Source organism: Schistosoma mansoni, chromosome W (genome assembly GCF_000237925.1).
Source record: "Schistosoma mansoni strain Puerto Rico chromosome W, complete genome".
NCBI classification, from domain to species: Eukaryota; Metazoa; Platyhelminthes; class Trematoda; order Strigeidida; family Schistosomatidae; genus Schistosoma; species Schistosoma mansoni.
The window spans coordinates 13,684,464-13,756,552 of NC_031502.1; the positions used below are offsets into that span (position 1 = coordinate 13,684,464).

Here is a 72,089-nt window from a genome sequence, read left to right on the forward strand (position 1 = left end):
GTTTGCAATTATGATTTTGAAACAGATTGGGAATAAACGGCATTATATGTATTCCACACAAAATCTAAATTGAATCGTTTTAGATTATAAAAATAGTTATAAAAACGCGAATGAAGAGGAACTAATTTGCTCTTGCCAGAACCTGGAAATTCGAAAAAAATAAATTCCGAGTAAAGAAGCATGAATTATCATGTATATAGTGGTGAGGCACCATCCGGTCATTGTCTCCTAATGAAGCTTTGACAACACCTTAATGAAGTAATGAGTTAACGTCCTCGGATGGAAATCTATAGAACCATACATTGGGATGTAAACTAAGACTCCATAGCATAATAAAAAAGACAGCTGCTAGAACTGATACCCGAGTCATGAAAAACGCTAAGAAGCCCCAATAAATGTTTATTTAGAATCACGTTTGGGTCAGGACCGAGGCAAATACAGGTTGTTCCACTTTCAACAAAATTTAGCGATTGATTCAATGGTGCAGCCCATTCTTCCTGAATGTGTGTGACGTTGCTGACTTTATCACTTAGTTCATTCCGTAAAAAGTCCAGGAGTCCAGATAACTACTTGGCTTTCACCTTACAAACAATCTGAAATTAAATTAAGATTGCAGAAACTTCATGGCCTGAACTCACCGTAAGTCTCTGGAATATCGTCTTCGCTGCTCGACAATGGAACTCAAATATTGGAAATTAGACAGGAAGTAGTCGAAAAAAGTAATTATGGGATATTCCACAGTTTAAAATGGAGTGAAATGTTAAGTGAAGAAACAATATGAAGAATTAGATGCAGATAACATTTTGGTCCTTGTTTACATTGCTAGTGAATATGCATTTACATCAATTAAAGACCATATTTTCCAGTGCTTGATGTTTTACAAGTTTATTTCTCTGAAGAATACAAATACTACTAAAGCTAGTTAAAGAGTTATCATGGCTAATAATAAATATAAATGACCTGTTATTAGTACCGACTGAGCCGATAAGCTGTGAGTACTAATCAATATTACATTAAGATAATACACGTGACCATTAATCAGTGAACCAATAGAGACATGCGTTAACCTAAGTAACAACCGATCGATAAGGTTGAAGTGGAAATGAGGATAGATAAAAGACTGTGTCTCTTTAGCCGGGCTTGCTCATGTAGAATTGTGGTCTGGTTCGTTATTATTACCGCTACAATAATAGTCCTTATTCCAAAATTATAGATTTGTCATGTCGTGATTACATAAGCTACAAGATATTACGTGGAAGTTACATCATTGTCTACACTGACTCATATCATGACAACCAGCAATGTGATTTTTAGCATTCAGGAAGAACACACTTTGTCTGGAGAGAGAATAATATATTTGATGTGAATAAAGACAAGTTGTACAGAATGAGCACATCTGTCAGGCTAAGCCATGCCGTCCGATTGAATGAACGTTCCTGTGTTCACGAATGTTTGTGTGCTCATAGCCAGCAGCACATCTATGTGATCTAGTTTTGAATACAAGTGTAGTAAGAGGTGTTTTTCACTAAGATGGATAGAATTCACAGTCCATGAATAGGTAGAACAGTTTCAAACAGTGTGTTAGAAATTATTTACTGCTATAATTTATGAATGATTTCTCAATAACTTTAAACTCACCATCATAGGAATTATTTGTAACAGTGATGGACTGCTTGATGTTATTAGATATGAAATTCACTATGATCAGGTACCCATATATAAGCCTTCAAAATGCTTTCCACAGACTTTCTTTGTAGTCAAAGTTTTCAAAGATACTATCAAGGTCAGCCATATATTTGTCGTTAATCATGAGAAATATATCAAGAAGAATTGATTTCAAGCAGGATCTGAACGGCTAAATCATTGACGAGGCAGCAGCTTCATTCTTCACGGTAAAAGACACTTAGGTCAAGAGGAATCTTTGTTGTTCATTGATACGAGCATTCTCTAAGGTACATACAAGTCATAGTGTCTGTGGGAGAGGTAATATAAATTTGTGAGATCCTTTGAAAGTCCTTAAATGTACTTTAGATCTTAATGGTGCTAACTCCATCTGTAGCTAAGCTAGAGGAACCACCAGTTTCAAACTCGGTTGAAGAAGGAGCGTTTGACGTGGAGTCAACAATTCCATCCCACAGAAAATAATCTTGCTAATCTTGCTAACCGGAAGAAACAAATTACACCATTTCAACTCCGCCATCGTAGTTGAAAGATCTTCATTCAGAAGAACTATGACACCTCATGATGAAAGCCGAGATTCTTCGGAAGTCATGAGGGCGATGACCCTTCTAACAGCCAGAGCAACAATTTATACAGGTACATGGAGTGTGCGTACAATGTGGGAGGATCAACTAAATAGCAACGGAAATGAGGAGATAGAAATTGTCGGTGCTCGGGATCAGTGAAACCCATCAGACCCAATCTGGACAGTAAGGGATAGCTTCGGGAAAGACGCTGCTGTACTCTGTTCATGAGGAACAAAATGCTTCACACACTCATAGAGTCGACCTGATGCTGTCCAAAGAAGCACGTAACGCACCTATAGGATGGGAATCTCATGAATCCTTTAGCTTTAGCTTCTTCCGTAATTATTTAGATTTTTATTTTTCATCATTAATATTTTGAAAATTTTATCTTTTTTGATGTGCCACAATATAATGTTGACAATTGTTATTTAATAGTTGAATTCATGAGTCGATGATCTAAGCTAGACCACTACTGCAGACCTGGAAGTACTGGATGGCCGTTTCGTCATAGTGTGGGACTCACCAGCAGTGAGTATCCACGATCCCAAGACCTTCGATCTCGAGCGCGAACGCTTTATCTTTAGGCTACTGAGCCGGCATCCAACGGTTTTAATGTTTAACTTCAATCGACCATGATCTTGCACAACTCTTCATCCATTGCCGTTCAGTGCTTTCAGGTTTTCAATGGCCGTCTAGCTTAAACAAACTCATGAATTCAACTACTAAAATTACTACAATCTCTACAAATCCCTATTCTGATAAAACGTTATTTGATCTATTTTTATTTTGATTGACTTTAATTAAATTCCAAAGACCATCATTGGTCTACTTTTAAAGTTTCATACTATAGTTTTTCCAGTCTTTAGTTATTTATGTCTATGACCTTTAGTCTCCCATGACTGTCGTATTTTCTAATCGATTTATTTGTTTACATTATTTACTAGTAGTACTAAAAGTTTGCATAGATTTCACTCACTTTCTAGCTATACCTAAAAATCCATGAAACCAACAAACAAATATATATGTTATGTTCGATGGAGAATGCTAGTGGGCCTACTATGCTCCTCCACGTGGAGTAACATGTGTTAGTAAGTGTTATTGGTTTTTTTGAATTGTACGTTTAAGTTTGTGGCTGACCAGTATAGACAATGCTCCACGTTACAGTATAGATCAAAGTATTCAGTCTCTGTTATTTGTGTAATGGTACTAATCCCCCTGTGAGCTTAGAACATATTTTCAGTGCGCTTCCATATTTCTTGATTCAGTTTCGCCTTTGCAAATTTATTTTTACTTTAAGATCTGATAGTACAGCCAATGAACAACGTAGTGCTCTCATTATAACTCTATGATCACTCTTAAAAAACTCATGTCTGACATTCAGCCAAAGTGGGTTCGAATTGATTTCAGATCGTAAATCGTGTACGTTATTTATACCAAACGGCGTCGTGACATTTTGAACCTCATCACGAAGTTTCCTTACTTACTTACTTACTTACGCCTGTTACTCCCAATGGAGCATAGGCCGCCGACCAGCTTTCTCCAACCCACTCTGTCCTGGGCTTCCTTTTCTAGTTCTATCCAGTTCTTGTTCATTCTTCTCATGTCTGTCTCTATTTTTCGGCGTAAGGTGTTCTTTGGTCTTCCTCTTCTCCTTCGACATTCAGGATTCCATGTGAGAGCTTGTCTTGTGACGCGACTGGGTGATTTCCTCAAAGTGTGCCCAATCCACTTACAGCGCTTCTTCCTGATTTCTTCCTCCATTGGAATCTGGTTTGTTGTCTCCCACAGTAACTTGTTGCTGATAGTGTCTGGCCATCGGATCCGAAGTATCTTGCGTAGACAGCTGTTGATGAACACTTGTATCTTCTGGATAATGGCTTTCGTAGTTCTCCACGTCTCCGCCCCATACAGTAGAACTGTCTTGACATTTGTATTGAAAATTCTAACCTTGGTGTTGGTTGACAATTGTTTTGAGCTCCAGATGTTTTTCAGTTGTAGGTATGCTGCTCTTGCTTTGCCGATCCGCGCCCTCACATCTGCATCTGATCCACCATGTTCATCAATGATGCTGCCCAGATATGTAAAGGTTTCCACATCCTCCAAAGCTTCTCCGTCAAGTATAATTTGATTGGTGCATATTGTATTGTATCGGAGAGTCTTGCTTTTCTCTTTGTTTATATTGAGACCTACTGCTGCCGAGGCTGCTGCTACACTGGTCGTTTTCTCCTGCATTTGTTGTTGCGTTTGTGATAGAAGAGCCAGATCATCCGCGAAGTCTAAATCGTCAAGCTGCATCCTGCCTGTCCACTGTATCCCGTGATTTCCTCCAGATGTTGACGTCTTCATGATCCAGTCGATGACCAGGAGAAAGAGAAAGGGTGAGAGTAAGCAACCCTGCCTAAATCCGGTCTTTACTTGAAACGAGTCAGTGAGTTGTCCTCCGTGGACGATTTGGCAGTTTAGTCCATCATAGGAGTTCCGTATGATATTTACCATCTTCTCAGGCACGCCGTAGTGTCGAAGAAGCCTCCATAGTGTCGTCCTGTCCACACTATCAAATGCCTTCTCGTAGTCGATGAAGTTGATGTAGAGTGATGAGTTCCATTCGATTGATTGTTCCACAATGATCCGCAGAGTTGCGATTTGATCTGTGCACGATCTATCCTTACGAAATCTAGCTTGTTGATCTCGAAGTTGGGCGTCCACGGAATCCTTCATCCTGTTTAACAATACTCTGTTGAAGACTTTTCCTGGTATTGAGAGAAGAGTGATGCCCTTGTAGTTGTCGCACTTGCTGAGATCGCCTTTCTTTAGTATCTTGATCAGAAGTCCTTTTTTCCAGTCTGTTGGTACTTGTTCTTCGTCCCAAATCTTACTGAAGAGGATGTGGAGTATCTTGGCAGTTGCTGTTACATTTGCTTTCAGTGTCTCTGCCGGGATGTTGTCTGGTCCCGCTGCTTTGCCACTCTTGACTTGTCTAATGGCCATGCTGATCTCTTCAATTGTTGGTGGGCCAATATCGATTGGGAGGTCCGTGGGTGCTGCTTCGATGTTGGGTGGGTTCAGTGGAGCTGGTCTATTCAAGAGTTCTTTGAAGTGTTCTACCCACCCGTTTCGTTGTTCTTCAATGTCGGTGATTACTTTGCCTTCCTTGCTTTTCACTGGTCTTTCTGGCTTACGGTAATTTCCAGCAAGTTTCTTTGTTGTATCATACAGTTGTCTCATGTTTCCCTCTCTTGCAGCCTTTTCCGCTGTCGTTGCTAAATCTTCCACATATTTACGTTTGTCGGTTCTGACGCTCCTCTTCACTTGCTTGTTTGCCTCTGTGTATTCGGCTTGTGCCTTGGCTTTTTCCGCTCTTGTTCGGCTGATATTGATTGCTGCCTTCTTGTTCCTCCTTGCTTCAATCTTATCCAGTGTACCAACAGTGATCCATTCCTTGTGATGGTGCTTCTTTTGGCCCAGAACCTCTTGACATGTTGAAACGATTGCCTCCTTGATACCTTTCCAGTTGCTCTCCATGGTAGTCCCCTCTCCATTGAGTAGATCATGAAAGGTCTCGAACCTGTTGCTGAGGGCTATGTTGAATTTGTTGAGTTTGTCAGCATCTCGAAGAAAGGCCGTATTAAACTTTTGTGATGTTGTCCGCGCCGTTGTCCACTGCTTCTTGAGTTTTAGTTTCATCTTGGCGACCAGCAAATGATGATCGGATGCTATATCAGCTCCTCTTCTGGTTCTCACATCCTCCATCGTCCTCCTGAACTTTTTGTTGATGCAGATATGGTCGATTTGATTCTGTGTAATGTGATCCGGTGAAATCCAAGTGGCTTTGTGTATGTTTTTGTGTGGGAATATGGTGCCACCTATTACCAGTTTATTGAAGGCACATAGGTTTGCAAATCTCTCACCATTTTCGTTCCTTTCTCCCAGTCCATGTTGTCCCATGACGTCTTCGTATCCAGTGTTGTCCATTCCAACCTTAGCATTGAGATCTCCCATCAGAATTGTCAGGTCCTTGGTTGGGCACTTCTCGACGATCGACTGCAGCCTATCGTAGAATTGGTCTTTAGCGTCTTCATCGTAGTCATTGGTAGGCGCATAGCATTGGATGACGTTCATTGTAATGCCCTCTCTCTTTGTTTTGAAGGAGGCTTTGATGATCCTTGGTCCATTAGATTCCCATCCAATAAGTGCATTTTGTGCTTTTCTGGACAGCATCAATGCAACTCCTTGTGTATGTGGGGCATTTTCTTCTTCATGACCGGAGTATAACAGAAGTTCTCCTGAAGACAGTCGTTGTTGTCCAACCTGCGTCCAATGTGTTTCGCTGATTCCAAGAACCTCCAGGTTGTATTTTCTCATTTCTGCAGCGATTTGGAAGACTCTTCCGGTCTCCCACATTGTTCGGACATTCCATGTACCTATAAAAATTGTCGCTCTGGTTGTTAGAAGGTGCATCGGCCTCATGACTTCCGAAGGAACTCGGCTTTCATCATGAGACGTCATAATTATTCCTCCTACTCCCAGGGCAGAGTTTGAAAGGTTTGAATGATTTTTTCTGGTTAGCGTTTTTTTAGCGAGTTGATTTTCTACGGGATGGGGTCGCTAACCCCATGCCCAACCCTCCTCCTTTACCCGGGCTTGGGACCGGCAGTAACCCCCAGAGGAGCTACAGGCGTAGTTACGAAGTTTCATCGCTTCAATCTATTTAGTATATCATCTTGACACTACGGATGGGTTCTATCTGATATTTGTCGGGTTGAAATTCCCCCAAAACATCGTGGATATGTGTGATTGGCAGGAAACCATTAAAAATGTGTTTGCTTATAACTAATCGAAATGAGATTTTCTATGAAGTAGCCAGTATGAAGATTTCATCAGTATATATTTTATAAATCCCCAGGTAACTGTAGTCCAATTAGAATGATGTATAACAAAGATATTTCTTTCTAAGTTTCACCGCCTACATATTCAAACGAATAAAAATATTCAGAATAGGAGAAAACTTAGTCATCTACGCTTAAGAAGTGGTTAGATAAACATGACTTTCATTGGGTTTCCGTAAAATGATATAAACTTGGCTTTTCAATCAGCGTAATCTATCTTGTTGAATGAAAGAAAGAGAAGCTGAGAAGTGTAATGAAACAGATCACAGAATAGCTGATGTAGGCGTGGAAGATATCTTGGTGTTCAGAATAGGAAGGCTATAAGATTGGTGTATGCAATTAGTTAGAATGAGAAGACTGAACCCAATGGAGTTCTTGCTAGTGAACACTCTACCGACAGCTTAGTACATCCAGGAAATTCAGATCATCCCTTAATATCGTGGGATGAGTAATAAAGATGTCCAAAAACAAATGAAGAGGTTTTTTTATTCGTCTTTTCCTGCTTGAACGGAAACTAAAGAGACAAAACGTGAGCTCTGATAAGTCTTCTGATTGAGCTCCAGATTCAGTTCCTAAGCTTTTCTAATAACCCCTAGACTTGAACACGAGGGAAAAAGAACGAAATACGGAAGAAACGCTTTACTCCAAAGGTTCGTTTTTGTACAGAAAATCTAAATTTTTTATAGTATTTTAGATGACCTTGGGTTTTCGTGAACTTCTGGAACGCTACCAAGCATAGTAGCAATATAGGTAATCATACAATCAGAAACTGGGCACGCGACTTTTCAATTTCTAGACGTTTGTGGTAAACCTTCTAGCGAATGCCAATTGGATAAAATGATTCTCAGCGTTTTCAGAGACTTTGTTGGCTTCCTTCGATGGGTTTTATGAATCTCCTCAATAAGTATTGAATAAAATTTTGCTTATTCAAAGACAAGAGAGGAAGCCGTAGGAAAAATTAAGGTGACACAGATATATATATATATATACCAGTCAATCACGAAAATATCGCACCCAACCTATTTGTTTTATCAGATGAATTTTGACAGAGGCAATAAATATATTACTGCAATATAAAATATTTTATTCTGCTCAATGATTTTCGACACCTTACGCAATAAATGTAAAAACTTTAACCAAGAAGCTTTAGAGCCCGATAAATGAGTGATAAGGTGGAATAATGTGACAAAATATCCCTCAGCGTCCTATCATGTCCAAATGGGGCATTTCGCCCTTCGTCGTTCATTTTTTTGGGTTGTTCGTCTTATCTCAATTTACGCTTATCATTTTTGGAGCGGGTTGAGGAGGATAGCAACTAAAATTAAAAATACTGTTCGTTAGTGATAATAACTTGTAGGTCTGTCATTTATTATTAGACGAGTAGTGACATGTCATGATCATTGAGAATGAAGTTCAAAATTTTGGTTTTCTAGATATTTTGGATGAAAAAATAAGTTGTATGAACGTGTTCATGGGTCGAATATTGGTTGTCCATGTATCAGCCGTGAAAGTGTGGAATGAGATGCGTATGGATTTATATCCATCGTCTGTCAAAAAACTTGATGGTTAGCCAAAGTCTGATATCTTTTGTTTGGTGAAGGTGTCTGTCACTGTTTCATCAGTAACCCTCTTGATAGGTCCTGTTCTTTGTCATCATATATAAAAATTAGTATTCGTTAACAGATGGGAATATCTACTTGACTCTGCTGGAAACTTGAATATGTCGAGAAAGACGTAAGCAAAACGATAATGGGAAGTTGTGAAGAACCTAGAGGACGCTTGTTATATTCGGTCAACTTGGACTTTCGTAGGTTTAGGCAAGAACGTCCCCACCTCTTCACGCCTTTATTCACACTACGACACCAAAATCGTTATGTTATTAGCTTAATCGTCACTCAAATACACGGATACAATAGATTATGCAGCGTATTGAAGATATTATGACGATAATGTTTCGGTAGAGTCGAACGGTCTGAACATGAAGATGTATTAAGTGGTAAAGTTTCTTTACTCGCTGAGATATTCTTAACTCGGAGTTTTAAGGTTATCAACGGTAACTCGAACCGAAGATCACTGACTTCTTTTAGAAGCTGAGCTAGTTTAACAAGGTTGGTTTATCAAAACTTCAGCAAATCCACACATGACAAGACTACTCGAACCATAATGCTCGTTCTCGAAGTACATTTTATGTTCAAAGCAAATGTTGATAGAGATAGAGTACTTGTTGGATTTTTGCGACCAAAATATATCACTTTCAAAAAGGACGACAAAGTTAATATGAAAAAACGAATGCGTTGATATACACACAAATATATATACGAGACGTCACTTTAATTGTCAGAAACAGGTGTGTTCGAGTTTCCTTTGGTCTTGTAATCCAGAATTATAAGTAGTTAGTAATTCCAACTATAGTTACTATGACCCGAGACGTATATCCATATAATGCGTGTAATGAGGATATCGCTGTGTTCTGTAGATATAAAAAGCAAATATATAAAAGTTCTGTCATAGCAACAGTGGATAAGTAAGAACAAGAATCACATGTGTGCAGCAGTGCGTTTGTGAGCGATAGTCACTGTTTCATGTTATGGGTTATTCAAATACGGGAAAAATGGAAGGTCATTTTCTTAAACGACAATTTCACAACCGGTGTCAGTATTTGTACAAATCATGAGTATTGATGAAAGAAATGCAAATAATAGCAAGAAATGATCAAAAACAAGTATATTTTAACTGTTACCATGAGATTGAAAATCAAAGGAAAATGTTAACGGTTTACGGTCCGCGAAAAGAGTTGATTCTCGGCCTGTAACGGAGTCAAAGATGAGGTTTAGTATAACACACAACCAAGGGTTACCTAAAGAAGGTGCATTTGTCTCTATTTAGTATTTTGAAACTTTTTTGAGAAGAATACCTACGGTTGTCAAGCTCCGTTCACCGATTGTCATAAGACTTCTCCGGTAGCTGAGTCCTATGAGTCCACTGTCGTATTAATGGGTGATTGTGCATTGAAATATGTCAATAGATGTGACTTAACGACCATATAACTGTGGTAAATGCTCCAACCAGTGATCTCTCAAAATGCAGATAACACTTCTGTTGTCAAACCGTGTTCTAATCCTACGTTCTGAAGACGTTTATTTAATCGTTGTCGCTCTGTCAGGTCACCACATCTGGGGTCTCGTAGTGATCTGAGACATTATTAGTACATACATGTATTGCATGGGACGTGCTTGTTACATCTGAATAGTAGCGCCTATGCTAATGCGAAGAAGTATACGCGTGATTTTCCCACGCTTTGCTCGTGGAAGTTAGCTTTCACAAGGCAGAATTAGCCTTCTTTGTTAATAAGCCAGAACGATACCAGATGAAAAGAGGGGTATCGCCAACGAAATCTTGATACGAATGATATCGGCGTTAATTGATTTAATATGAAATTAGAAAAAAAATGTTCAGGAACAAAAATATACATTATGGTATACAAAAAAGACCTATAAAATTTTACGACAAGGAACAGACTAACGGTTATCGTTCGGTGTATCAAACCGCATCGAGGGTCGCCAAAAAAAGGTGATAACGAGGAGGCGTTGTTTGATAGTGTCACTCTTTGAATCTATTCTTACATAGTGATTTCAAACACAGAGAATCGAGAAGCCGCGAATAGCGGGATACGACAAATATTTCAGAATTACTGATTGATGTATCGCGGTACACGAAATATAAGCCAGAAACGTATTTTAGGAAATATGAGGTACAGAGCCTTGAGGTGTGACATATTGTGGGTGCTTAATTGTAACACCCTCAGCTAGTGCTGCGTCCTGTAAAACTAAGGTGGTTTGTATTAATTTGAACACTTATAATGCTATTTGTTTTGGAGATTTATTTACTCTTACTGAAGAACGATTTCATAGAAAGCAATATATTGGGAGGCAAACACATTACTATGGCTACCGTGGATCAACAGACAAACTTCCCAATTCTAATTAGTGAATCCATGAGAATTATTGTGGCGGATAAAGTAGAAAAACATCACAGGCGATTAGCGAATAGCTAAAACGTTTTATGACACTCAGTAAACAGTATAAATAAATCAAATAATCAGTGTTAACTTGTCAGATAGAAGTTATATTTGTTTTGTTACTCCTGATTAGCGTACGTTGAGCGCGGGAGGGATTTCGGATGGAATCTTAATGAGTTTACTGTGCGTCAGGCGTTGTTTACCCTTTCACAAGCCTGAGAGACCTCAGTGCTTTGGAGTATTTCAATAAGTTGCCGTAAATTAGGCTAAAGCCTTGTGTAAATCCTGAAGGATTATGTTAAGTTGGACGTATACGGGTGTAAATACAAGTATCGAGGGGGCAGGAGGTCAAAGTTGTATTAACTATATTACAACAAAAAGAAGGTTCTTTGAATCTACATGTGTCTCTATAACATTTTTATACACTCTGTATTGGTCGTATTTGAGATTTAGTGTTGGGAATCCTCGTTATTCTAATCGACAGACAAAGCTCAGGCAGATACTTCTTGTATTGCACACGTTTGTATTCGGTATTGAAATAGGCTTCAAGCTAGCCACTAGCACGCTTATTTGGATATTAAATCCGTGTCACGCTATAACCATGCTACAGGTAATTTATTTTGACTTGCCTGTACTATTCGTACCTATCCGTTTCTTATTTTTGAAAACGGAAAATTTCGTCATAAGAGTCTAATGTGTTGAAAATCGTTCCACAGTTAATAAACTAGATAATTATGAGTGTCCGCTGCCTTTTTGTTTTCATTGCTAAGTGTCCTTTAAATTCCTCAACGCTAATCCTTGTTTACTTTCATTTTTTCCGCGAGCTAATTGTCAGAACAGGTTAAATGATGCCATGATGATTTACCGCTGTCCATCAGAAGAATGGTGTCTTCATCCCTTGCACGAGGTCGCTCACCAAACAAGACACTTGGAAAAATGCGTTAGTTGGGGCAACTTAATCGAAAATGGGTTCACAAGGGGACGTATTATGAATATCCTCTAGTTACTTGTAACAAAGTATGCTTTCAGTATCCTAAGTATGATCAGACTCCATGGTTTCCAAAATGTGGTTGTGCAGGATTATCGAGTCAAATTATTTTACGAGGTTTCGAAGTCAAATAAGTTTTTTTTATCGATGGGTTATCTAAACAGTTACGTAAACTGCATATGAGCTTTCGCGTTTAATGTATCGAATCTAGTATCTGCACTGCATTGATGCATTAAGGAACAAACTTCAAAGATAGGTGAGAGTGCCCAAAGCTAGTCGTCCTAAGTAAAAATAGGACGTTAGTTTTCACAGAGTAGGGAAAGTTTGGAACAATGCTAGGCGCAAGATTCCGAAAAACCAGATTAACTTCAATTATTAGGATTTTGGATTATACTAACCAGCATCTCCAACTTCATATTACGGTTATCCTACGGAAATAAGCTTGAAATTCTGTACCTGCCATCTTAGCTCAGTCCACCAGCCAATGATTTCATGAACTAATGTCATATTTTGCTTTGACCTTAAATTCTGTTCTTACTGACTTTACCTTTAAGCAGAATGATCAGTATTTAAAGCAGTTTTATTTAAATTATGTTTAAGAAGTAGATCAAATCATTTAATGTATTAGTTCATCAATTTCCTACTGTTAATAAGTGAATTTGTTACTTTTTACACAGAAGCTCTAAACTTCTATTATGCTGATTTCATCTGTTCCGATGGTGTCTAAAAATTTGATTAGATACCTTTAAGCTCATTGTTTTTTACTATTCCGATGGTGTCTTGGTTTAATTAACTTAACATCCCTGCATTTTGCTACCTCCTAGATATTACTTTTGGCTTCATCGTCATCTTGGCTTACAACTTTTATTTTTCGAATCCACTTACATATGATGAATGGTCCTTTGTTAGCGTTAACTTTCCCAATATTGAACACTCGTTCTGTAAGTTCTTACTAACGTTCATCTTAATTTACTAGTCTTCATTAGTTTTCTGTGTGGTTGCTTTCTTAACTAAGTTTCTTTAAAACTCGTATTAGGTAAACGGTGATATGTATGGCTTTACCGTAAATCTCAAGTGAAACAATACCAATCGCGTACATCCATGAGGTCACACTTGCAGATAGTTTACAATTTATCTGACTTTTTGTTTTGACCCTTGTTATTTTGTTTGATGAGTTAGATGCGTTAATATTTCTTTAAAACACGAACATGATCAGTAAGCAACCGATTAAATGACCAATATCAACCTTAAATCAAGTGCGAGATTCTATTTACCGACTTCATTACAACTTCCTTTAGTGACTGATATCACAGTCGGATAGTTGGTACATAGTATAGAAATAATTTGAAGCTCTTCTAACTAGCGAAATGCGAAAGCCGTCTATTAGGATTTTACTGTGTAATGTACGAGTATCATATGACCGCCAGAGTTGATGTAGGTTTTCAGATAAGCAACTATATGTCTTGTTTTAAAGGCACTCAATATACCGTTTAGCCCAATATAGCAATGCTTAAGATCTCGACCCGTTAAGAATATAACTATCAAGATAAGTGAATTACTTGTCTTCCACATCTTAGTCAGTTTCTGTACTCAGAATCATCTTTAAGTGAAATGTATTTTACTTAGTAATTTTTCAATGAGTAAAAATAAATGTTTATATTTAACTTAAAATCAGAAAGTGCAATTATTTACTTTCTAGTTAGTTCCATCAAATCAGGAATGTGAGTTCACCAGTAAGGAAGTTCTTGAGAATCAAGAAACTGAACCTACGACTCATTAAACGTACACATGAGCTTAACTTCTGTAACTCCAATAATTTTGATAATCTCAGAATACAATTCAATAAACTTAAATAACTACATTAGTTTAGATAAAGAATCTCCAGTGAATTCGATATACCTTCTATATATTTTTTCAGTGATATAGGCACCAGGAGAACCTTTTTCAGCGGTTTCTAGAGCCTTATCAAGATTATAAAAGTGTTTGAGATAGCTAAACAAGTGGTAATTTAGTCAATCCGTTGCAAGATTGGTAGTTAGTTCGTTCTGTCAAGTATATTGCAATTAGATGTCTACTAATCTTAAGCTTTAGTTAAAACGTAATATGATGAACTTATATTGAGTAGGTCACGGTTGGGTGTAATAATTATTAATATCAGTTCCGTTGGCTATAATTTAAAAAAGTATTTGGATATACTTCTGTCAGGTCCACCCATACTTCCACTTTTGTATCGAGTTTCAGTAGTTAGGCACATTTCGTTACTTTGAATAACCTTGACAACTTTTGGTAAAATCACCTTTCATATCTCAATCTCATTGTTTGGTTGTTTCATCGGACACCAATTGAAGCCGATATGTTCATTGTTCCTTTCCAAATCATTTAATTAAACAATAGTTAGCATTCGAAACTCATTTTAATTGCGAATTTCAAGGGACTGGTACTAAAATTTCTAGAAACCTAGTTCTAATGTCTTTAATATAGTGAGGGATTATGACAATTTTAGATTAGGAAATCTATTATATCGTTAGGTGTAGTCATAATTGTTAATCTTATAATATTCATGTTAAAACGCAGCAGTTTTTAGCATCTCGAACACATGTTAACATATCTTTCGAGTCACTAAACGGCGTATTCCGATGATTGAACTAATTTTTTTGCGAAATTTGATAACTTGTGTATAACAAGAGTTCTAAATTGGTTCTTTACATTTCTAAAGCTACCATTCGAACATATGACCTACTTCGTGCAACATATTCTGATTATTTTAATTCCTGCTAGCTTCTTGAATCAGAGTAGTAAGTTTTGTTTTGTTAAAATTGCTAAAATATATTGTGTCTATTTTCCCAGTACAGCTTCAGTCAATTTGTATAAAGGTGCTTATTTCTTTAACAAGGAATGTGTTATATGAGGGTGAATGCTTCTGCACCAATTCTGTTTCGTTCGCTTTTTATTGTTTGTTCTAGTTAATGTATGTATGTTTCAGTATCTATATTGTGGTGTGGTTTGTTGTATAAAGAGTCAACTGCGAAAATGGCTGGTTTGACAACAAAATACAAGAAATTGATAATGAACTGAGCTTTTTTGGCTATTGTATAAACTTCCGTAAGTTGATTGTTGAAAACATGATAGGTACTAGTAAAGAGAACAGTTTTCTCCCACATTTTATTATACCCTTCTATATTCATAATTTTATTATGGTTGTTATTGTTGTTACAACGTAAATTAATGTAATCCATCCACTTTAACTTGATTTTATATATGTCATGTTGTGTGATATTGATTTGGACCTGTTTGCCAAATACACTTTTGTGGTTAACATTGAGAGACGCTTATTTCTAGCTTGTGACACTCACTATCTGGCTACCTAAGCTGCTGGAGGGTTGAACGCTATGCTTTCATTGGCTATTGTTGTGAGTCATAATGATGGACGCAAACTACCTACTTGTGGTTATATAAAAACCTCGATCAGTGGTTTTCAGCATCGTGTAACATGGCTCGGAATCGGCCGCAACGGCACAGATGTAATCACCCTCTATCTCCCACTAGATCTTAAGTTTCAGTATATTTTGATACATCTTTTTACTTTGTTGATTCGTATCGTATTCTTAATGTTCGGTTTTTCTGCTACATTTCACTTCCTTTGCTATTTCTTTAAATCTACCCCGCTGTGCTAATGTATCATGGCAACTCTAGCCAAAACACATCTGTCAGGCTCTACATTGATCATGACTAACTGGTTACGTTTAATACAATGATTGTTTTGCAAAACTAGGTATTAAAGACAATTCATAAACACAGTGCAATTTTCCTTTTCAGCCACTAAATTATTTCGAATATTTGTGGCAGATTTCAGTGTTTAAAGTTACAATTAAAATTAAATGAGTATTTAACATGAGTTATTTTATTTCTTGCTTTTACAACAGGTGAATTTTCAGTTGAACCAATTGATGATTTTTCGTGGGTGATATTTTCTTTAAGTATACAGGTTCTGTATCATTTCTTAGTCCTGCAACCTATTGCTTTGGTAAGTTAGATTTTATGTTAAACAGAATCTCTGTACCAGGGTAAGATATTTTTTGAAATTTATTTATTTAGACACGTAAATATTAATACAAAGGGGCACCAAATGAAAAAAACACATGCGCCATACAATAACAATGAGGCCGTGAAGAGATAGAAAATGTAAAGTGTGTATAGGAAAAAATAGAACAACAACGAACAGAAGTTAGTGTATGAGAGCGAAATAATAACTATGGGTGAGGCATTCCAGTTAGCAAAAGTACAACCAGAAAGAATTCTTTCACTTAAAGAAGTTACGTTCATTTTTTATGAAGAAAGTAAAAGAAAGTCACAGTAAAATCGACACTGGCTTCTATTCTGAGCCATATCTGATAACGTCTCTAGCCACTGTATTGGATCATTTCTCGAACCCCATCCAGGGAGTCGTGAAGGACCAACAGAAGCTAGCCCTTTTCAGCTTTATTTCATACCACGACACCATGTCATACACTGACCACCTCTCCGCTTTTCCCAACCAGTCCTAGCGTCTGCAAATAATGCAAGACGTCGAACTCTCTGGAAATGTGGTTATGTACTTTATTTGGATTAAGACTTGAAAGAAAAATTGTTTGTTTGAATTTCCATTCTGTTCATAGAAATGATCAAAACAAAATATATAGACAGTTTACTGGTTGGAATGTTCAGCTTCCAAAAGGGGAATTACGGTGGATATGTGGTCAGCTATTTACTTTATCCAGATGACCAATTTTTGTATCTTCTATAGTTTTTGTCTCACATATTCTTAGTCGTATATGTATTCACCCTTCCTAACTGTCTGTTGTTATTGTCTATTCATCCTAATTATCAATATTATCGTGGTATTTTATAAATCAAGTTCTAATATCGTGTCCCATTAGTTCATATACGTCTATTCATTGTCTTCAGAATGTAGATCACCACAATCTTATTGAACAGCAGGAGTGTGAATATAAATTATTGCATTATGACTTCTAAATTAACACGAATTTAGATCATAAATTCTTTCCATTTTTTCCGTATTATGAAGAATGTTAAGAGGATTTGAGAGAATTCATACCAAATGGAATTCGATCACTTCAGCACAATACTTTGAGAAAACTACATCAAAAATTTTCTATCTACTACAACAGCACTCATAAATCGACAAAACTAAAATGATTGGACCAGTCTGATAAGGAATTAGCACTAAACATTTGGGGAAACTTTCACAGTCAATAAATTAGTAGTTTGAAAATTGCGTACTGATTCTAAAATGTACTTTTGCTCGGACAATGACAAAAAAACTTACTGGTACTTTTCCTTGCGATTTTGTCGAAAACTGAACTTTTCACTCAGTTTACTCATACCGTATTTATTTTATGTGGTGATTAATTAGATATTTTCCAGTCACTTTAGTTATTGGAATGTTGGTTTAACTCTATAGGATGCGTGCAAAATAATCTACATGGGACATATAAAGTCACATATTTCAAAAGCAACCCTGTGAATGAAAATATACCATTCTTAAAGTATTTATATTCTACTTATTTTCTCTTCACACTAACCATCTGTTTTTTGCAATTGTTTTGCGTCTATTCCCTTAATAATGCATTAATATCTGGACTATTAAAACATGCAGGCAACCCAACTACTGTATACTCTTTCACTTATCCTTTACATTCAGAAACTATATTTGTTGAATGACATTTTTATTTTAATAATCGAATTATTGGTAATCGAGATTCAAAACTCGGATCTTACCTAACTAGTAAACACACTGTACCCTATTCAAGGGAATTAAGAAGATATGGAAAATTGATGGTTTTAATTTTTGATAAAGGGGATATTAGTGCTATAGGTTAATCTAATACTTGTGAGTTTTCTAGTTATTTTAAATTACCAACTTCGTTAGGTTTGTTATGTATTTACTTGAGCCCCTCATCATATTACGTAGCATTTGATGTGTTTAGTCTTTCAGAATTTAGAATAAAAAGGCTTATCGAGACGACTGGCTGATCACTTTCATTTTCCAATATTGAAATTAACATACGTTGTTCAATTTAATAACAAGAATATTAGACTATTTCTGAATATAATGTGAAAATATTATTTCCTTGTACTGTGTTTTACTTCTAAGATTGTAGCATAGTATGCTTATGTATATTTAAAAGGTTAGATTTACATATGTTACTGCACTGTTTTTAGTGCTGCTTCAGAAAGTCATTGTGGATCTGCAGCTTTGTGTCGAAATGATCATCAGATGGCATGTCTCTTTATTTACTTACATTACTGACTATACAATCTTATTTAAATGTACGCTTTTTACTATCAAAACCTGATTCCCATGCATTTTACGTGTTTATGAGAGATAAATTTTAGCCTCATCTTATTTTTCACGTGATATACTTGTCTATTTCTAAACAAACAAATATTTTAGCAGGACATTCAAAAGTAAATGGATTTGAAACATAAGTAAGCTTACAGATAGTTGCAGTCTCTTTTGTTAACCAATGGTTCTAATTTGTCCAAACTTATAACATACTATTCTGTTTTCAACAGATTTCTTTTATGTAAAATGGTTTTGATAATAACATGATTTCTGTATCACTACATGATTAAATGCACGATGATGTGTGGTTGATGGAAAAAAAGTATTTGGGACTGGATTATAAATTGCGATACAGCAGTTCTTCATAGATAAACTATGTTAATAAAGTGTACTCTCTTACTAGTGACAAATTATTTCCTTTCATCGTCCATATTCATCAAATAGTACAAATGTTCTTTAAATATTTGTGCATTAATTAATTGAATCTCCAAGTGATTAATTTATTATCTTTTTTTGCAGATGACAGGAATAAATCTAAACAATATTCTGTGCCCAGCTATAAGCGACCCATTCCCTGGCCCAAATTATCGTTTATGGGCAGTCTTTCACCAGTCTGTTATAATATTAGTTCTGGGAAAGATTTTTACTTTGTTTTTGCTTCGGTTAAATACACGAAAGGTGCCTTGGTTATGTCTGAATTCCAATAAACATGATCAGAAATCTGTTATAGAAAGAGTACTTGAATCTAGTTCATCAAATATATCAGGTGGAAAAATCACCTCGTCTTGGTATTGGCCTGATCTATTTCGATATCACACATATCTTGAAGCTGACACCAAAAACAATGGAGCTATAAGCCTATCTGATAATAAGGATTATTAAAAGTCGTCACCTGAATCGATTATTATCTCTACAAACTCACCAAAAGTAAAGAACCTCCACCATATTTTTTGTTATGGACTAAATACCTCGTTTTCTCTCTTTCCAATTCTTTATCGCACATAATGATTCGTCTTTTGATTATTAACCAAATATACATTCTATTTTTTGCTAGCACCGACTCAAATGGATATTTGTGATAACAAACTTATTTCTACCTAGAGTGTAAACCTGTGCAAATCATTCTAAAAGTATAAATCTTACAAATTGCCTTCTTTATTATTATTTTCTGTGGTTGTTATTGTACAGTTTTCGTTTGCTTATTTTTTTATATGCGTGTTTACACTTCTACAAGATTGTTTCAGGTAGTTACTCACCAGTTTTCCATATTTTTCTCTTTTTTCAAAAAAAATATTTGGGTGTTGTTTTATATTCTATGTAAAAAACAAATGAACCAGGTAATAATTAATAAAAACACTTATCAGTTACTCACAATTATCTATCTAGTGAATACTTATGTTTAGACTGCCTATTGCTTCTTATTTATTGTACACCTTTTTTATAATCTGGCTTATTTCGGTTGTGCCTGCTCTATTTTGTATGAACTTGAGTTAATATCGAGTTGCATAAATTTGATTTCTTTTATTTCTGAAATATTCCAATACACTTTGTTTTTTCCGTATTTCTGTCTACTATATGTATGATTCATTTCTAAAAATTATCTCTCAGTCTGCATGTGTAGTTCGCTAATTGCAGAAAAACCCGGAGCGCTCGTTTTTTTCTAACTAAGGAAATAATATACTCGTTGATATTTATGTTAATTTTTCTGTTTAATAAATTTCCATGTAAACTAATTCTAATAAACAATGTATAAACATTAAGTAGTATCCTTCTCGATTGTATGACTGCCATTGTTCCCTACAGTCTGACCCTTTATGATAAATATTACATCTGACATTGAATGTTTGCATATTTTCATTGTTATATTTTATTCAATGCTATCTAAAATCTTTCCTTAATTTACAACGACTTGCCCAGAAGAACTAAAATTATTGTAACCATATTAGTATTTTAATAGTTGATTTTAATTCCATTCCCACCTTAAAAGCTGTGTTCATAGTGAAAAGGAATATTTATTTTTTATGAACAGGAATTATCGTAATACGACTTCTATCTCTGTCGAACTATGATTAGAATTTTGTCGATTTTCAAACCTAAGTCGTTCAAACAAGCTAAATTTTGACTCAGTGTATGATATCTATCAGCCCTCATACGCAATAATGCAGGTCAAAGTCCTACACACAGGGTTACTTAGTACCACCAATCTTCTGTAAATAAAGCCAGCTAATGCCGAAAGAGACCATGCTTTCATCAGCTGATTAGACCGTAAATCAAATTAATGTTTAGGTGTATATGTGATTCCCCGATATGTATGAACGTACTGTATAAATTTTTCTCTATGTTCTCACAAATTACAGCAACAAACCAAGGGACTGTTTTTCTGTGCCGAGTTATTAGACGAACATATTGCAAAAAGTCACCTGTGTATGACTACCAAAGTCCCTTAGTTCAATCTTTTCTCCCGCCAACAATGTTAGTCACTAAACATAGTCACATGCGTCAACACATGAAGTGACTAAAATTCTCATTAGAACCGTTATCCATTATATCGTTTGTAGAGTCCTAACATGACACGACTATAGCTATTATGAAGAATTTTACTTACGCACAGCAGGATGACTTGTTCGTCCCAGAAAAATCTTAATTTTGATACAAAAGAGTATAGCATAGTTTTCTTAACTGATTTCTACAGCCTATATTTACCCTGGGAAATAAATTTTTTTCTTAGCAATGGCTCCTTTGACTACTACTGTGGATCAGTACAAATTATCCTCTCTCCCAACTGATGGTGTTACTACTGTTCGTTTCCAACCTGGGAAAGCAGCTCCGCAATTCCTAGTCGCTTCAAGTTGGGACTGTACGGTGCGAATTTATGATGTGGCTTCAGGAAGTCAACGTTTGTTTTACCAACATAGTACTCCCGTTTTAGATACCGCTTTTTCTGATACTGTACACGTCGTCAGCGGTTCACTAGATGGAGAATTAAAATTGTTCGACTGCAACACTAGTCAGAGTAAGTTTTACACCATTGGGTAAAAAATCCATCTTATTATACTATCTTTTGGTTTACCTTCTAGCATACAGACAGGTATTCGAGGTACAACTTCACTTACTATTACCCCTTCTCCGGTTACATCAAAGGTATACGAATGTCTGATTTACAGATTTCATTAAATGACAAAATGAATATCACGAATAAGTCCTCTTTTGTCCATAAAATAGTAACTATTTGGAAAGAAATTTATGGTACTTACATTTGATGAGATCAGAGACTAGACATTTACTTTTTACTATATCTGATGTGATTTCTAACCGAATTTGCTATCACTAGTTATCGCACTACTAACCTACGCTGGAAACATCAAAAGTTTAACTTCTAGTTATAAGGAATTTAGAGTATCTGAAGTCAGAAAAGTACTATGCTATATAATAGTCTGTGTGGGAAGCTGAATGACTTAAGTACAGTAGTAAATGTCACTTCGTTTTCAAGTTATACTTCTTTATTACAGTGGTGAAATCGTATTAGAAATAACAGTCTCAAACGTACCCTATGCCAAATCGGTCAACAGGCCTCCCTAGCTAAAACCCTAGAATCTCGTACCATTGATGTATGCTGTGTCTCCAAAACACGCATACAGGGTCCCAGTGTGGTCATTCACTTGACCTCACCTCGCCAAAATGGACAGCCAACGAAATACACCCTCCGTGTATCTGGCGACCCGTTGGCTAGTTCTCGCGGACTTGCAGGTGTAGGCATAGCACTAAGTACAAGGGCAGGACAGGCACTACTAGAATGGATCCCCGTTGACAGTCGCCTGTGTGCTGTCCGGCTAAATGGCTCCGTAAGAACTCGGAAGGATAGGGACACACGTCGTTGCCTTTTCGTCGTTTCTGCCTACGCTCCCACTGACTGCAGCCATGATGAAGTGAAAGATGACTTTTACAGAAAGCTCTCTGAGCTTCTTCAGAAAGCTAAGCGCTCAGACATAGTAGTCGTAGCGGGTGACTTTAATGCCCAGGTAGGCAGCTTAAATCAAACAGAAAGACATTTAGGTGGGTGTTTTAGTATTCCGGCTCAACGAACCGATAATGGTGATCGTCTGTTGCAACTATGCTCAGACAATCGTTTATTTTTAGCAAGAACTAATTTTAAGCAAGTATCAGTGAGCTCGTATTGGAATACTTGTTCAGACTCTGATCACGCTTTAATACGAGCGCGCATTTGTCTGCGCCTCAATGGACGCAGGAAAAGTACACTAAGAAGACCCATTAGGATTGAACTGGAGGACGAGAAAGCCAAATGCGAATTCCAGAAACAACTGAGTTCACATCTAGGCAGTTCTGTAAACAAGACTGACCCAGATGCTGCTTGGAAAGACACACGAACAGCTGTGGAAACAGCAGTCACATCTATTAGTAATTTGAACCATAGGGCTCCAAAAAACCAGTGGATTTCCTCTAAGTCTATTTCACTGATGAATTCTCGTAAACTCATCCCATCAGGCTCTGAACACGACGAAGAGCGTAAACAAATTAGATCTAGGTTAACTAAAAGTCTAAGGAACGATCGTGAGCAGTGGTGGGCAACGAAAGCAAAAGAGATGGAAAAGGCAGCGGCTGTAGGCAACACCAGGCAACTATTCAGACTAATAAAAGAAACTGGAATTAAGAAGTCAAGTGTAAGTGAGACAATCTCCGAAAAAGACGGAACCCTTATCTGCTCTCAACCCAAACGTTTAGAACGATGGGTGGAACACTTTAAGGAGCAGTTTAGCTGGCCTTCAGCTACTGCACAACTACCCACTATTCCCAGAAAACCTGAATGGAACATTGAAGTAGGCCCCCCAACCCTACTTGAAGTTCAAAAGGCTATAAGTAATCTGAAACGAGGAAGAGCAGCTGGTCCTGATGGATTGGCTACAGAAGTCTTTAAGTATGGTGGTCCAATTTTAGCGATTAGATTGACTAATATTCTAGCTAAAATCTGGGAGACGGACGTAATCCCATCCGACTGGTCACAATCACTGATTATCCCAATAAATAAAAAGGGGTCAAAATCATCCTGCGATAACCATAGAGGGATTAGTCTGACTAACATAGCATCTAAAATACTAGCCTCAATAATTATCAGGCGCCTAACTAAGACTCGTGAACTGCAAACACGAGAAAATCAGGCTGGCTTCAGACCTGGTCGTGGCTGTATCGACCACATATTCACCATTCGTCAAGTTTTAGAGCACAGACATGCTTATCGGCGTCCGACAATGATAGTTTTTCTTGACTTGAAAGCAGCATTTGACTCTGTAGACCGAGAGGTTCTGTGGCAGTGTCTGTCATTGAAAGGTGTACCTGAGAAGTACATAAACCTTGTGAAGGCTCTTAACTCGAACACTACCAGTCGAGTGAGAGCTTATGGCGAACTGTCATATGACTTTACAACCTCACGTGGTGTCCGTTAAGGCTGTCCACTATCCCCATTTTTGTTTAACTTCATTATAGACCTGTTGCTGGAAATAACACTCTCGTCGACTGAATTTTCAGGAATTGATCTTCTACCAGGAGGTTCACTTATCGACTTAGAATACGCAGATGACATAGTCCTGTTTGGTGAAGACACTGGCAAAATGCAGAGTCTTCTGTTAGAACTGAGTAATAATGCCAGGATGTTTGGGATGCGCTTCTCCCCATCCAAATGTAAATTGTTACTCCAGGACTGGCCTGCGTCAACACCCGAACTAAGGATAGGGAGTGAAGTAGTCGAACACGTCGACAACTCAGCACGGATTCAAAAACCTCGTTTGGCTTTTGCCAACTTGCGTGCACTATGGCGAATGCGAGATATCCGTCTAGCAACTAGGGACGAGTATACTGCTCAGCAGTTCGCTCTGTTCTACTTTACGGCTGTGAAACACGGCCATTAAGAGTAGAAGATACTTGTAAGTTACTAGTATTTGACCACAGATGTCTTAGAAATATTGCTCACATCTGCTGGGATCACCGGGTAAGTAATAGTGAGGTTAGACGCAGGGTATTAGGGAATGATGGTAAATCAGTTGATGAGGTCATGAATCATCATCGACTGAGATGGTTGGGCCACGTTTTACGTATGCCTGAACACCGATTACCACGACGCGCTATGCTGGCTAGTGTAGGAGATGGTTGGAAGAGAGTTAGGGGTGGCCAAACCAAAACGTGGCATCGGTCCTTGAAGTCACTAACTTCTAGCCTGAGCCATATTGGCAGATGCAGACTACCTGGTTGGGGTCCGCGTGACTATCGTAGCCAATGGTTGAAGACTCTAGGTGACATGGCTCAGAATCGATCACAATGGCGTAGGTGTATACACTATCTTCCCTTAAACCTTGAGATTAAAATTGCTTCATAACTTTTTTCCTTCCTGTACTATATCCTTATATACAACCTATAATTTATATACTACCACCACCACTAAATTAACAACTATGAATCCGGTGATCTTGTTGTGCTAACGAGGTATGGCAACTTGGATCGATGCATATATGTGCCTGGTTCTACGTTGTGACTGACTGATATTCGTATGGAGATCTAAACAGCCCCTAATTCTTTTGTTACTCATTCGATCCCAGTGCTCTCATTTCTGTTTATCTAAATAGCTCGAAGCGATTATTAGGGATAAAAGCTGACTGACTAACAATTATTTTCAAACTAAAGTATGCACTCGTTTGTCAAGTTTAAATAGATTTATTTGAGACCCCAGAATAAATTGATTTTCATTTATTGCGCCGCTACGATATAAATTAAGCAGTTCAGTAAAGCAAAAATTATCATTGAGATGATCTCATTTCCAAGCTCTGTACAATTGTACAATTTATATGAAATGATGTGATAACATATTTATTTGTTTGTTGGTTTCATGGATTTTTAGGTATAGCTAGAAAGTGAGTGAAATCTATGCAAACTTTTAGTACTACTAGTAAATAATGTAAACAAATAAATCGATTAGAAAATACGACAGTCATGGGAGACTAAAGGTCATAGACATAAATAACTAAAGACTGGAAAAACTATAGTATGAAACTTTAAAAGTAGACCAATGATGGTCTTTGGAATTTAATTAAAGTCAATCAAAATAAAAATAGATCAAATAACGTTTTATCAGAATAGGGATTTGTAGAGATTGTAGTAATTTTAGTAGTTGAATTCATGAGTTTGTTTAAGCTAGACGGCCATTGAAAACCTGAAAGCACTGAACGGCAATGGATGAAGAGTTGTGCAAGATCATGGTCGATTGAAGTTAAACATTAAAACCGTTGGATGCCGGCTCAGTAGCCTAAAGATAAAGCGTTCGCGCTCGAGATCGAAGGTCTTGGGATCGTGGATACTCACTGCTGGTGAGTCCCACACTATGACGAAACGGCCATCCAGTACTTCCAGGTCTGCAGTAGTGGTCTAGCTTAGATCATCGACTCATGAATTCAACTATTAAATAACAATTGTCAACATTATATTGTGGCACATCAAAAAAGATAAAATTTTCAAAATATTAATGATGAAAAATAAAAATCTAAATAATTACGGAAGAAGCTAAAGCTTAAACTACCTGCACAAAGTAATCGTATAAACTATTTGTGTATGTACCTCTGTAGACTTAGTTTGTCCACACCTAACACTTACATTACTTACGCCTGTTACCCCTCGTGGAGGAGCATAGGCCGCCCACCAGCATTCTCCATCGAACTCTGTCCCGGGCAATTCTTTCCAGTTGCTATTCTTCCTTTTGATGTCTGTTTCCAATTCTTGACTCAGTGTATTCTTTGTTCTTCCTCTTTTCTGTTTACCTTCAAGATTTCCCTATAGGGTTCTACCCATATGTTGCTCTGTTATCGAATGTCAGTGATTGGCTTGCCTTCTTTGTCCTTGACCGGTCTCCCTGGTTTACCATATTTCCCTACGAGTTTCTTCGTTGTGTCATATAGTTGTTTCATATTTCCTTTTGTTGCAGCTTATTCCGCTTTCGTTGCGTTGCTAGGTCTTCCACGTATTTCGGTTTGTCAACTCTAATGCTCCTCTTAACTTGTTTGTCTGCTTCAGTGTATTCAGCTCGTTCTCTGACTTCATCTGCTCTTGTTCGACTGTTGTTAATTGCTGTCTTCTTGTTCTTCCTTTCTTGAATCCTGTCCAGGGTTTCGATAGAGATCCATTCCGTATGACGATGATGATGATGATGCTTCTTGCGTCCTAGAACCTCCTGATACGTTGAAGTTAGTGTTTCTTTGATCCGTTTTCAGTTCTCCATGGTAGTTTAATCTTCTTCGAGTAGATCTTGTAAGGCTTGGGACCTGTTGCTGTGAGCTATCTTGAAGGAAGGCTGTATTGAACCTTTGTAATGCTGTTTCCCCAGTTGTCTAATGCTTCTCTAGTTTCAATTTCATTCTAGTAACCACCAGGTGGTGATCTAAAGCTATGTCAGCTCCCTTATGGTTCTCACGTATTCCATTGACTTTCTGAATGTTTTAGTGATGCAGATATAATCGATCTGGTTCTGTGTAGTGTGATCCGGTGAGACCCATTTCTCCTTGTGTATGCGTTTATGGGGTAATATTCTGCCGCCTATAACCATTTTGTTGAGTGCATATACATTTTCAAACCTGTCACCATTCTCGTTCCTTTCTCCCAGTCCATGCCGTCCCACGATATCTTCATACCCAGTGTTGTCTATTCCGATTGGCGTTTGAGTCTCCCATCAGAATGGTCAGTTCGTTTCCTAAGAACTTCACTATGACTGACTGCAGCCTCTCGTATCCCTGGTCTTTATCCTCGTCGTCGCTATCATTGGTGGGTGCATAACATTGTGTAACAGTCATTGTGATTCCATCCTTCGTTCTGAATGGTGCTTTGATGATCCAGGATTCATGAGATTCTCATCCTATAGGTGCGTTACGTGCTTCTTTGGACAGCATCAGGTCGACTCTATGAGTGTGTGAAGCATTTTGTTCCTCATGGACAGAGTACAGCAGCGTCTTTCCCGAAGCTATCCCTTGCTGTCCAGATTGGGTCTGATGGGTTTCACTGATTCCGAGCACCGACAAGTTCTATCTCCTCATTTCCGTTGCTATTTAGTTGATCCTCCCACATTGTGCGCACATTCCATGTACCTATATAAATTGTTGCCCTGGCTGTTAGAAGGGTCATCGCCCTCATGACTTCCGAAGAATCTCGGCTTTCATCATGAGGTTTCATAGTTCTTCTGAATGAAGATCCTTCAACTCCGATGGCAGAGTTGAAATGGTGTAATTTGTTTCTTCCGGTTAGCGTTTTTTAGCAAGATTATTTTCTGTGGGATGGAATTGTTGCCCCACGTCAAACGCTCCTTCTTCAACCGGGTTTGAAACTGGTAGTTTCTTTATAAGAGCTGCAAGTCGAGTTGAATTTAGTTTATATCCAAACATTAATCTCAACTTATCGTATTTTAAGGTTTGTAAGAAGTTGATTGCTAGTTTGTTCAGTAAAAATTACCCACATTTTTGTCTCATGCCTCACATGAGAAGATATATTTATTTTAAAACTCATGTTTGTGTTCATGTGCGGATTCCACCTACATATTACAAATATACGTTTATTTTGATAATCTAATATTTCTATCCTTACAATTTTTTAAATATTCAATATTTGTGGCCAAATATCTTCTTTACTTGTAATTTCAGATCAAACTTTAGGTTCATGTCTGAGAGCGATTAGCACGATGCATTACAATTCAAATATCCAGGCTTGTATCACAGGTAGTTGGGATTGTACTGTACGTATTTGGGACCCACGTGCTTCTGTAGCATCATCCAATGCAACTGATTCAAAAGGTGGAGCACAAAGTGTTCATCGTCAACCTAGTACAGTATATACGATGGACAGTATACGGAACCAACTGGTTGTAGGTACAGCTGGACGACATGTGCTAATATGGGATCTCCGTCAAATGCATGCACCTTTAGAACAACGTGAATCAAGTCTCAGATACCAAACTCGATGTATTCAATGTTTTCCAAATGGACAAGGTTATATATTAGGTTCAATTGAAGGTAATAATATGTTAATCGACACTATCTTTTTGTGGTTATTGTTTCTTTATATCTTTCCATCAAAAGGATGTAATTGTAAATGGTATTGAAGAAAATCCATATTTGCTTCTCAATAGTTTCCCACAGTCTTGTGATCTTATCTTGAGAATGAGAACACATAAACCGCATTATAAGGGGATCACAGTCCACTAGTAATGCTATGTCAAGCACTGAGGTTTATTTCTCAACATGACTGACTGAAATACAATTTTGACCATTGTTTCGTTTAAAATTAGTTTCCATAATTTTAAATCCAGATTCCTGAAACCAATGATATATATATATATATATATATATATATATATATATATATATATATATATATATATATTAGACCAAAGTACTTGGTATGAATGAGTGGCATACACGCCTACTCTAGTTTGAGGTTTTCAAATGAATTCAACACCTGATGAAGTAGTTCTGATACTTTGTGATTTATATTTACCCAGAGCTTTAATATACGGTGTATTTTATATACGTGTATTCATAATTCCGCTTGTGTAATATCGTCTTATTGTTTGTGTATTTAAAAGTATGTTTCACGTATGTGTCCTAGAAACCTATGTTATCCATGTCCTACCTCACCACCATCGTCATCACACTAATGGCCTAAATTGAAGTGACTATAGCCAGCTGAATTCCGATCGACAACTGTTCATCTGTTTGTGGGTTACAAATATTCAAAATAATGAAAAGCTAGCGATCGCAGCGTAATTTTATTATCTGTCCCTATATTATTCAATGGACTATAGTTCGGATTTGATGAACATTAACTTCTAAAACCAACTAAGTAATTTTCGAGTTTTGCAGCCTTGCTGAACTCCTGTTATACTTTGTTGAAAATGGTCTTCTGTACACAACTACACTAATGAATTGTACTATAATTCAGATGCTGGTGGTGTGTTTATGTACGTAACTTCCACTATTTTCCAAGTGCATATCTAGATCGCAATCGTGAAATGTTATGTAATTACTGTCAGACACATTGTCGTCCTAAGCGGAAGTAATCTACCTTCACCGAACGGAACTAAACTCCAAACTAGTTGGTAACTCACTGGAAAGAGTAGATAACCATTTATACCATACTTTAAAGACTGAAGTTGTTATATACTAGGAAAAAAGTAAGTACTGATAACTTACGGGACCTCTTATTAGACTATTATTCTATTTATATTCCTATGGTATAACTATTCGGTAACTGGATTATCTATGTCTGTATTCATCTTATTATTAGCTTCATTTTGACCTATTGATTATTATTATATGATTTATTGTTCCTAAATTATACTCGGTTTATTGAGTACTGTCTCCCACGCTTCCAGCCACGTTTGGCTTGATTTTGTACAAATATTATTTTCTGTTTTATGGTGTGGCCTGCCTGTTTGGTATATAGACAAAGTATGTTTGAAATAAATGATTCACATTACAGCAGCTGCTATTGGTGTTTTGGACTCAAGTGGACGGGTTAGGCGGATAAGGACCAATAAGGACGCTAGATTACTCATACTAATCGAACGTCATTGTCACAGTGTGAAGGTCGTAGAAGTCGTATTCTATTGGTGGATAATTTACGCGGATTACATCCTTGTTAAATTCGTAAGGTCATAACGAATCAGCCACGACCTTGATCAAGTCGTAACAATTGGCTACAGCCTAGGTCAAAAATCATAACAGAAGTATCAAGGAAACTCACTTGTAGGTTCTGAAGACATCCTATGTTTCTATGGTCTTCTTTTAAGTGCTAAATATCCACCAATGAGAACTCATTAGCATAAACGTACTTGGAGATAAAATTGTCAAATTATAAAACTGACACAAGTTTCATTGAAACACAAACTGCAAAACGTTTAAGAAAACGACTTGCTGGGAGTACACTGAATTGTCACGGTTTTTTCCACAAAACTATATGAAATAATAAATCGAAGGTATTTTACCTGGGTATTCTTAGTTGGAAAATTTCCTGAAACAATCAGAATATCCTTTGTACTGCAAACTTACTGAATGACTTGATTTTCATGTATTTAAAGCAAGCTGTGAAGATCTCGAAAGCTAGATTTAATGCAATGAAACATTATTTCCCATTTTAAAAACAATAATTTTGTTTACTAATTGAAACCCACTTACAAAGCAATGGGCACTGGTTTTTTTAATTTGTAGGTCGGATAGCTGTCGAAATGTTTGATCCTAGCCCGGAGGTTCAAAAGAAAAAGTACGCTTTTAAATGCCATCGTGTTAAAGAAGGCGATAAAGAAACAATTTATCCAGTAATTGCCATTGCTTTTCATCAAGGATACAATACGTTTGCTACAGGTATTTGCCTTTCATCAATTCATTTTTTTATGATACTTTGTTGGTACCCTGTTTTTGCATTAATGCGATTGTAAAATAATGAATTGCAAGCTATTTACGAGATCAGATACTTATAACCATTTTGTACCTGGATTTTCAGGACATTTCACTTTCAAACTAATTCAATTTCTCATTATTCAATTGCTTTTGGAAATATTCGAAAAGTATCTTGTAGGGTTATTGGAAGTGACTATTCAAGTTTGGATGTCTTACAGGATTTATACACTCGCGATCACTCATCGTTATATGTTTTCAAATCATAATATCTTTGGCGATGTATTGATCCCTTTTTATGGCCACAAGTAGATTATGCTCTAAACCTTTCTGTATTTCTTGTAAGCATAATTGAAATGTAGTATTCTTATTAGGAGGAGACTATTTTGATAATAACCTTCAACTCCTTTTGTTTTATTAATGCACCGCTTACTCACTAATCTGACAAGAAATATAATATTTAATCTTTTCTGTTTACCTAAAATTGATAGTATGTATTTTCAACAAACAGATAACTCTTTATTTAGACCATCATCGCTACTCTATCAATCAAATGAATTATACAAATAGATAGAACTTATTCAATCTACCCTTTGTCATCCAAACTTTGATCAGCTAATCGTCAAAACAACAGACAAGCAAAAGCTTGCTAACAAACCATAAAATCCATTGTTTTATTAATTTAAATTTGAAGAAATTTTGATAGTTTATTTTTATTTATTTAAACACATAAATATTGGTACAAGGAAGCACCAGATAAATATGCGCCTCACAAATCTCATTCGATTTGTGTGAGGGCTGTGATACTGCCCAGGTACCCAGACTGAAGCAGGTGGTTTCTTTAGGGGGCCACACCCGGAGCCTTTGACCTAAAGGTCTAGTCCACAAGGCAGTGGAGCATCGCAAGGAGATGCAGTCCCATGGTAGCCGGTGACCAACAACAGGTTCATACGCTATTTGTTCTTTCAGGATACTGGAGCCCATGTGCACCATTGGTTTGGAATCAGGGTTTTCCAACTCCCCTAGGTGGACTCACCGTGTCCACCAACCCGGTTAAAGCGCCGGACATTCGCTTTTCATCCTCTCACTTTTGTGAACAACACCCCCGCCACGAAAATGCAGTGAGTAGGACTTCCCTGGCAGAGGCTATATATTCGCGTGGCCATATGAGAATAGTAGATACTTTCTTTTACTGTGAATCCTTTTTACAATAGGTAAGATCACAAACTCCTTTTTCAGGTATTTATGAAGCCAGTGATGGATGCTTTGTATTTTAGCTATATGAGACTACTTCATAAACTGTTGATTTTTAAACAAAAGACTGATTATTTCAATACGTTGTAGTACGATCTAGTACCACACGGAGTCGTACTACTTTCGAAAAAACCAATGAGCATAAATAAATAGTTGGACTACCAAATTTTACAAATAGGACAAAATGAGTGTTTAATGTCACGTGATTTACAATATTTTGCCAAACTTAAAGTTTTTGATTATGATCATTCTCATGCTACTAACAACTCATCTTTCCATGCCAGTGTTTATTACTCTGTTTGTTGATTGAAAGGATATTTTATTTTTTACTATAGTAAGCTAAAAGGGTGTTAATTTTGTTATTATTTGTAGAGGTAAGGTCTGTAGGTTCATTATTGTTTCAGATATCTCCTACATACAACTTATTTCATTATGTAGATAACTTGAAAAAAGCTAATTGACTCAATTAAGGGTGTTAACTATTAGTATTTCCAATTATATAAATATGTTAAACAATAAGCGTTTTACGATTATAAGCTTGGTCACCATGGTGATAATTCTTATCCCGAGAAGAACGGCCTGTCATATTAAGGAATAAGCTAGCTTTTCTTTTTACATGATTTGTTCTTTGTTGCAATAAATTTAGATATTGTATCGCCAAGGTAAGACAAAAGTTCATCATGCAGATAGATAATATATATATTGGTCAGAATCATCTTGCTACTGTGTAAACAAGATAACTTCCTTAAAATTTGCTCCAGAAAAATAAAATGTATGAATAATTATCTTTTTATATTTTAATTCTATAAACAAGTTGAGGTTAGTTAGTATTTCACGATTGAGTTATTGTTATTACATCCAAACAGACATAGATCAGAAATACCTCTAACTGATTTGTTATATACCAGATAATTTATGGTTTGGATGGGGTTGCCAAAAATGGCCCAGGATTGTTCACTTATTCCCTATACATAGACTATCGCTTCGGCACTAACACTTGCACAGCTAAAAAACTTTTCAACTATTTCTGGCAGCTCACCACAAAGGTTGGATGCTCGGAGTATATCCTGTTCTTACGGACACCAACTATTTAAATACGAGTTAGGTAATTTGTATATCATTGAACAGCACAACATTGTCATCTGCATCGTAATGTTTTATCATTACAGCTAATTTTAATTAAGAATAGTGTAAACCTTTTTCCAACGTGATAGTTTTATATTGGGTGCTTTAAAATTGTCATGTAGGAGATTTTATTGTGTCGATCATCATTGCTTGTAACTACTCAAAGTCATTGAAATATTTTCTTTTAATTATTATTTATTCGCATCGCTGTACAGCATCCTTTTTTCTTCTTATAAGCTGCTTAGAACTATCATCAAAACATTTCTTGCTCATGCCACAACCACCAGTGATAACGTTTAGAGTATTTGATAAATTTAGTTCGTGAGCTTGTTGACTTCTGTAACTCAATTAGACCCACGCCACTACGGTGACCTGCAATAGTAGCTAGCAAAGATATGGTTTTGAAAAAAAGACTAAGGGCTTGACAAACAAACATATGATATTAGTCTATCATGAATGAATTATTTCAGCAGGTGAAATAATCCTCATCTTTACTTGGGGATCTTACGTAATATGGCTCAAAATCTCGCCATAGTTATTTTGATTTTAATTGGTGGATTTCGTTTGTGCCTTTCAAACTATATTCAATATTCTAATTATTTTCTTTACTATCATTTTAACTGCTTTAGTTTTCATCTTGTGAATTTCTTCATACTCTTCTAATATGATGTAATAAATTAGATTGATGCACATTTACTTCAACTCCTACATTTATTGTTTGAAAAAGAATAAAGTGTTATTACTTGTAGCCGCCTAGATTCCCTGTTAATGTATAACGTGATAATACCGCCGATTAGAGAACAGTGATTTATCGATCGGACCAATGACGCATAAAACCGGCGCGAGCAGTCTAGAGTACTTATCGGTCCTGCTTCCTGCCTAACCCAGCCAGCTAAGTTCAGAACACCAAACTCAGCCTCTGTGGTTTGAATCATTTATTTCAAACATACTGGGTTTATACACCGAACAGACAGACCACGCCGTACCATAAAATAAGAAACAACATTTGTACAATAGTTAGCCACATGTGGCTGTGAATAAGGGAGATGGTAATTGATAGACGGCATAATTCAAGAATGTTAAGTCGTAGAACAATAGTTCATAGATCAAAATAGAGCCTATAATAAGAGAAATATGAATAGTTTAGTTAGTTAACAATTATACAGTAAAAATATATGTATCGTATTGGTCCATAATTAGTTCTCAAAAGTTACCATTCATAATTCTTATGAGAACATAACATAAAGAAAATTGTGTAGTAATAGATATGAAGTGTTTTTAAAAGTCTTTATTATTGTTTTTGAAAATCCGATAGTTGAATTCTTTGTTCTACTGTTTATTGTCTTTCATCATCTAGTTACTCAATGTTATTTTGTTTATTGAATAAGCCGTATACATATAGTTCAATAATTTTTTTATTATTGATATTCCATTTATGTACATGTGTAACCATTCTGTTTACATTGTCATTGTAATAATGCTTTTAAACGAATAAACAAATATTTAAGTACTCTTTGAAACATTAAACTTTTTAAAAAAAATACTAGAATCTTTTTGCATAGACAAATTTTCTAATACTCATGTTTCATTTTACCATTAATGATAAAAGAAATTTTTATGATCATTTGTACAAGTGTGTATATGAGAGTTGTACATGTGAAATTGTATTTTTCCTTTTTTTTCTCTCTTATACAAATATTAGGCGGTTGTGATGGTATTGTAAATATATGGGATGGATTTAATCGTAAAAGACTTGCTCAATTATCAAAGTATCCAACTAGTATATCTAGTTTAGCATTTTCTGAAGATGGCAATTTACTAGCTATTGCTTCTTCATACATGTATGAACGTGGTCCAATTGAAACTGAACCAGAACCAACTATTTACATAAGAAGTGTTGCTGAAAATGAAGTCAAACCGAAACATATCAGCAATACTAATAATGTTAATGCTACTGGTGGTGGTGGTACTGTTGGAGTCAGTGCTGGTTATAAAGGTTAAAGATAAAAACAGAAGCAATTATAAATTTAACATTTGTTTTTCCATAATCTTGTAAAATAAACACTTCCATATCAAATCATTTTGCTAACTATTTAATATATATATATGTCTCATTTGCGAGAAACTCTTATAAAGATGATTTTCCCTTGACTGAATTTGTATATGAATATTAAACTCTCATTATATCAGATATAAGCGGACAACATGTCACCTTAACGATAGTTTATCAAACTTAATCTAGTAAAAGTCTTCTAAAATGCTTAGAGCGGTGGCATATTCCTTAAGGCTTTTGACGTCCAGTCCCTTATTCAAAGGTAAGAAAACAAACCGCTACACCTATTTCGACGTAGGTAAACGAGGTAAATCACGAGGCTTCATACGTAGAGTGTGGCTCATACCGAAGTACCTCGTAAATGTCTCAATTTGTTATTGTTTATGAATTGGTAAGTTGGGTTATATAAGTAATTTGACTAAAGCAATAACAATTAATGTAGCAGAATAACATAAGTTTATTATATTTCGCAGTTTCTCATTATCTGTTTACAACCTAAACACATTAGTCTGAATCATTAAAAATCAATGTACATACTTTATATCGTGGCATCGGAGGCGTTCTCATCAATGAAGGTTATTGAAAAGAGCAATAAATATTGAAGAACGATAAGAGATGTTCATATGTTAATTAATGTGGATATTAATGGGTTGAATACAAGAATATTCTTAAATAAATAACTAAAAACGGAAACCAAATTATTTAGAGAAAATATAATAATGTTATAGTCATGTAACTGTTTTAAAAAACCTAACTAACTGAGTACAGATGGGATAAGTGAGAAAGGAAGGATCGCATAATAAACATTTATAAATGAATTCATCACCGAGGCACGATTGACAACCGTCTGGTGACAATATAGCAACTCTCCTACAATGAATTTCGATTATGGTTAGATTCTGTTCAGCCCTTTTACTAACTTACTTGACAGACAGTGTTATTCGAACAGTAACAATTTGTCTGTTTCTTTGTACTATTATGATCACTATCATATCTGTATAAGCATGTACGCTTAATCGCATGTGACAGCAACGCACATATCTCTTTCTAGCTAAAATGTTAATCTTTTAAATATCCCTCCACGAGCCATTCTCCTGTCCATGTATATATGTGCTCTAATCCTATTATTATCTTTTGTTTTGCCTAGCTGCGCCTTGATTCAATTAGACTGTAAGTTTGGCTCTATTTTCGTTCGCATACACACATTATCCTCTTTTCTCCAAATCCAATCGATGTGCTTGTCATTTGTTATCTGTGCTATCCGCTAATAAACTAGTCGCCGCTTCTTATTGCCTTCTGATTTCAAACACCGTTATCAAGGTGATTAATTAACGAAGCTAAGCCACTACAACAATTCAACGCAGAATATTTAGGGTATAAACTAGAATAAAGTTTTTTCAACAATATCTAACCACATACTGCTATCCACGTTAATGGTTCAGAACTTTGTGCTTCTACAAATTATCTCCACTTAAAAAGCTTCAACGTATAGTGAAATATCAGATTGAAGCCATTTAAGACCAGTTAACTAATAAATGAAGCTCCTTATTCTTACAAAGCTGTTGAGGAATTTAATATTGTAGCATGAACCAAGTTTTATAATTTCCTTCAATAGGTCTAGACAAAAGTGTGCAGAAACTTAGAGAAGACATAATCATAAAACTCTTGTTAAATCTCAACTATACGAAGGTATTCCTGAAAATCCTGGTAAATTTTTCTCCTTTACCGCATTCGAAATTTGTACACTTTACATGGTCTAGTAGTAGTTGCTTTAGAGTTACGTAAGGGAGTAAGATCGGCTTGTCTGGAAATGCTAAAGTCTTTATTAAGCTGTATGCTTCTTTTTCGGTGAATGTAAGGAAATGAGCCACAGTATTAACATCCTCGGCATCTTTTTTTGTCACAGCCCAGATTTCGAACCTTTCCATGTAATCCTCAAAAGCATCAAAATCTGAATGTATGTCCAACCGTCCGATTATTATGAGTATTTGAATTATATTACAAACTAGGAATCCCAGAAATAATGCAATTTAACTAAGAAGAACTATATTAGCACGAACGAAAGCACTGTATTTGGAATTCGAAATCAAGTACAAAGGAATCATTAGTTCATATAAATACCATACTGAGTCTAAATGCGCGATTCGTTTGATGTAGAAAGATCAGCTTGGCAAGTGGATACCTTTTTATTATAGCTTATAATCTGAAATCAGTGTTTCCAACTATTTCATTACCCTTAAAGCCAAGTCTTATGAAGACGGGCTTCTCAAGCATAACATGCTCCACTTCCCCGGCTTTATTCTTCCTATACTTGGTTATAAATTTCTGAGGGTAACTATTATCGTCAATCGTTCCTCGGTGATGAATTCATTTATAAATGTTTATTATGCGATCCTTCCTTTCTCACTTATCCCATCTGTACTCAGTTAGTTAGGTTTTTTAAAACAGTTACATGACTATAACATTATTATATTTTCTCTAAATAATTCGGTTTCCGTTTTTAGTTATTTATTTAAGAATATTCTTGTGTTCAACCCATTAATATCCACATTAATTAACATATGAACATCTCTTATCGTTCTTCAATATTTATTGCTCTTTTCAATAACCTTCATTGATGAGAACGCCTCCGATGCCACGATATAAAGTATGTACATTGATTTTTAATGATTCAGACTAATGTGTTTAGGTTGTAAACAGATAATGAGAAACCGCGAAATATGATAGATTTATGTTATTCTGCTACATCAATTGTTATTTAAGTTGCATTCATAACGGGAAGAATTGTTCGAGATAAATTGGTCATTGAATCAACTACTAAGGGAACCCGAATACCGACAACTCACTGAAGACTTGTTACTACTTTTCGCAATTGTTAATACGAATATTATATCAGGTACTTATTCAAGACTCCATCTTAATATTTTCATATGCTATACCATTTTCGCTTTAGTATTAATGTGATTACAATTTGGTTATTGTGAGAGTTGACGAGTTTACTGAAAGTTTGATTTTAGCGTTGAAACAGGCATCACCACTAATAGTTTTAGTTGTAGTGAGACATTATGAGTGAATTATTATTTAGACACTATCCTATGGTTTCCAATTTTGCTATGGCTTTACTCGCATTTGTCGTCTTATTATATGTATAAGTCAACTAATTAAATTTATCACTTTCAAGATCTTGATTATTGATTTAGTTGTATCATAAGTAGTTAAAAGGGGTGTTTGTTGATTATTTCTAGAAGTCATAGTTATTCATTTTTTAAAACTGTTATGTGATGACCAATATTTCTGAAGTTAACCCTAATGAGAGAAAAGAAATATGTTTATTGATTGAGTAAGGATCACTTCTCATTAAGTGAAGTGGTTTTGTAACCAGCCTTGACATGAACCAGTAGTTGTAAACGTAGCTCACATACGACTATGCACTAAGTTCAATTTACATAAATGTACACAAGCTTAATTAAATTTCTTTTAGCATGTGAACGTACTGATTATTCTGCGAAACTAGTCCATAACGTGTTAAGCACATGAAAATACACTGTCCTTAATTGTAGAAAATTAAGCAGATATTTATTGTCTTCTGAAGAATGAATTATATACTTACAAAATAATGAAATGAATTGTGGTACATAATACGTAAACTCCGCCTGTAGCTTCTCTAGAGTTACCGTCGGTCCCAAGCCCGGGTAACGGAGGATGGTTGGGCGTGGGGTTAGCGACCCCATCCTGTAGAAAACCAACTCGCTAAAAACACGCTAACCAGGAAAAAATAATTTAAACTCTGCCCTGGGAGTTGAAGAAAGAATTATGACGCCTCATGATGAAAGCCGAAATCCTTCGGAAGTCACGAGGTCGATGCCCCTTCTAACAACCACAGCAACAATTTTCATAGGTACATGGAAGGTCTGGACAATGTAGGAGACGGGGAAGACCAGTCAGATAGCAACCGAAATGAGGTGATACAAATTGGCAGTACTCGGAATCAGCGAAACCCATTGGACACAAACTGGACAACAAAGGCTAGATACGGGAGAGATGCTGCTCTACTCTGGTCACGAAGAGGAAAATGCTCCACACACTCAAGGAGTTGCTCTGATGCTATCCAGAGAAGTACGAAATGCACTTGTGGGATGGGAATCTCATGGACCCAGGATAATCAAAGCATCATTCAGAACAAAGAAGGAGGGGATCACAATGAACGTTGTCCAATGTTATGTACCCACCAATGATAGCAACGACGATGATAAAGATCAGTTCTATAAAAGGCTGCAATCAATTATAGAGAAGTGCTCACGAAAGGACCTCACCATCCTTATGGAAGACCTAAACTTCAAAGTCGGAATGGACAACACAGGATATGAAGTTATAATTGGACGACATGGACTAGGAGAGAGAAATGAAAATGGGGAGAGATTTGCAAATCTATGTGCATTCAACAAATTGGTTATAGGCGGCACAATATTCCCACACAAATGCATACACAAAGCTACATGGATCTCACCGGACCACACCACAGAGAACCAGATAGATCACATCTGCATCACTAAAACATTCAGAAAGTCAATGGAATACGTGAGAACCATAAGGGAGCTGACATACCTTTAGATCACCACCTGGTGGTTACCAGAATGAAACTGAAGCTAAAAAAAAAATACTGAATAACTGGACAAACAGCATTACAAAGGTTCAATACAGCCTTCCTACAAGATACTAACACACTCAACGAATTCAGGATCACTCTCAACACCAGGTTTCAAGCTTAACAGGATCTACTGAAACAACAAGAAACTACAATGGAGGCCAACTGGAAAGTGATAAAAGAAGCACTAACTTCAATGTGTCAGGAGGTTCTAGGACGCAAGAAGCATCATCATCATCGTCATACGGAATGGATCTCTATCGAAACCCTGGACAGGATTCAAGAAAGGAAGAACAAGAAGACAGCAATTAACAACAGTCGAACAAGAGCAGATGAAGTCAGAGAACGAGCTGAATACACTGAAGCAGACAAACAAGTTAAGAGGAGCATTAGAGTTGACAAACCGAAATACGTGGAAGACCTAGCAACGCAACGAAAGCGGAATAAGCTGCAACAAAAGGAAATATGAAACAACTATATGACACAACGAAGAAACTCGTAGGGAAATATGGTAAACCAGGGAGACCGGTCAAGGACAAAGAAGGCAAGCCAATCACTGACATTCGATAACAGAGCAACATATGTGTAGGACCCGTAGGGAAATCTTGAATAGGTCAACTCCATTGAATCCACCGGACATCAAAGCAGAACACACACCCTCCTACAGATGTCATTTCACCAACGATCGGAGAAATCAGGATGACCATCAGACAAATCAAGAGTGGGAAAGCAGATGGACCTGACAATATACCAGCTGAAGCTGTTAAGTCAGATATAGAAGTAACAGCAATTATGCTTCACCGTCTATTCAGTAAGATTTAGGAGGAGGAACAAGTGTCGACGGACTGGAAAAAAGAACAACTCATCAAGATACCAAAGAAAAGAGATCTGAGCAATTGTGAGAATTACAGAGGCATCAGTTTGTTATCAGTACCAGGAAAAGTCTTCAACAGAGTGCTGCTGAATCGGATGAAAGACGCAGTAGACGCCGAACTTCGGGATCAACAGGCTGGATTCCGTAAGGATAGATCGTGCACAGACCAGATTGCGACACTACAGATCATCGTAGAACAATCAGTTGAGTGGAACTCATCACTATACGTCAACTTCATTGACTATGAGAAGGCGTTTGGCAGTGTGGACAGGAGAACATTATGGAAACTTCTTCGACACTATGGAGTTCATGAAAAGATTGTCAACATTATCCAAAACTCATACGATGGACTACAGTGCAAAGTCGTGCATAGAGGACAGCTGACAGATGCATTTCCAGTAAGGACCGGAGTCAGACAAGGCTGTTTAGTCCCCCCTTCCTCTTTCTTATGATGATTGACTGGAATATGAAAACCTCGACATCTGAGGGGAAGCATGGAATACAATGGACAGCTTAGAACCAATTAGATGATTTGGACTTCGCAGATGACCTAGCCCTCCTCTCTCATACACACAGAACAAATGCAGATGAAGACAGCAAATGTAGCAGCAGCCTCTGCATCGATAGGCCTCCACATTCACAAAAGAAAAAGCAAAATTCTCAAATGCAACACGGAGAACACCAACCCAATCACACTTGATGGCGAAACTCTGGAAGAGGTGGAAACATTCACGTACCTGGGGAGCATCGTTGATAAACAAGGAGGATCGGATGCAGATGTAAATGCGAGGATTGGCAAAGCAAGGGCAGCATTTCTACAGTTGAAGAACATATGGAACTCAAAACAACTCTCAACCAATTTCAAGGTCAGAATCTTTAATACGAACGTGAAGACAGTCCTACTGTATGGAGCTGAAACGTGGAGAACTACTACGACCATCATCAGGAAGGTACAAGTATTTATAAATAGTTGTCTACACAAAATACTCAACATCCATTGGCCGGATACTATCAGCAACAACGTTTTATAGGAGAGGACAAACCAGCTTCCAGCTGAAGAGGAAATTAGGAAGACGTTGGAAGTGGATCGGACATACATTAAGGAAATCACCAATGTGCATCACGACTCAATCCCTAACTTGGAATCCGGAAGGGAAGCGGAAAAGAGGAAGGCCAAAGAACACACTACGCCGGGAAATAGAAGCAGATATGAAAAGGATGAATGAGAACTTGAAAGGATTGCCCAGAACAGGGCTGGATGAAGAATGCTGGTGTACGGCCTATGCTCTTCCACGAGGGGTAACAGGCGTAAGTAAGTACGTAAAACGTATATTACTAACTAGTACTAAATGATAAAACTAATATGTAAGATAGAATGCTGGCTGACTGCTTTGTGGAGTACAACCATGTCGGTAGAAGATGAAATATATAAAGCTTCGAATACTGAAATGCAAAGTTGCTCAGATATTGTATTTTTAGTAGTCAAGTCTCGACACTCCGTTTATTTAAATAGGCGAGCCTAGTATTCTCTATTGTGTAGACCTTGTATGTATATGAATATTAAATCACAAAGTTTTGATTATCATAATGGAAATGCTCTCTGATTGTAACACAATGTGTATCAGTTATCCTAAAATAACACCCCAGAAGTCATTTATCTAAAACAATGTTATGCAACTTACAGATTAAGAATCATATGTGTTCTCATTGCTTTTTTATACTGTTCTCTTCTCCTATCATATTTCTAATCATTAAAAACAAATTAGTGTTCAATAATAAAGAAATACAATTGTTCTATGAAACTAACATTTCAATCAAAATCTCATGGGTAAGATTTCACAGATAACACATGTATTTCCCTATGTTCAGAATCCGTATCTACATTTTAAAGGTATTAAAATCAGATTAACCAACTAAATATATCATTGGCTTTTACTTATTATTTGGTTTGCGTTTAATCTCAATTTATAGCATCATCCAGCAATCAGTTCATTGCTGGATCTATTCAAACTTCAATCTTATCCAATGGTGACTAATGATACTGTTATATCTTGTGGCCGAGTGGATGCCTAGTTATTGTATGACGTGATAAGACCGCCAACCAGAGAGCAGCGAATTATCGATTAAAACAGTGACACACGAAAACCGTACGAGCAGTCTAGAGTACATATCGGTCCTGCTTTCTGCCTAGCCCAGCCAGTTAAGTCCAGAACACCAATAACAGCCTCTGTAGTATGAATCGTTGAGTTTATATACCAAACAGACTGACCACAACGTACCAATAAAATAGGAAACAACATTTGTACAAGAGTAGCCGAATGTGGCTGTGAATAGGGGGAGCAGTAATTAATAGACCGGGTATAACTCAGGAATAGTAAATCGTACAATAATAGTCTAAGGGTCAAAATAAAGCTCACAATGAAAGGAACATGAATATGAGTAGTTTAATTATTTAGCAAATATACGATAGAAATTATATGCATAATATTGGTTCATAAATGGATCCCAAAGTTACCATTCACTATTGTTATCGGGGCATAACAGATACAAAGTTAAGAAATATGATTTTCTTCTATAATATAGTTAAACATAATTTATAAGTAGTAGTGTGAAACTTTTTCACAATAGTTTATTATTTCAAAACATGTAACAAGATACATTAAATTCCCTATGAACTATTTATAAAACAATGTTCTCTGATTTTCTTGCCAAGTTAATTTAAGTTTTTTTTTATCAAAACTAATGAATTATATTACTTCCTTTAGTTTTACAAAAAATAGTTGTCTATTCAAAATCACCTGATAAATTCATTAGGTCATAGAAATTAATGTACTTTTTTTGTTTTTATATCACTGACCTATGAACAAAAAGTAGTTTTGTAATGAATTCTTTAATAAACCATATTAATGTTTATGTTATATAGGTGTGTATGAAAATGCAAAACCTTTTTTATTTTGTTTTTGTTTGTTTGTTTTAAATATCTTATTTTGTTAAGACTTCTTGTTTAAATAAAACTATTAAAGTGAATTGATTATATTAATGTTCTTTCTAGTTTGTTTGTTTTTTTATTTAGTAAACCATAAAGAATTTAGTCAAGTATTACTTTCCTTTAAAGATGTTATTCACGAGTTGTACAATCATCCATACAGAATATTTCTCATTTTATGAACATAAAAAAAATATTAATTACTGAATTATTATAAATAAAATTTAGATCTAAATAAATTTTGATTAAATACAATAACATTCTTAAAGATAGATAGTGGCTAGCAGTGGAATCGAGGACGCGCGTTTCGTCCTGGATTCCACTGCTAGCCCACTATCCATCTTTGCTTACCATGCTTGTGAATTAAGGCTATATCGAGGCAATACACACAGTATGCCAATTAGAGACTGACCAGTTGCAGTCCTAACACATCGATGGGAAGATTCAAACAAACAATACTAAATGAATTTAAATAACATTCTTATGTAAAATAATATCACTATCCCAAACGATTTTAGTCCGCAATGAATACCATCTACAAGAAATTATGAAATTTGCCGATGAAATAGTATTAGGTTGCTAAATTCTGGATATTATTTGTGAACTATAAGTTCGGTAATATATAATAGAAGACTGATTATTACACTTTCTGAGAGATCACCTCTACATCTACTAGACTCTAAATAATTTCCAGTGTCAATCGACCAGTTAAATTCCTTGTAGTCGTACATATGGCTTGTTCTCATAGACTAGCTCGCTTATGCACTAAAGAAAATGAGATATTTAGCTCAGTTCTAAATAATTTAATTGCTCTTGATAACTTGATGAATTTGTATACTAACATAGATATTATTTATACTTAGTCCCATGAAACCCCAAACAATGTATAGTCGTGAGATGTTTTTAAACTGATGATCCATATTTGCTGTTACACTTGGAGTAAATGTAGTCATAAATTAATATGTATTAATTTCGAAGTTATTAAGGAAGGAACCAAACATAAGATTCTGTAGTTCCTGTTTATGTAGAGACTCTTTGAAACTCGAATTGTAAACAAGATTAATACAGGTTTCTTTTTTTTCCAAATTCCACATACTTTGAACGCAATCGCCAGTGACTTTAAAGTTAAGTATTTGATACCAATACATTTCTCAGGTTGATTTTCCGCTCAAAATCGCGTACTTATTAGCTGCTCTCTTGTCCTTACTAAACAAACCTCATCAGTGTTTCGCAGGACCATTATTCTACTTCTACTTTCTCACAACTGGCTGAACTTGCTTTGTGCCATTCTGACTGTTGTTTGAGAACCCAAAGACAGCATAGGTAGTAAACAGATCAAATCTATGTATTTTTGGACATTTCATAAATATAAGCATTTAATACTATCGTAAATAAGTTATTGTAATATTGATGTAGAATCTACACGTATTATTATGATATTGTTTCTTTTTATTTTGTAAACGCACTGCATAAGTGACATTATTAATCTTAGGTCATTAGTAAATTGGTCTCATAAAACTTACTGAACAATCAATTACAAGTTCAATTGAGTTATAGTTTATCCAAAATTTTATTACTAATCAATGCGCAAACAAATATATCTTGTGCTCACTAATGAGTAGCTTCAAGATGAGATTCTTGTCGTTGTAGTCAGAAGCTGTGGACTGATGTAGTTCAACTATATTGAACAAGACACAGTTATCCACTACAGGCATTATGAAGACGGTCGTACAATTATGTGAATCGACCCGAGTTAGACATATATATACCGCCAGATTTTATTTTACTGGTCAAGGGGTCATGTGTTCACGTTCGGGATCGAAAGTCCTAGGTCCGATATCCGGGTGCGCAATTGTGTATGCACACTATCAAGGTATCCTACATTAGGACAAAATAGCCGTTTAATGCTTCCTGGTTTTCAGTGGTGCTTTAACTAAGATCAGCTCATGATTTAATCTATAAAATGTTGACAATTCCCACAAAGCCCATACGCCATAAGAAGTAAGTCTATTGACAAATAACTACAATCTATCCCCCATTGCTAAATGTATTTATATCTGCTCGTCTTTTCTCAATTGAGTAGACTTCTGTATCTTTGAGTGTTTTTTTGATTGAGAAAATCGCGTTGTGGCTAGCTAGGAAAGGCCAATTGTGTGTAAGCTCTTCAAGAAATCTGGGCTTGTTTTAGTTCGAATCCCTGTTTGCGATTTATTAAATGACAATTGCAAGTCGACATCAAAAAAATTTATTTCATCAAACATTGCATGATCATGTAGGGTATTAACGATACTGTAGTCTCAAGTGAAGTGACTTAAGTGACAGAGCTTCATCTGCTATCACAACTAGGTATCAATCGAAATTGAATTGGAAACTGGTTGTTAACTCGCTGTAAGGAATAGATGAGCATTTATATTGTACTTACAATAAGTTGTGAAGGCAGTAAGTAAATCCAGCTGTAGTTCTAATGTGTTTGTGGGTTTCTTATATACGCCTAACATCCATTAGTCATTCTCAGTGCACTGAGGATATTGCAAAGTAATTATGTGATCTGTGTAATGAAAACCATGAGACCTACTACAGCATAAAGACACTAAACCGTATCTTTGTACAGTGGGTCGCACTATATATTTGAAAATCCTGTACAAAAAACTATATCAAATCTTCCCCTAAATACTCGCTACCTCGTCTCACACAAATTGCAAGGCGTACAATAAACTGATCCAACAAGAGCAAACTGAATTTTTCCTATGTTATCAGTGTGTCGGTCATATATATAAAGCCATTAATAATAATAATAATTCACTCTTAACAGGAAATGTTAGGCACATTTTAGACAAGCAGTAGTTTTTTTATTGCTATCTCACCTACCTTCCATTGGTTGTACGAAATTATGCTATGGAATTGTGTTAGAGAGAATTTCATTGACAGTATATTGAAAGTTCAATGTGCAAAGTATTTTAGTGAAATATCACGAAATTACATGTCTACACTACTTTAAACCATCAGTACAGCTAAAAAAAATGTCTTCAGATTTCTCCATCTACAATATTTTGGAGATAATCATGAAGGGTGCGCAAACCTGTTAGTTGAAGACTTTCAAGAAACGACCAGTTACATGAATTTTATACGATGCCGTACAAACTACTTAAATCGTATTTAATTAGTCAGGTTCAGCGTTTATAGGCAGAGCATGTGCTTTGCATCACAAAAATGTCAAGTATATATACAGCCGATTGGTTGATATATTTTGGATATAATTTTATAGCTGACAGATTCGTAGCAAACAAAGCCCACCGTTATATGGCTAGACCAAAGTTAGAGCTATTAACTGTTGCTATATTCGACTTTTTGACGTTAAATGACCAATAAAAGTATTATTATATCTACCTCGAAGCTCGGTACCCAAATGTTACAATTGGTAGGAAATACATCGAGAGTTATAGGAACATTTCTAGCGACAATGAAATCTCCATTAGGGATTTATGTTAAACATTGAAAATACACTAAAAGAGAACATTATTGCGGATATGATTATCGTCAAATAATGGAAATGGATTTTAGTGTGGTCGCCATTAACGACACAGAAACACACTAGTTGATTATTAATCCACGCTAGTTTGTGAGTTTAATGTTGAAAGTTTCATGAAAGATCGCCAACTAGATATAGTTTTTTAGGAATCGAGTTACATTGTTTGAAACATTTATGACATTTTGAAGTATAGGTAAACGAAAATATACTCTTATGTGAGATTCAAAAACCCGATGCACCAAAACAAACTACCCATAATGGTTATAACCATCTGTTGGGGATGTTAGATCCCCAGAACTCATTTGATAAATGTCTTATTTTTATAATTCCATTTTAAAAATTTGAATTCCTTGTTTTCGCGCCGAAAGCACCAATTTTCATCTTTATGTCGTATTTCCCACTTGGGAAGATCTTAAACGCTATCGGTTCGTTGTATCTTTTAGTATGGTATTTTGTAACGCTTCCCAATGAGATTTTTATGCTGTATATATACGCTTAAGTTGTGCTTCTTGTTCTTTGTTTCCTGGCTGCTTGTGGAACATATTTCCCCCTTCTGAACTTGGACTTCTCTCTCTAGTCAGCGGGGTTGGGACGTACCGGAATAGCTAGCTTGTTGTTCATCGTGTCACAGTCTTCGTTCCGTTCTCAGATTAGGTGAACTCGTAATCGCTTCAAACATAGCACCATCCTAAACTGTTGACAGCAGTTAAAGTAGTATCTGGTACGAACTTGCTTAGTTTCAAGTTGCCATGCTTGACATCAGTAAACTAAAAGGAAATAACTTTAAGCAACGGAGAGGATAAAAGGAATTCAGAAACTTTAGTGTAATTCAGACTGAAGATGACATATTGTGAAAAGGACCGGTATTTATGGGAAATCCCGGTGTTTTGAAGAATCAACCACTAAGGGTATAGATTTTGAAGTGTTAGATCCTATTTACCCAAGTGCTTTAAAAGTACTGAAATGTTAATTGGAATTTTTTTGAGTGGTTGCAGTTGAATTTTGTGGGAATCTTTTATTGTTCCAACAGAAGCTCTCGTTTGCAGACAATAACAAAGCTGTATTACCTGAAAGCCCGACTGGTAACCACAAACATGAATGTCAGAAAGGAGATTTATTTTCACTATACAGGATTACAAATAACTAAGTAACATCAAGTTTTCTACGCTTATTAGTTACAGATGTTTCTTTGCATTCTGGTGAATTTTCTGAATTAGATGAGGGATAATTATACATTCTTTCTACGGCTTGTTCATTTTTTGAATACGGTAAATTGTGGGACTGATATACAATTGTGTCTACGATTCTGCCTAGAGTATAGAAGTTTGAAGATGTGAGTTCGAGCAGTCTAGTAACTTTCGCAAATCCACGAATTTTCACCAGTTCCTCAGCAGTATATGTGTCTGTCGAAAAAAAAATGCAATGAGAATTTAAAATGTAAGGCTTGAAGTTCTAAAGCGTGTACAATAGCGTTAGCTACAATTTGAAACTTATATGGTCCACGCTAGTTACCTTACTAAGGTGTTTGAAGGTAAGTAATGAATTATCCGAGTGGTGACCACAAATATTAATTTGTTAAGAATGATAATTATTTCAGTAATATTGATCATTAACGGCTGATCAATATTAAAATTTTGATAGCCTCTTTAGCTATTGTCAATAACTAGCAAATAAAAATCCACATAAGTCTATAAAACTAAATCACCGACTCGGTGACAAACGGAATCAGAATTAACATACATATTCGCAGTTAGCAACTTCAGAATTCGATCTTTTGAACTAATATACGTGAATAAACAATAACTATGGCTTTTAACTACATATTGCTATAGTTTGTTAAAGTGAGATCTCCCCTAGATAAAAGGATTATTTTTAACTGGACTGTACCTTCCATAATGTATCATTCTCTTTCACTTCATTTACATTTTAACGACACTTTTTACTGCCGACTTTGACAAGCACACGTTGCAACTATCAGAGTAGATAAATACGGATGCAGATATATTCACCAACAACTACAGCTTGGCTGTTTTACAATAAGTCTTCAGATCACTTTTTGAAAGTGGAGTTAATAATTACGATTCACAAAATTTCCGAAGTAGAGAATGCAATCCATTCAAGTAAGCTTATTTTCTAAGAGATTTGCTAAATATCTGATGGAAAACAATAAATAGTATGGTATTGAGAAGTTAATGAAGCTCAAAAGCTTCTTGTTCAGTTTAATATGTTGCTAAGATCAAAGAATTTAAGTAATAAAGTTATCGAAAATTCAATCTTATTTGTTCTGTATTACACAGTAAGTTTTAGTTTACAATCTCTTAAACAATCAATATAAGTTATAAAACTAATGATAATATAAACTATTAAAAAGAACTGTCTTAAAATGAGAACTTACTTAATATACAGTGATATAGTTCTAAGCAGACTGCAGATGAATCTTTACGCCAAATATTGTTGTAAATAAATCCAAAAATGTATTCTAACTGACGATTATCTCTACCCGCAATCGCGGCAACTAACGTATCTCTTCTTATTAATTCTCGTATAACAGCAAGTGCTAAGTTTAAACAATATTGAGGAGTAGGAATGATTTTTCTTTTAAAATGACGCGTCCATGATCGATAGGTTAAAGCTAACGTTAACGCACGAGAGTGACTAAAACGTCTAAGTAGAATATCAACTCGATTATATGTATTTGTCAGGGTTTGAGAGTAGAACGACTGACCACTGCGTGATATTTCCGTTCTCTGATATTATTGTAAATATAAAAGGAATTCAAGTTATTAGAATTAGTCTTTAAAAGTTCAAAGGCTATTTGTAAATCTGAGTCGGCTTCCGGAGAACTCCAACAGAGCCTCCAGAGGCCCATAAAGAGCCCCAGCCAATCAGAGCACGATTGAACATTCTAGAGTTCCAACGTGGCGTGATACTATTGGTCGGTATCATATGTCGTTAATGGATTGGCTGAAATAGGATGTTGATTTAACATACGCTAACATCTATAAATACCTATGATTTTCTGTAACAAGTTTGAACCTTGCAGTAAAGTGTTTCTCTCATATTCCAGTCTTCTCTCTGGTGTTCAAGTCGGTGAATAGTTCTAGTCTGAGGTTACGGAACTAGCTTAGGATCTGAATATAGCGTTCAACTTACAAGACGTATCAAAATCAAATGTTAATAAAAGGAAATACGAGTTATGGATATAAACAACTTGCATTTTATGGTAAATACTGCAGGACAATGTAAGCGATTTGTCTCATTTTTATTTACTTAGGCACACAAAATCTGGTACAACCAGTAACTAAAAAAATAGAATGCACTACATAGAATGAAGAAATAACATTGTAAAGATAAAAAGAGAGAGAGAGAGGAAGTATACTTGAAAGAGGAAGATAAATAAATAAATGCAGTAAACAAGGAAAATATATAATAGAAGATACAGTCCAGTTAACTTTACAATAGAAGATTCCGCGAGAAAAAATGGCGCATGAACATCTAACTTTGCTCCAATGCTATGTGGATCAGATTTCTAGATCAAAGACAAAAGGGGTAGCCCACTGAGAAAACAACCTGCTTCTGTTTAGACTTCGAGTTAGTATCCAGGTTCACATACTAATATGATCACTACTGACGAAGAATTACTTCGCGGTCTCTCTCGCCATTCATACAAACGATATATACTATTTATTAAGAATATCTCCTTTGAAGACACTTGTCATACAAGAATTATCAACGACAAAATCCCCGACAGAAATTTTTCCTAAAGATTCGTTTGATTTTTTACTTTAATTTTTACTACTTTGACTCTTCTATTTACTTAATGTCTGTATTCATAACTAAATATACTAACTTATCTAGTAACTCGGTCATATTCTCGACAATATGTCAAATGCGACTTATAATAATCAATGGATTTTAAAGATAACAGATTTCTAAAAACAGGCAAGGAAGATCTTATTGCTACTTTGAACGAGAAATATAGCGCTAACACGATTTAAGACTTGGAACTGAAATCTTTGGAAATTGTTTAAGAAAATTCAAATGAAACAATGGTATCAATAGCTTACTTGATGAATTAAAGGGACATGTGGCCTTGCAGTTGTTTTAGATTTTTCAGGTGAAAACCAGTCCGTGGGAGCACGGCGAGAACCAGTTAATGGTACTTCTAGCCATTCGTTCATTTTCATTGACATAAAGCGATCGCCTTTATTTGGCTTTGAAAACTGAGACAATATACTCATACACGGATCCTCTGTGTCACTAGAAGATGCTTTGTTTTGCCCCTCAGATGAAGCCGAGACAAATGTGTCTATTTTCGGGTCGTAGTGTTTGATTTTAACGAAGCCATGTTCTCCTCCTATTATAAGACTTCCACACTTTGGCTACGATATTAAAATAACAGGAACAGAAAAATGAGTTATCCGACCTAGTACAAAATTTTAAGTGATGAAGCTTTATTCGGGAAAATACTGAGTAAAGAGTACTAAGCAGGTTATTGTCAGATAGTATAAATGTAAATTATACAGAAAAGGACTCAAAAATGAGTAACTGATATATAAAATCAAGTAAAGACGTTATATTGTGTATTTCATCCACAGAAATTGAAAAGGCGAAATTCTCTGATGAAATAGATATGATTAGAAATGCAGTTCATCGGTAGAGTTACACTATTTTACCAGCAAAATTTAGATAACTCATAATATCACTAAACAAAAACCTAGTAGAGCTGGTATAAAAGATCCGGGTGAGTCCAATGATTTATATCTTTAAGAACGAACCCGAATATCATAACGTATGGGAAAAAACCTTTAGTTTAGGCATAGGAAGAAATACTTCTTAAGACATTTTGTTGGCTATGTTGATACAGATCGATTTTCAGATCATCAAATGCGTAAATTAAAACACTATTGTTAATCCTCCTACTTCAATGATAATGGATGGAACAGAACAGAAGTAGAACGGTACAAAATCACAATTAGCAAAAAAGTAAACTACCGTGACACCTATAGCAGTCAATGGCGATGAACATTGGAGCTGATACAATTCTTTACCATCCAGCAAACTGGTGAACTTTACGAGCTTGTCTAGCGAAACAGACAAAAGAACTTCTTCATCTGTAATGGGATGTTGCTCAATGAATAAACCAGTAATAACTTTGTAATGAAGATGTAAGTCTTGACTTGTTCCATAGTCATGAAATTTCTGAGCAGAGAAGTCCCAGGACTGTACAACTGAACCAGCAGCAACAGCCAGAATTTTATCTGTCTTGTTAAGAGCAAGAGCAGAGACGGCAGACGGAAATTTGATTCTTTGAACAGGCTTTGGCTTTAAGTGGAATTAAAACAGTAAATTGTAAAAACAACTCAAGTTCATATACACTGTCTAGTAGAGTTAAATTATTATGATTCCTATTTAAATGCGAAGCCCAGTGCAAAGTTCCCGTTACTTTAACGAAAAAAGTAAAAACAAAGTGTGAACTTCGAATAACATAGCCGGTTCTATGGAGAAATAGAAAACTCAAGATTGTTTTCCACCGAAATTCTTGACTTATTTTCTATCAACCCTGTATTATCACTACTAGTATTAGAGCGGTGCTTTTTGATGGGACTTGTTCTTATCCAATGATAGTGGTTGTTCCTAAAAACCTTAAAAATTCAAAAGCCTATCACAAGTATATTTTTGGTACTTTTGAAACCAACGGCTAAAATTAACACAGGTTTACTTCGACTTTTTCATTTAATCGTTTTGGCAGCATTTCATAGAGTTTTGGATAAATCCTTGTAGATGTAATAGCTATATACGCGTCGGTAGTAGAAATACGAGCGTATTTCACTATTTTATAACTCACTGATTGGGGACTAGTATCTATACGTATATCGCACCGCTTATATTACCGACGTGAGAATTATCTTAAAATTAATTGCATCTCATGCTCACCCTGCATACTAAATCGTTGGAAGTAACAAAGTAATTGGTGCATCTGTGTAGCTCTGTTATTAGTAGCGAGTTCACACAAAATAAATCAACGAGATCAATATCGAATAAGGCTATTTTTCAAGCTGATACGTAACTCACCAGAATATAAAGCACTTATGTGTTATGTCTTAACAAGAACATTTCAATAAAATTAAACCTAAAATAAAACGATTCAGCTTGTTTAAGTCTATCCATGACTTCATCCATAGCTTTTAGAAAATGAGAACAATAAAATATCTCTATCTCCAATAAAATGAGTTTAAAACCAATCTAGGCACAAAAGGATGAATTCACTTATTTTTCTAACTTCACTATGACTGAAGTTTAATCTTAGGAGTACCTACAGGGTGCAGTTGTTATCGCTCATATTAAATATATGGATCTATTATCCGTATCCACACAAATGTGACAGTCTAATCTCTAAATTACTATAAACGAACTTTATTTTCTCAATTTCAATGTTTAAATATTTAACAACCTAGATTTCAGGGAATTTTTTACAAGCTGCTTGAGTGCTTTTTATGTCCTATTATGGTCTTGAAAAGATAATACTCTATTATGCACAGAAACCTCATTTCCGTGGATTGATCTAAACGAATATCAACTCTACTTTGAACAAGATAACGATGTCACGAAAACTGGGAATTTTCCGAAGTTTTAGTGACTGAACAACAAGATTTAACTGCATATAAGAGCCTTACCTCGCGCATATCGTAAATGGCAACATTTCCATTAAGGTCACCAATGCATAAGAGATTATTGTCGACTCTCCCTGTTACCATACCACGAGCAACTTCGCTTCCATTGCAAACCGCATAACGTCCTAATGGAGAACCCAGTGTGACGTCCCAAATTCGAACATTTGCATCTGATCCAAGACTAGCTGCGCGTAACCCGTCATAAAAAAATGAAGCCGTTGAAATCGAACTACGAAGTTACAAAAAATGGTCAGGCATACCCCTGGTGTGCTTTCATCTTCCGAAGATGAAACTTGTTTTTGTCCGTAGTGCAGATACGCAGAGTTCCGCCTTCTTCACCCACAATAACAAGTTTCCCATCATTTCTAAGATTACAACAAACTACTCGAGCTGAAAATCCGCTCAATTTACGGAAACGCTTGTCACTAGCACATTTGTAAAGATTCACCTAGAACACTCTACAAGAAAATCAAAAGTCACGTACATTATATCCATCTGGAAGACCATACTTGTAAGGAGGTATTACGGAAATTGCAACCGATTTAACGCGATGCACAAGTTGTAACGGCTTTCCATTCTACAAGTTGATTCATCACGTTCTCAAACTAACTTTATAACTGTCCCAAACATTTATAGCTTCCTTTTTCTGTACATACGGAGCTAATATACTATGAGTTGAGGGCATCATGATTCGCCTAGGAGTAACGCATTAATTAGATACTGCGGTTCAAATAGTTCAAATATTTGTGGGAGAAATAAACGTTTTACCTCAATAGACTCCCATATTTATTAATATTAATGGCTTTACTCAATATTTTGTTTCTGGAACAATATAAAATTTTCAGTAAAAAGTGCTTTGGCAATTTTTTAACAAAACAGGTGAAAAAACCGATAGCTACAAACATATATACAGAAATTAAGTAAATAAGCCACCTGGAATCAAATGAAATGGTTTTCAGAGAATATTTGAATCTGTACATTTCTTGATTAGAAACATACTTAGGAATACAGGTTGGTGACCAAGTTCAAATTGTTCAAATGACTGTAGTGACCGGCCAGTCTCGATAAGAACACGATTGGAATAACAGAAACAATTATTATTATTGTAACCAATTGTACCAGAGATTGTTTTACTGTATTTGTTTAACTGTATCAGACTCACTTCTTGTTTCGCCATCCGCCTTGTTTGGTTCGAACTTTCTCACGCACTGCACATTTCGCCTGTACCCTTTGGCACGTCTCGGTATTATTTCGATACCACGAGATCGCCAATAAATATACTTGATCTGGATTAATAAAGCCTTCTGATTTACGAGTTATCGAAGGAACCAAGTCGTTTTCGGGCGCGTAATCGAATAGTAGTGGCGATCATAGTCCGTCCTCGACTCGACACCCACTACATCTGGTGAACCACAACTGGTAACCCAATTCATCGAGCACAATTCAAACTTGGCCAATTTTCCAACCCAGATCAATTCGGTGAGTCTGTTTATCTATCCACTTCTGTTGCACATATTCGTATTGATATTTTCAATATATAATATTTTGGCAACTTAATATGGTGGATAACGATAAGAATAGTATAAATATAATAGACTCCGAGGTACAGGCTATTAGTTTTCGACCGGTTCCATTTATCCCTCATGATCCAGAAGTCTGGTTCGCGGCACTGGAATCTCAATTCGAGATCCGCCGCATAATCAATCAAAGGCAGAAGTACGCCTACGCTCTGGAGTCATTGCCCGGGGATCATTTAACCGCTGTTCGTGAGGTTGTCCTCAATCCGAACATTCCGAACGTTTACGACCGTCCCAAGGATGCAATCCTTCGACATTTCCTCCCATCAAGAGAGGAACGATTGAAGACTCTATTAGCACGTCACCCTATGGGTGATGCTAAGCCGAGCCACCACCTCACGCGCCTGCAATCTCTTGCAGGAAACACAACAGCTGACTCCGAGATAGTCAAAGAGCTGTGGCTCGAAGCCTTACCAGCGAATATTCAACCAACTCTTACGGCTCTGCTCGAGGAAACCCCACTCAACAAGGTGGCCCTCATAGCAGACAAGATTCTAGCACGAGTTAAGACGACTATGTGGTTGCTTGTACTTCCCGTTCAAACATTGATCTCGATGCTAGGCGACCTACGGCTCATGGGGATAGAGATAAATGTATCCACACCCGTCTCAGTTTTCGAGGCCGTTCAAAAGTGCCAGCCCCCTACGTCCCCCGACCCAGGTCAAGATCCCGTAAACCCGTAACGACTCGCCCCAAGCGGGCATCTTCCAAGCCACGCCAGAAGGCGGCTTCGGAAGCGAGTCCTAGTTGGTGCTGGTTCCACTGTGCCTTCGGGGCCGGTGCCCGTCATTGTCGAGCTCCCCGCTCATACAAGGCGGGAACTTCCCGAGCCGGTGAGTAAATACGACCGTACTCACTGGCCCTTCACCTCAGTTTGACCATTTATTTTACGTGCACGATTATCGCACTAACGCTAGGTACCTAGTGGATACAGGTACCCAATTTTCTGTTGTACCTATCAGTAACAGTAAGTCTCAAGCTACGATGCTTCGACTACGCGCTGCGGATGACTCAGTCATTCCTAACTATGGTACACGACAACTTACGGTCAATCTGAGCAAACAGCCTTACGAAGGCCCTTTTCACGTGATTTCCCGTCACGAAAAGACCTTCAAGGTTGATCGAAATGGCCGCGTCAAAGTAGTCAGCATTGATCGTCTCATGCCAGCACACGTCGATGACAGTGCCCTACCTGATAAGCCGAGACCCAATGCTAGACCCATCAAAGCTTCGAGCGGGATCTCTACATCTACTTCGGATCCCACGCTAGATGCACCTGAGACCTCATTCTCACGTCCCAGTCAACAGCACGTGTCATCTGCCCCTTCTACGGACGAGACTTCCGTCTCAAGTCCAGACCTGCAGACCACACCGCCCTTGACTGCGGATGAGACTGCAGGCTCACGAGGTCCGAACGAGACTACCGTCTCACGTTCCGGTCGCCGAGTACACCTACCCGTACGCTTTCGCGACTAACCTTATAACCAGCAGCGGATACAGTATAGGACCTCACCCTTATACTACACGAATGCTACACTTTTCTCTTTTTCTTTCATTTTTTTGTTTACCCCGAGCCTACGACGCCGACCATCGCTGTTTTGGTGTCGTCGACTTCAGTCAATCTTGGCGAAAGCTGGCCTGATTACCCACGCTCTAGTCAACTCACTCAGTCGATCTATCTGGCTCCAAATACGTATAGTATACATTTGGTCCCGAAATTGGTTATTCTGGTCTCATTTGGTTCCTTGGCTCAATCTGGTTTCGTCCTACGTCTGCAGCGTTTCTGGTCCGGACCTCTACGAACGCAATCTTCAGATTCTGGATACAAACCATTCTGGTGTAGCATGCTAACCCAAGCAATCAATACAGCACGTTTCCTTCTGGTACCGTTCTACGTCAAAGACCTTTGGTGGCAACTCGAGGATCAACGATCACTTCCTGTTCTGCTAACTCCTTCGTCCTACAATTGCACGTTTCGCGATCAGTCCCACGAACGAAACCGCTACGTATCGAAAGTGTAAACCCTTTTTTGCGGGGGGCTCCTGTAGTGACCGGCCAGTCTCGATAAGAACACGATTGGAATAACAGAAACAATTATTATTATTGTAACCAATTGTACCAGAGATTGTTTTACTGTATTTGTTTAACTGTATCAGACTCACTTCTTGTTTCGCTATCCGCCTTGTTTGGTTCGAACTTTCTCACGCACTGCACATTTCGCCTGTACCCTTTGGCACGTCTCGGTATTATTTCGATACCACGAGATCGCCAATAAATATACTTGATCTGGATTAATAAAGCCTTCTGATTTACGAGTTATCGAAGGAACCAAGTCGTTTTCGGGCGCGTAATCGAATAGTAGTGGCGATCATAGTCCGTCCTCGACTCGACACCCACTACATGATTCTGGACGGAATAGAAGCTTTAAAAGGGGAAAAAGAAATTGGTGAATCACAGCTTAGTCCTTTAGAATGCGTCAGGTTTTCTCTTAATGGACTCCTGGGAAGTCACTTGGACCATCTCAGCTGATAGTGACTCCCAAATGTTTCCCAACTCGGAACACCTCTGGAGGTGAGTCACCTTGTTTGCACGTCTAATCTGCGAAATAATTCACATGGACTACTTTACACTTTGTAGTGTTTAATATAAGTCTATTGTTACTCCGACTGTGAGATAAAGTCAGATCCTCCTGAACTACCAGCTTATTATTGTGGTTGCAAACTTCTCTCTCAGGTTTCACATAGTCAGCGGAAAGCAATTAATCAGACGATGCTTGATGAGAGAGGTTATCTATGTGAATTAAAAAAGAGTGAATGGGTGCTAGTACTGGACCCTGAAGGACCTAACTAGGATACATGGTAGCCTGAAAAAAATTGAAGTTTACGCGTACTTTAAAATGTCGATTATTTAGATGCGAAGTAAGCTTCATAATAAACAAACCGATCAGGCTACATAGATTTATGTGACACGTATTTTTGCGATTAGACAGCTTCGATTCGTAAGCAACTAGTGATTGGATTGACATATAATGTTCAGAAAATATGGCTCCAGTCGTTAAACATATTGTAAATCACTAGCGTATGTGACTGTTGTTTCTTTGGATATCACTCCGTCTCTGGTTCGAATACTAAATATAGTACATCTGATTGGGTCCACATCACTTCCCCTTGAGTACCGGTCATGGTGTGATTTTTAGGATGGCGAAAAGTGTTTGTGGGATTTTTCTTTGGCTAACTTTGTTCAGTTACTTCTGGTTACCACAAAGGTCAGTGTCGATTACCAGCATCTACTGAAGTTGGATGAGAATGGTGTGAGCTCCCAGCTTAAATTAAAACCCCACCTTTCCGACATCACCTAACTCATATTACATCCTGGGAACGTAGGCACCATGATAACTGTATAGAGTGGACATAATATTGCTGGAGAAATCCACCATAGGAAAAGAATAAAAAAGTGCATAATAGAGCAACTACTACTTGCTCCAGACCATGCTGTGTGGTTCATAACTTTACATCAGTCTCACTTAACCTGGATAATGTTTGATAGACCCTCGTTCATCCAGTATTTTATCGTTTAACATAGGAAAGGTTCAGATTGATGGCTGGTTTGACATGGTCACAGTGACATTGCAGTCGTACAGTACAGTACAACAATCAAAATTAAATCCTAAGATATCTCCTCATGGATGAAGTTTGGTATTTTCTGGGAGCTTTAGACTTAAGGTCACCATGCGTGATACTTTACGTTAATGTTCAAAAGAAACATTTTAGTTTTTCCATATTCACATGATCTCGTCACCAAATCAGTACTTTTCTTCTGAATATGTATAACGATGTTATCCTCTGCAATAAAGCAGTACCTAGCTTCCCTAATTTGTCCATCAATAATAGAAAGTATTTTTTCATCTAGCTTCGTGTTGATGAGGTGTAAAGTATGAGAACTCAACTGTAAAGAAATTTAATGCTCTGAAACATGACCTTACTACGAAAGCCAATTTGTATCTTTTGGGCTCAAATGTGCTACTTTTTTCAGCTACATAACGCAATTAATAGCTATGAGTTACGTAGATAAATATCCTTTTTTGACAATAAATGATATTAGAATATCTAGCATTTTTCTGAATCTTTTCGTTCACTTAGTGTGTTAGTGCTGCATATAACAACGTTGTCTCATTTGAACAATCTAAGGCTGCTAGCATATATGAACAAGCCATCGTAGCTCACCCCAACTTACGGAATAAAAAAGATAGACCGAGAAAGCCAGAGTTTGAAATCCTCGGAACCTCAATAAACTGAACACCAGAAAAGGGAAGCGCTGAACGCTTGACCTCTCAGAGGTCTGATGGGAAAATGTGACCAGCAGAATTCAACATTGTTAGGTGTGAGTGGACAACTGTCTTCATATGACACGGACTGGACACCACTAGTCACCGTTTCCCACTAGAACTCCAGGAAATCCATCCTGAAGCCAGTCACTAGTGAGCACATTATTATCGGACTGGGGAATTGAAGAGATTGTAGTAATTTTAGCAGTCTCAAGATCGATTTCCCGAAATTCAAGTGAGAAGCCATAGTTAGTGGGTCCAACTCGCGTCTGGTGTGAGGCAGTTACTCACTGAAGACAATGTATGAGAGATTGTCCAAGATGGTTGACTGATTAAAGTCGAACATTAACATCTTTGTATACCAACTTGGTGGTCTTAAGATTGGGTGTTCGCGCGCAAGATCAGGGGTTCTGAGTTCGAGTCCTGCATGCAGGATCGTGGATGTGCACTACTCAGGAGCTCCATACTAGAACGAAATAACCGTCCGGCACTTCCACGTTCAAAACGGTGGTCTAGGATTGATCGTTCTATGATTTCAATGAAATTCAACAACTTTCACAACCCCGTGGTGAAAACGAGAGTTGTCTGTGTAAATTTACCTCCCCAATGGTAAGGATAACCGGCCATACCTAAAAGGTATCAGGCGAAACAATTGTTGCGTAGAGTACTTTAAACACTAACATTCATGCATAAATCGAAGAGCAGAGAGAGGGTGGTATCCGAGAGTGGTGTGGGAATTGAAAAAAATCTGACATTAAAAAGCAACTGCGGCAAACCTCAAATAGTGTTAGACTGCTTTAGCAACGTAGAAGTGCCTTTCTATCATATGAAAATAAAAATTTTACCATCTTAATTCTGGAAATCATATTCAAATCTTGAGTTTCTGAACAGGCTAAGAGATTAAATATTTGCACCCCCAAACTAAACAATCCCGAACTCAAAGTAAATCCGCAACTAAGTCGTAAATATATTTAAACATTTACGAGTCCATCGAGATATTCTCCTTCATAATAGCTGCAGAAAAATGTCACCACTAATCCCCACTTTTAAAGCCTTAAAATGTATGAAAACAAAGCCATGAACCTAAGAACAGAAATGAAAGTGAACCAAGTTGGCGAATTTAGTATAGAAAATATGTCAAAACTCGGTGGTTCGATATAAGTTAAATACCTCAAACTTCAATGACATTGGATATTACGTTCATTAAACATTTCGTCTCCGTCCTCCCAGATACGTTCTACGTAATGCGTCCACGGGACCTGACAAAAGGGGTACTAGATTCCCAGAGAAGCTTGTAAATTTTGCTGCAAAACCTCTGATCACAAGTTTTAATGTTTTTGAAATGTGAGGTGGTACGAAAAATTCACCAGAGAGCTATCGTCGCGTAATTTTAACAAGGGCATTTGCTGAAATTCAAAATAAACTTCATTGGCAAGAAGGTGCAGAGGCATGATTACTAAAATCCAATTCGACGGTATTTAGTACCCCTTATAAGTTATTATGGAACTCTCAGGATATAGGATCTTTTACGGAGGTTTATATAATTGTTTATGAAAATTTACTCATGCACATACTTTTGTAAATCACTGCTATTAACATTTTCAGCCTGGCGAAACCACAAGTATTCCGAGTTTGACAACGCCTTAACCAGTAACACATTTGCAATCGAAGTGTGTCAATCCAGTCAAATCACAAGTCAAAAATGAAGAGGTCTGATTATATATATAATGGAAAATCGATATATTGAGAAGTGATCAATCTGAGCTGGCTAATAGTTGAAGGAGATGTGTAGCACGACGTACCCACTCGTGATCTGGTGTCGGTGTGTGATCGGGCGCATTCAGCTATGTAAGTCCAGTAGAAAAGCGCGGTCAGCATCAAATGTTGGGGATCCACAGAACTATTGATTTTGGGGATTTATTTATTGCTACAGATCCCTCCACCCTCCTAGTGGAGTGGTGATGACCCTAAGACCTGACCAGCCCTAAGTCTTAATCCAACAATTTTGTCGTTGGCAAACGCTCTTCTGATAGCTTGTTATGTTCACTAGCGTCTGGTCGTCTTTCCTTACTACAAGGGGTCATGTGCTATAATATAGTAATGAAAAACAGGTACAATGAAAATTCGGATTCATCATAAGCTTCGTCAGTTTTTTTCATCGTTTTCAGCCATCCTAGAAAAGAAAGAAAAAAGTATATATATACATATATATATGCATGCCGAATTACACTCGTTCGTGCGTAAAGACACAAAACAGTAGAAGAAGGAGAAACAAACCTATATACATGCATTTTGTAGACAAGCAATAGCGTGAAAATGACTCTTGTGGAACAATTTTTCTCTTTTTCGAAAAAAGTAAACACAGATACAGAAGGGCACACTGGAAATAAAGAATTTAATTTTTTTAATTAAAGGAATAAATATATGTATGAGTGTATTAACAACGGTTTGTTTCTATTTGTTCTGGACATATTAATACAAAAAAATCGTAGTTAAACAAAGTGTTACTTAGTTCCTTACATGCAGTAGTCGTTTGCATGTTCTGCGAAACTTGATCTTCTACCAGAACGCTTTGTTTTTAGTTGACTGTCAGATACCACCGAAGTGCCATCGTGATTGTTCATTATCGGGTGAAGTGTTGTAATGGTGAGACTCGTGAGTTTCGATTATACCGGAGGAAAATCGACACAAATATGGTTTTCTTCTGAATGTGCGGCCTTGAGGCGATTGATGACGTTCTTATTGATGATATAGTACTTGGGTTAACGCCAAAGAACTTTGAAGGGTCCTTCGTATGCCCTTTCGAGAGGTCATCGAAGAGAATCACGACGTACAAAGACGTGTGTACTATGTCGCAGAGCAGGTTCAACGAAAGCATCAGTTGATTGCGGTCGAGTGGAAACATGTTCAACTGAACGCATTGCGTTTGTAGGCCTGCTCATGTAAGAGTTCGGATCCATATTCCGTGAAGAAAGTCCAAGATCCACGAATTTTCCTGGGAGTTAGAGTGTCGTTCCATCAACAAGTTGAGCTGCACTGTGTCCAATGTCAGTTTTCACTGCATCGCGAATGTCGAATAAGACTGGTAGAAGAGCGTCGGTGTAATGTGAATAGTTTGCAGCTAAAAGTAAAGTTTTTAACTATTGGCGAAAGCTCTCCACGGTCTGCACTGATAGTTGAAGGGCAGCTGAAATTTTCTACCCACCGTTCGACGAAGACACACCTTACCTCATTTGCTAACGCACCAAAAAGGAGGTCGGATCAACTAAAAACATCCATACCCAGAATTAACGCAAGTCATGGCTTTTTGACCTTTAGAACTGAGATAGCCCTTTACAATTTTGAAAAGACACGTTCGCTCCCATGTAATAGCTCACAATATTGTAGCACATGCTCTTTACGGAGGAAATAGAAACCTCTTGCCACCAGTACAGAATCCCTCCACATAGTAGGCCATGGGATTAAGGGAAAGATCCTATATACCCAATATTGCACTGTCTAAGCTTGAGCAGAGCACCAGGAGACCTAATGGTGGCGAACTATACACTTCTGGTGGCCTTACGTAAAATATCTTGTATAAGCAACACCACTGTATTTCAAGAAACAATAATCATAATCCTTCCACTGAAGATCAACTTTATCTAAAATGTGATCGCGACGTTCTCCGAAGACAACTATAAGAGAAAATTCGATAGCCACGCTCTTAAACACAGTTAATCGTCCTTCTCCTGGAACAGCTATACCTGACAAATCTATCATACGTTTTCATTACCATAACTAGTATTCCTGTTATTAGTGTCCCTATTAGTACAACTAGTATAATTGCTGTTAATATTATTGACCTATATTGCTTGGAAACAGTGAGTAGACATTTTCACTTGGTAGCTCCGACAGATGTACTCTTTCTACCCATCCACATTCAGGTTCATCTGCCTTCTTAAGGCGGAAAACGAACCTCCTGCTCGATAATTTTACAGCTACATGTCCCAGCAACCTAAACACCATAAAATAAACGCACTCACTTAAATACGGGACATTAATTTCAAATATTGACAAGCTATTCAAAAAGACTGGTATTTTCCGTCATGGAGTTAAACTTACGGTAACGATCCCTTACTACGCATAGAGACTACTGTCCTAACTTTAAATGAATTGATCCAAATTACGACAACACCCACAGTGTCGATTTTTCGAAAGTAATTTTGCATTTGTGACCGCGGCTTTTATTCAGTTTAGTAAAAGTGGACCTGTGTGGTCGTGCCAGCAATTTTGCACTGGGTGAAACAGTCTGTCCGTTTCAGTGGTGGACGCTGCTATGCAGTGTTAGTTTGTCCCAAACCCGAGTATTGTATGTGAACGGCAAGCCACTGACCTTAAAAGGTAGTGAACTGTTGAAAAAGATTCAAATAACTTCAAATAAGCTGATTTTTGGGATGGATAGGCCGCTGTATGATCGGCTAGACTAAATCTGTTTCCTTTTCATATGAAAGTACCGAAGATGATCTAATTATTGTATTTAAATGAACTAATGACAGGGTAGAAACTTATATACCCTTATTTTTCTTGTCATGCGAAACATAAAATTGACGAGAACACTAAAAAATGCACAGGTTATTAACTTTCCCATAGAGTCATTAACGAATGAAGCCCACTATCTCAATACGTGATAGAAGCGTCGTCTGTCAACCCTTTCAAAATAAAGTTGGATCAGCCGAGAGACTTTTATGGCTAGGACTAACACAAGCCATCCAGCCTCCTGTCTTTTCTAAACTGAAGGTAATTTACTGCCACATCCACTTGGACATGCCAAGTGAGTAGATTACATACACTGAAAGATGCAAAATGCCTCGAACCATAATGTAACATCACATAGCAAGAACAAATATATCAATTAGTTCATATAATTTCACCAGTGAGATGCCGAATGGTGAATCAGCTCGCACGCCTTGAGTGCTTGAAGTATTCTACTAGTGTGATTTGTGGTTCTCAAACGTTCGCTTTGTCCTTATGCAACTAAAGTACAAGTATTGGTCCAAATAACTTATTCGGTGCCTTACGTTAGGTAGATTACTTTACAAATTTTGTCCGAGTCAATAGCTAGCTGTGGTTTTGCCACAGCTTACTGCGTCAGGTCTTACGGTCTTTCACATTAGTGCTAGTTTTATACGTCTTAACGTTTTACACTATCCTTTTTTTATTTTTTTAAGCATTTTGAGTATATCGTTCTTTATTCATGGTCGAAAACTTTTACGGGAATTTTTTAAGAACTTACTTTTCATCATGGTCATTAATAACACTTGAGAGCGGCCTAGATGCCGTTTGGCGTCACTTGTGGTTCGAGATGTTATGAATTCAAAGGTTGGTCAGATGAAGCATGTACAGCACACAGCGACTGCTCGCAACAGACTTAATAAATCAGACTGCAAATGGGTATGTAGCATTTTACAACATGAACGCTGAGGATCTGCTGACTAGTATCATGATCTTCTTGGTAGGTCGGCAAAATATCGTCATCAACTCTGAAGAAGACAGTCCTGAAACAGATCAACAAACAAAGACGTGCAGTGAGATAAAGAAGAGGGCCTTTAACAACATTAGTATCGATGGGTCAAGCACCGACGGTAATGAAAATATACCGAAATTCAGCCTCGCCATAACATCTGCGGTGTTAGATTTTCTCAGTAAACTTGTGTCTCTTAGCATAAACTCTCGAAATATAACTGCGCTCCCTAAAACATCTACTGTAGGTGACTGGGACTCTGTTTCTGGAGTTAAGAGGGGTCAACGATTACTTCCGAAATTGATGAACAGCCCAGGTCTTGTAAGAAAATCAGCTAATGCATCAGCCTCGTAATCTATCTATCGACAAAAAGCACTGGAATTGGAAACCCGATTATATAGATCATGTTATTCTTAAGTGCAAGTTCATAAGGCAGTTCTAGAAGCTTGAGAACATACCCACCGAATAGATGGTGAGATTAGCCAAGAATAACGGGGATTCTAGACCTCAGCTGATGGGGATAACCTTTGCACCTTCCCAACTGACAAAAGGAACAGTTAATAAACAAAGACTAGATACCTGGAAATCAATAAAAATATTATCAACAAGGATTCCGACAAGCTACTAAGCATGCATCGCATGATGTGGACCTAAGAGGTCCATGTTCGGAGGTCGGAATGAGATTGTTAGTAAGTAGATGTTGAACTGCCTCCGCCTAAACCACTCTAGATACCATAGAGCAATGACAATATTTTTATTGATTTCCAGGTATCTAGTCCTTGTTTATTAACTGTTCCTTTTGTTGTTTAACATGTTGTAGAAATCCTTGCCTTTATAGCACAGGCCGTACCATTCGAAGGCTTTTGCATTTTTGATATGATTTGCTCTCTTTCCTAATTAGAACCATTTAAATTAAACGCGGAGTTTGCGTTTCGACATAGTTTTATATGAGTCACTCAAAAACGCTTCGTACGCAACACAGAAGAACGTTGTTTGGCCTTATCAAACAAGCTTTGGTTCGTCAGTTCTGCTTTTAAACTGGATATTGATATTTCGGTCTGTTCACCGAGTTTTCCAAAATTCCCATAAGAGGGGCACTATTAGGGTTACATAGTTCACTAAACTCATCCATATTGTGTCCATACTAATCGACAGGTGACCTACCTACGCAGGGTTTTCTGAGTTGACAGTCCCTCTCCATTCAATGTTTCTTTCCTTTTCTTGACAGTACATAAGTGGGATAGTCGGTTCCAATTTTCCTTTTTACCTCATGTAGCCTATCCGGAAGCATATAGATTGCAGTTGGAAAACGACCTCTGTTCTCACATTATATTTCGAGAGCGGAAGCCGTCAGTTGGGAAGGTGTAAAGGTTATCCCCATCAGCTGAGGTCTAGAATCCCCGTTATTCTTGGCTAATCTCACCATCTATTCGGTGGGTATGTTCTCAAGCTTCTAGAACTGCCTTATGAACTTGCACTTAAGAATACCATGATCTATGTAATCGGGTTTCCAATTCCAGTGCTTTTTGTTGACTGATCGGGCGATCTTAGGGATAGATCTAGACGGATCATGAATATAACGGACCCCCACTGTCAGTGATATAAATATAACCAGATTTTAGAAAACACGGGTTATTAATATTATTGTTATCATTATTTGCAAACACCCTATGGGTACATGAGTGTTGTGGAGAAACCATCTCAGGTTTCTTCAGAAATGCAATAATACACAAGTTTCAATAGTGTTAGCATAGCTTTTACTATATTTAAATAAAAAGAATGATAGGATGAGGAAGAAAATAATATTGATAATAGAATAATAATAAGTCAGGCTCTGTGTAATTGAGAAGAGTATGTAGTTGGTTTTGAAGAAGGAAAGGGAGAAAATAAGGCAATAGAAATGACGAAAACGCGGAATACGTAAATAGTTTAATGAGCATGTTTGTGAACACAGAACAAGAATAAACGACTACGTATGTGCCTCTAAATAAATAACAAAAATGAGAGGCGAGAAAGATTGTAAGTAAATAAATAAATAAGAATAAAACTTATTACCGCAGTAAGATATGATGGTAGAATAAGTGCTTATGCAGTAATGGTTTGGAGCGATGCTATGAAAGTCTCAATTAGGTGCAAAGGATGATCAAATATCAATATGTATGAGTCACACACACATAATGAAGATAAAACGAGTCTGAGAAGTTAATATGAATATAGCCTAAGATATTGTCTTAATTACATACTTCGGATTCTTAAGAATAATATTTATTTAGAAGGAACAGAGGAAAAGAAAATCTTTGAGAAAATATAACACCAAGTTAGAGGGTTTAAGCATGATAATACCAACCTCTGAAGTAAACCATTAATTAAAAAAATTTCACATCCACTTGGGTAAATACACGTAAATTTACGTAATAGGATACCGAGTAAAACTTGTTACTAATATAAATTCTTGTGCAATAATCATTTAGTCATGCTGTCACGCTCTTACTCCTTATTTTCAGATTCCGAATCTCTCTAATGGTTAAATTATCATTATTCTTCCTAAATGTCATTCCCTTTTCTTTCTATCACAATTAGACAGCTATTTTACTAATCTCACGGATGATGATCAACTATGATCGATCAAAAGAAGTTCATAATGTCGTAAATTCATGTAAGTGGCTCAATATTTTGTTTTCTTACTCTGAAAATTTTACAATCCTAAAGCCTTACATATTCCCTGATTTGCCATTCATCCTGACCATCTCTAAACCACACATAATCTGACCAGTTTTTTAAAACTAATGCCATTAGTTATTGTCATGCAGTATGATACAACGAAAGGATGTCTAACCCTCAATACAGAAGCTTTAATCATCTGATTTGCTTGTAACATGGAACTAGTATAGACAGTGTGTTCCAACAAGGAGCTTGCATTAGAGCTGTATTCATACTAACCACAAACGTCAAAGGGCCTAACATCAAAAAAGGAGGGAGCGTGGCGTTACTGACCAGCAAACATAATGATGGGGAGATAAGTTCAATCCACTCATGTTTGTAAGGCTGAACATGTTGTTGAATTACGGCTCCTTATGGTCAAGTGGGATGTCACGAAACAATGGTATTGATGCTAATTTATTATGCAGAATACCTCTTTAAATCGTGTTTATGACGTTGAATTAGTTTCACTTCCTACTGAGTGATCCTATTACGAGCAAAACTAGACGACTCGCAACAAACGAGGCCTGCTCATGACCCTATAAAATCAATAAAAATCAAAATGAGCTGAAATAGCTTGAACAAAAATGGGAGATAGTCATTTGTGTATCGGAACATTTTTTTCAGTACTATATTTTAAAACTACACGTAAACGTATAGTTTCGATTCATTTTTGGACGACCTCCATTTGTACATTTCTCTATTCACTCATATTTTATTCACGCTTGTTTTCTTTAACCTATTAGGACGCTCTTGCTCAAAAAGTACCTTGATAAAAGATAATTAGGCTAAGTAGTCATACCTTCACTATTCCACCACAAATGACTCAACTTCAATAGACGCTAACATCGTCTGCTTTGCTTCTCGCCGTTTCTTTTCATCCACCTCGAGACACGTGCCATCATTAATGCCTTGAATGTTCCAGAAGGATATAAGGTTGTGGTAAAGACTGTTATTTGAGTGTAATTTATTATTATTGATGCGTAGTTTTGCGGGCAGTATAGTAACACACTAGAGAGAGTGATATCGCAAATAGTTTGTGAAGTAAAACACACAGATCATCACCTCTAATTTCTAGCATGCTAGCCGGAATACCATCTGGTTCATCAGTGTAGGAGTGTTTCAGTGTGCTATTTACTTACCCGTCGTCGAGGAGCATACGCCGTCCACCAGCATTCTCCATCCAACTCTATCCTGAGCAATCCTTTCCAGTTAACATTCATCCTTTTCATATCTGATTCTATTTCCCGGCGTAATGTGTTCTTTGGCCTTCCTCTTTTCCGCTTCCCTTCCGGATTCCAAGTTAGGGCTTGCCTCGTGATCCAGTCCGGTGATTTCCTCAGTGTATGTCCGATCCACTTCCAACGTCTTTTCCTAATTTCCTCTTCAGCTGGAAGCTGATTTGTCCTCTACACCAGTAAGTTGTTGCCGATGTTAACCTGGCAACGTACATTAAGTATTTTGCGTACACAAATGTTGATAAATACTTGTACATTTATTATGACGGTTCTGGTGGCTCTCCAACCCTCAGATACGTACAGAGAACTGTGTTGACGTTCGCACTGAAGATTCTCACCTTGATATTGGTTGAGAGTTGTGTTGAGTTCTATATGTTCTTTAATAGTATAAATGTGGTCCTTGCTTTGTCAATCCTCGCCTTCACGTCTGTATCAGATCCTCCTTGTTCATCGATGATGCTTCCCAGGTACGTGACTGTTTCTACATCTTTCATAGTTTATCCATTAAGTATGATTGGCTTGGTGTTCACCGTGTTATATTTGAGAATCTTGCTTTTTCCTTCGTGTATGTTGAGGCCTATTGATGCAGAGGCTACTGCTATATTAGTTGTCTTCGTCTGTATTTGTTCGTGTGTACGGCATAGGTAGGCTAGGTCATCTGCGAAGTCCAAATCTTAAAATTCCTTCCGAAATGTCCACTGTATTCTGTGCTTCTCATCGGAATCCTCGAGTTCTTCATAATCCAGTCAATCATCAGAAGAAAGGGAAAGAGGGAGAGTAGATAGATTTGTCTGACTCCGGTCCTTACTGGAAACATATCTGCCGACTGTCCTCCGTGCACCACTTTGCACCGTGGTCCGTCGTATGAGTTCCGGATGATGTTGACAATCTTCTCAGGAACTCCATAGTGTCGAAGGAGTTTCAATAATGTTCTCTGGTCCACACTGTCAAACACCTTCTTATAGTCAATGAAGTTGATGAACAGTGACGAATTCCACTCAACTGATTGTTCAACGATGATCTGTAATGTCGCAATTTGGTCTGTGCACAACCGATCCTTACGGAATCCGGTCTGTTGATCTCAAAGCTATGTGCCTACTGAACCTTTCATCTAACACTGTTGAAAACCTTTCCTGGCACTGATAGTAGTGTGATGCCTCTATAGTTCTCACATTTGCTCAGATCTCCTTTCTTTGGTATCTTGATGAGGTATCCTTCTTTCCAGTCCATCGGAACTTGTTCCTCCAGCTAAATCTTTGATATTGGTTGACAGTTGTTTTGAGTTCCATATGTTCTTCGACAATAGGAATGCTGTCCTTGCTTTGACAATCCTCGCCTTTACGTCTGCATAGGAACCTCCACATTCATCGATGATGCTACACAGGTAAGTGGAAGTTTCCACTTCTTCCAGAGTTTCTCCAAGTGTGTTGTACTTAGGGACCTTGTGTTTGTTGAGGCTTACTGACGCAGAGGATTCCGATACACTGGTTGTCTTCACCTGCATCTGTTGGTGTGTATGGGATAGAAGGGCCAGGCCACCTGAGAAGCCCGAGTTGTCTAGTTTCATGCAAGCTATCGATTGTATTCCATGCTTCCTGTCAGATGTGGAGATCTTCACAACCCAGTCTCAACCAGAAGAAAGACAAGGGGCGAGGATGGGCAACCTTGTTTTACACTGGTCTTCACTTGCAATGCGTCTGTCAGCTGTCCTCAATGCACGACTATGCACTGTAGTCCGTCCTGTGAATTCCGGATGATGTTGACGATTTTCTCGGCTGCTCACACCATAGAGTGGAAGAAGGTTCCATGATGATCTCCTATCCACATTGTCAAATGCTTTCTCAAAGTTAAGGTAGTTGGTGAACAGTGACGAGTTCGACTCGGTTAATTGTTCAACGATGATCTGCTCAGATCTCCTTTCTCTGGTATCTTGATGAGGTGTCCCTTTTTCCAGTCCGTCGACACTTGTTCCTCCTCCTAAATCTTACTGAATAGACGGTGAAGCATAATTGCTGTTACTTCTATATCTGACTTAACAGCTTCAGCTGGTATATTGTCAGGTCCATCTGCTTTCCCACTCTTGATTTGTCTGATGGTCATCCTGATTTCTCCGATCGTTGGTGAAATGACATCTGTAGGAGGGTGTGTGTTCTGCTTTGATGTCCGGTGGATTCAATGGAGTTGACCTATTCAAGATTTCCCTACGGGTCCTACACATATGTTGCTCTGTTATCGAATGTCAGTGATTGGCTTGCCTTCTTTGTCCTTGACCGGTCTCCCTGGTTTACCATATTTCCCTACGAGTTTCTTCGTTGTGTCATATAGTTGTTTCATATTTCCTTTTGTTGCAGCTTATTCCGCTTTCGTTGCGTTGCTAGATCTTCCACGTATTTCGGTTTGTCAACTCTAATGCTCCTCTTAACTTGTTTGTCTGCTTCAGTGTATTCAGCTCGTTCTCTGACTTCATCTGCTCTTGTTCGACTGTTGTTAATTGCTGTCTTCTTGTTCTTCCTTTCTTGAATCCTGTCCAGGGTTTCGATAGAGATCCATTCCGTATGACGATGATGATGATGCTTCTTGCGTCCTAGAACCTCCTGACACATTGAAGTTAGTGCTTCTTTTATCACTTTCCAGTTGGCCTCCATTGTAGTTTCTTGTTGTTTCAGTAGATCCTGTTAAGCTTGAAACCTGG

The 72,089-nt window shown here is 37.1% G+C and overlaps 3 protein-coding genes across 3 annotated transcripts; 2 read left to right on the forward strand and 1 right to left on the reverse strand.

Annotated features, from left to right (window-relative positions):
• Positions 1-11,445: 11,445 nt before the first annotated feature.
• Smp_146490 (hypothetical protein) lies at positions 11,446-19,581 on the forward strand (the record flags this gene model as incomplete). Its single annotated transcript, XM_018788630.1, has 5 exons — positions 11,446-11,760; positions 12,963-13,079; positions 14,855-14,933; positions 16,062-16,162; positions 19,004-19,581. The coding sequence occupies 5 exons, from the start codon at positions 11,446-11,448 to the stop codon at positions 19,364-19,366; spliced, it is 975 nt and encodes a 324-aa protein (XP_018654154.1). The 3' UTR covers positions 19,367-19,581.
• Positions 19,582-21,199: 1,618 nt separating this feature from the next.
• On the forward strand, positions 21,200-35,417 carry Smp_045060 (putative mitotic checkpoint protein bub3). The gene is made up of 4 exons (XM_018788632.1): positions 21,200-21,497; positions 28,168-28,536; positions 30,733-30,885; positions 35,000-35,417. The coding sequence occupies exons 1-4, from the start codon at positions 21,215-21,217 to the stop codon at positions 35,296-35,298; spliced, it is 1,104 nt and encodes a 367-aa protein (XP_018654155.1). The 5' UTR covers positions 21,200-21,214; the 3' UTR covers positions 35,299-35,417.
• Positions 35,418-48,479: 13,062 nt separating this feature from the next.
• Smp_045070 (hypothetical protein) lies at positions 48,480-54,745 on the reverse strand. The gene is made up of 8 exons (XM_018788633.1): positions 54,669-54,745; positions 54,543-54,635; positions 54,319-54,506; positions 54,062-54,287; positions 52,380-52,709; positions 51,452-51,766; positions 49,780-50,131; positions 48,480-48,787 (listed from the first exon to the last, which is right to left on the reverse strand). The coding sequence occupies exons 1-8, from the start codon at positions 54,741-54,743 to the stop codon at positions 48,528-48,530; spliced, it is 1,839 nt and encodes a 612-aa protein (XP_018654156.1). The 5' UTR covers positions 54,744-54,745; the 3' UTR covers positions 48,480-48,527.
• Between the last annotated feature and the right edge of the window lie 17,344 nt (positions 54,746-72,089).

Coding starts and splice junctions, on each gene's coding strand:
- Smp_045060 (XM_018788632.1), top strand. CDS start 21,215: ATGGCTCCTTTGACTACTACTGTGGATCAGTACAAATTATCCTCTCTC. Junction 21,498..28,167: donor CGACTGCAACACTAGTCAGA/GTAAGTTTTACA, acceptor TTGTAATTTCAG/ATCAAACTTTAGGTTCATGT. Junction 28,537..30,732: donor TATATTAGGTTCAATTGAAG/GTAATAATATGT, acceptor TTTAATTTGTAG/GTCGGATAGCTGTCGAAATG.
- Smp_045070 (XM_018788633.1), bottom strand. CDS start 54,743: ATGCCCTCAACTCATAGTATATTAGCTCCGTATGTACAGAAAAAGGAA. Junction 54,636..54,668: donor ATGTTTGGGACAGTTATAAA/GTTAGTTTGAGA, acceptor ATCAACTTGTAG/AATGGAAAGCCGTTACAACT. Junction 54,288..54,318: donor AAGATGAAAGCACACCAGGG/GTATGCCTGACC, acceptor GTAACTTCGTAG/TTCGATTTCAACGGCTTCAT.